Source organism: Microtus oregoni, unplaced genomic scaffold (genome assembly GCF_018167655.1).
Source record: "Microtus oregoni isolate MIOR12 unplaced genomic scaffold, Mior012 000006F_ref0000085, whole genome shotgun sequence".
Classification (NCBI taxonomy): domain Eukaryota; kingdom Metazoa; phylum Chordata; class Mammalia; order Rodentia; family Cricetidae; genus Microtus; species Microtus oregoni.
This window is the reverse complement of record NW_024543065.1, coordinates 50,542,028-50,614,116: the sequence shown is the minus strand read 5'-3', so window position 1 is coordinate 50,614,116 and position 72,089 is coordinate 50,542,028. Positions and strand designations below refer to the sequence as shown.

The following is a 72,089-nucleotide window of genomic DNA, read 5'->3' as shown; positions in this document are numbered from 1 at the left end:
CACACTAGACCAGCCCTTCCACTACTCACATACAACTATAATATGGAAACAAGCGCAAAAAATCAAAACAAATTGGATGATCTAATACTCTATCCATAAATCTAAGTTTCTTAAATAAATCCATGGGCAGGCATCACCCCAACACCATTGGGGTAATTGAGGTCAATGTGAGCAGGGATGTGATCCAGTAAGACACAGCCATGCTGACAACTGAAGACAGAGACCCATATAGTGGAAATGACAAGTGTGGGGACACTGAGAATTTAAAGGGCCTGGGCAGATCTCTACCAAGTAGGACATGGAGAAACTCACCCAGAAACCTAGGCTGAGCAATGGACACAGCTGCTCAGGACATAGGGCGTCATGTTAGGCAAATAGAAAAGACCCAACTTAGGTGGACTTCTCTTTTACCTTCTAGCTTTCCTTTGGAAGTGTGGATGCCTTGCTCCCTCTGCCCAGACCACTGTTGAATCACTGCCATCCAGCGTTGCTGAAGGGGGAAGTGCTCTTCTACTTGTACACAATCCCCCGGAGAATATTTTAGAGTTTCTCTGGTATAAAGGAGAGGTTGACTCCAAGAACCTTTTGGCTACGCAACCTGTACCAGCCAAGAAACCAGCTGTGTGGGGGCCTGCATACAGTGGCAGAGAGACATTGCACAGTGATGGATCCCTGCTGCTTCATGATGTCACTGAGAAAGACCATGGATTGTACACACTCCGAATTCTGAGAACAGATATGGGAATTGAAGAAGCACAAGTGCAACTCCAGGTGGACAGTAAGTGATTCTCTGTGATTGTGCAGTGCTGGGTGGGGCTTAGACACACAGGACTGCTGTGACTGGCTTAGGCTCTCTTTCCTCTGCTCTGTGTCCCCAGGTGGAGGTTTGAGTGCTTAGCACAGCACGCATTGCTAGAGACAAACGGCCATAGAGCAGCTTCCATCTTCCATTTGCATCAAAGTATAACTTGATGGAAATTAACTCAGTCTCACATGGCAGAGTCAGCCTAGTCTATTGGGGTTCTAGATCAGGGAGAACTGCATACTTTCATCTTTTCAAGGCTTGAGTAAAAATGTGACTCAGGGGAACATTTTCACTGCAACACTCTTACATCCTCTTTAAGCTGATAGGGGACATGGTTTTAGAACATCCATGTTGAGTGTCATAAACGGAATCTAGGAACTGGTACAGAGACCAGTTCTTCCTGTGGGCCAGCCGTTCATGCTTGCACAGCCTGCTCTCTTTTATTATTCAGGATTCGGTTCCCAATACTTGAACTGACTGCATTGGTCTGAATCCTTTTGCATTTATCCCCAATTTTTAAAATGTGCTATAATTTTGCCCACAGGCCAACCAGGTGATCGCATTTTCAAGCCTTGTCTTGCAAAATGATTGTAACTTGTGTCAAACTGACATAAAACCAGCCAGCCTAGTACCTAAGCCTTTAAAAGAGCTGAGACTGACTTGAAGATCAGACTATTCCCGCCCCCACACAACCCCAGACCTAAGAGTCACTTGACAGTTCAGCAAGAATATCTATTAGATGAAGTCAGGAGCTGAGTGTTGTCTCAAAGGAAACTGAAGAAAAAAATTGTAGAGACTGCAAGTTCCAGACCTGTTGAGCTCAGGGGAGGCATCATCTCAAACCTTACTGTGCATGAGTGTGTGCAGTATCTGCCTGAGGGTAGTGAAGTAGAATCCAAGTAGACACCCAAGAGGACAATTCTATGCAGAGGAATGACACTTTCAGGGGCACTGTTGGAAAGAAGGGGTTTTGAAAGGTGAGGAAAGGTCATGTTTTGGCCTTCATTACATGGGATAGACCCTCACACACCTGCAATGCTAGGCTGAGTGATGAATCCATTTGCTCAGTCTGGTTGGAGGTCACTATCTTTTCACCAAGCACAATGATCCCTATGTGATGTTTTTTTTTCTCTTTTCCCTCCCAGGTTCCCATTCTCTGTTCTGTGACACTCTTACTTCTTCCCAACTCATGATCCAAGCAGAGCCTCGGTATGTTTCTGAAGGTGAAGACGTACTTCTCCAAGTTCATAATCTTCCAGAAGATGCACAAGCCTTTTCCTGGCACAAATCAAAGGATGGGAGCCCAATTTTTAAACTCAACAGAGCCATGCCTTCCATCTCCTGGGATGTTGCACAGAGAACAAAAGGGATGGTGTTCCAAAATGGATCTCTGTTGCTCCAGGATATCACTGAAAAAGATGCAGGAATCTACACACTAGAAGTTTTAAACAAAGATTTCAAAATTGAAAAAGCATACGTGAAATTTTATGTAAAGAGTAAGTGACTATGGTGTCTAAGTCCTGGGTGCGGTTCATCCTGTTTCATACACTAACCTGTCAGGATTTGGCTGTGCCTGCTCTTCTCCCACTGTATTGTGTGCACTCACTGGGGTTTGCGTTTCTACTGCAAGACACACATTGGGTAGACAAACTGTAGATCAGAACTACTCACCTGTCTTTACCTGCAGAAAGAAGGACCTGTGCTGGGAAAACTCAGCCCCAGGATGTCATCCTCAGTGCAGACATTTGGAGTTTGCACCATGGACATGTACCCAGAAGAGTGTGGGAGTCAGACAGTCCCTGGTTGATGAAGCCATGGGATCTTCACAGAGATCACTAGGAATCTCTAACTCCAAAACATTGCCCCTGGCATGAATCAAGATCACATTGGGGATATTTTTAATTGTTTGTTTAGATTTTTGGTTAGAACTGGCAGGAACAAGGCTTTACTGACTGTTCAAGTCATGGGACTGACTGTCTCCTGGGGTATAGAATCAGCCGTGTACAGCCATGACAGCTGGGTAAGATAGTTCACCTTTGCATCTCCTTCTTCTAACGCTGAGTGGACAGGAGTTTGGGCAATTAGCCTATTGCTCTGATGAACTTATGAGAATTCACAGGAAGGTCAAGGCACTAAGGGAAGAGACAGAGGAGGCAGATAGTAACAGATGCTGTTGATGTGAGTAGCTGCCCCAACTCAAGATCAAACTCATAACTAAGCTTAACACTTAGACACAGTAATGATCATTCACTATGTGTCCTAATACATGGAAACTGAGACATGGAAAACAGTGCCTGAATCAGAGTCACACAGTCACTAGCTCGCAGATACAAAGCATGAGATATGTCTATAGTACCAGCTTCAAATTCTCCCTCCTGGAAGATTTATATAGTATGAACTAAAGAGGGCCTGGTTGAACTCTCTGGATGACTGTCATTTGGTATTCTCTGTTTCTTCACAGAGCCTGTGACACAGCCCTTTGTGCAAATCACTGACACCACAGTCTCAGGAGGTACATCTGTGATCTTCACCTGTGTTTCACCCAACACTGATGTCTCCATCCGTTGGTTCTACAAGAAGAAGAATCTGCAGCTCACAGAGAGGATGACTCTTTCCCCAACAAAGTGTGGACTCAGAATAGATCCTGTCAGGAGGGAGGATGCTGGAGAGTATCAGTGTGAGATCTCCAACCGCCTTGGTTTGAAGACCAGTCTTCCGGTCTCCTGGCCGTGACGAGTGAGTGACCTTTCCTCTCATCCCACAGTAGAATGCTGGCATTTCTTTATCAATGGGATATAAAAATAGAGAATAGTTATGTGGTGAAAATGATTAGTTTATTACTCAGGTACAGCCTGCTGGGAGACACACCCCAATAATCTTGAGATACACATGTACATAAGGGAAGACCTGAATTTAAAGTGAGGTTGTCTTAAAAGGAAAATAGAGACATAAATATGGTAAACAAAATTTCAAGTGTTGTAAAAGCTTAGGCTGTGGTTCAAATATATAGTGATCCCTCAGAATTCACAGCAACTGATTTCAGGAGCCCTCAAACTTTTGGAAGTTCTGAGTCTGCTGTGGAAATGGTGTATCATTTGCATTGAGAAAAAAACGTACTCTCGTATGTTCAAATACATTCTTTTTAACTAATCCATGTAGGTCCAATGTTGACTGCACACCAGTCATCCATGTGAAGTGAGGAAGAGTGACAGGAGGAGGGTCTGCCCATGTCTCACTGTGGACATAGCTGGTTTTTAAATAGCTTTGATCCACAGTTTGTTTGATGCACAGATTTAAATTCCTTCACATAAGGGCAGACCATACTGTTTTCATCATGATAGTGAGTGACATTCACACTGGGACCGATCTCATTAGTACTTTTCCTATTAATACATATTTCTTTCATTTTAAAATCTCTTCTTATATATTCATCTCAACTACAGTTTCCCTCCTTCTACTCCTCCCTAAGAACTATTTCTCCTTTACCTCAGATCCATTCCTCTTCTGTTTCCCTTCAAAAAATGAACAAGATTTCCAGGGATATCTTTAGAACATGGTACAGCATCTTGCCTCAATATCTCAAATCATAGCTGCGAGAGGCAACCCAGTAGGAAGATAAGGGTTCAAAGAGAAGGTAAAAATATTAGAATCCCCCCCCCCACTTCCACTGTCAGGAGTTCCAGAAGAATATCCATCTACACCACAATAACTTATATGCTGAGCCCAAGCACAAGCTCAAAGGTCTGTGATTATCCCTGTATTCTCTGTGACCATGCATTAGCATGCATAATTGTTTTTGTGTTCCACCTTTTCATGGTGTCCTTGAGCCCTCTGGTTCCTAAAACCTATCCTTCCCCTCTACTCTGGGGTTCCTCTGGTGCCACCAGATGGTTTGCTGTATGTATCTGCATCTGTTCTTATATGTTGCTGAATGATGCCTCTCTGGCATCTTAGGCTAGGCACTTGATCTAATAGTATAACAGAATATCATTAGTAATCATTTCATTGAAATGTCTTTCCAGTGATGTTTGGTTCTAATCTGTGTTTCTGGGCTGTCCAGCCTCTGGTTCCTGGCCATCCAGGCAGTGTCAGGTCTGGACTCCCTCTCATAACATGGGCTTTAATTTGGACCAGTCATTTTTTTGGCCAATATCACAAGTTCTCTTCCACCATAACCCAAGTAAATCTTACAGAAAGGACAGATTGTGGATATCGAACATTTTGTGGCTGAATTGGAGTCAAGCTCAACTGCTTGAAGTCTTCTGTAGGCGTAGAAGATGGCTGTTTTAGGCTATCTATCCCTCACTTCTAAGAGTCTTTACTAGGGTCACTCTTGTAGTTTTCAGGGAGTTTCCACTGTAGTAGGTTTCTACATTGCTCCCCAAATCCCCCACCATTCCAATTATTACTCCAAGTACTCTCTCCTTTCATCCCACCTTCCTCCACATGCTTCCCATACACACATGTCCCCATTCATCCATAAAATCTTTTCTATTTCTTTTCTCAGGAAGAATATGGGTCCAACTTGAGTTTCCCTTGCTACTTAGCTTTGTTGTGCATGTGACAAAACAGAACATTTGATTGTTTGTGCACAATATTAGCTTACAGTAGTAGAGCTCAGATGTGTGTGTTTGTTCACCAGTTCCAGAAACTTGTGTAGAATCTTTATGATTTTCCAAAAATAAGTTCATGTCATGTGCAAGTCTATTTTATAGCCAAATGATTGTCCAACTTTAATTTATTTGTGTTCCCTAACTGTTCTGGACATCTAAGAGGGTATTAATCCTGTCAACTGCCTGCTCATTATAGGTCTGTAAATACTGTATCATTTCTAAAAGTGTCACATTCTTTCTTAAGGATATGATATGAAGAAAAAAACTTGAGTCCCAATACCCAATAAATGGATGTATCACCATAACCATATAAGTTTTATTGAATACAATCCATAGTATTAGCAAAAACGTTACTAAAAGTCTCAATGTTAATGTAGTCTGCCATATTGATTTATTAATTACTTGTTATGAGATATGGTAAATTGTTTTAGGTGTAATAATCTTTGTTGTCCAGCAGGTGTCATGGTTGCAGAGTCTCGACTAGCAGTGATGCAACTGGTGGCGACAAGAATGGCCCTGAGCTGCCTTAGTTTCCCGCCTTGGTACTGGTTAAATACTGAGAAATATGCTTGGCTTCCCAAATTAAAAGCAATTAAATTATTCCATACACGGAACAAGAAGCCCAGAACTCTTGAACAAGGAGCACAAACAGGAAGCTGCACAAAAGATACCATGGGGCAAGGAATACAGAAGTGGGGGTGGGAGGCATGCAAGTGCTTGGGAAATTTCCAAGTCAATGTACTCAGCACCGCTGTGGTGGGGCCCTACAAAAAACTACTTAGGTAAAAGCAAGCCAAGTGAGCAAGGTTGGAATACTTTCTGGGCTGTGGACCATTTAGGCCCTTAGGCTGTCCACCTGTTAAGTGTGGAGTCCGAGTCCATGTGGGGCCAGATAAATAAGGACGCTTAAAAGAAATCCCACACTAGTTCATTCTCCAGCACCAAGCCTGCTTGCATGTCACCATGGATTTAGCTGTGATGATAACGGACTAAACCCCTTAAAATGTAAACAAGCCCTGATTAAATGTTTTCTTTAATAAGAGTTGTCATAGCTTCAGTATTTCTTCACAGCAATAAAGCCTTTACTAAGGAACATGGTGAGGGATAGCCAGTCCCACCTGATCTATGTATAACACAACCCTCTTATTTGAGGATCAGAGAACATCTCAGAAGAGGATTGGAAGTACTGTAAGGGGCAGAAGACCTCCTGTGCATAGTGAGATTGTGTCTTCTATATTTTACTGGGAAGTTACACCCAAGAAAATCCAACAATATGGCTGTATAAATAGACCTGCAAAATGACAACACCAATTGTCATGCAAGAATACATGGGGAAATCACAAAAGACTTCACTCATACATAAAGAGCTCCAGGTAATTAATGAGTTCTGAGAGAGTGAGTGTCAGTGATTTCCGGGGGTGAGACCCTGATAAAACATCTAATTCAACATGGACAACACTAATTGGATGCATCAGAGTGTATTTATATATTTATAAATTTATACATAAATATTTATGTGATAATAATAACAATTTAAAAAATCCTAAGAGGAGGTAGAGTCGGAGAGGGTGGGCTGGAAAGATTGTAATGTAAACACAATACACATATAAAACATATAGTCATCCTCCTGGATATTGGAAGTAGACAAGATTGCTGGGCAAAAATTGGGAACTTGGGGGTGGGTTGGGATGGGGGTTAGGGGAAATAGGGAGAGAAAAGTGAGAAGGGAAGGATGGGGGAGCTTGGGGGAATGGGATGATTGGGATAAAGGAAGGATGGATATGGGGGCAGGGAAGCATATATCCTAATTAAGGGAGCCATCTTAGGATTGGCAAGAGACTTGACTCTAGAGGGGCTCACAGGTGTCCAGGGAGATTTCCCCAGTTAGTTCCTGGGGCAGCTGAGGAGGGGGAACCTGAAATGACCCTACCCTATAGCCATACTGATGAATATCTTGCATATCATCATAGAACCTTCATCTGGCGATGGAAGGAGATAGAGGCAGAGACTCACATTGGAGGACTGGACTGAGATCCCATGGTCCAAATGAGGAGCAGAAGGAGGGAGAACATGAGTAAGGAAGTTAGGACCATGAGGGGTGCAACCACCCACTGAGACAGTGGGGCTGAACTATTATTGGGAGCTCACCAAGGCCAGCTGGACTGGGACTGAAAAAGCATGGGATAAAACCAAACTCTCTGAACATGGCAGACAATGAGGGCTGATGAGAAGCCAAAGACAATGGCACTGGGTTTTGATTCTACTGCATGAACTGGCTTTGTGGGAACCTAGCCTGTTTGGATGCTCACCTTCCTAGACCTGGATGGAGGGGGGAGGACCTTGGACTTCCCACAGGGCAGGGAATCCTGACTGCTCTTTGAACTGGAGAGGGAGGGGGAGAGGAATGAGGGGAGGGGGAGAGGAGTGGGGGAGGGGGAGGAAAATGGGAGGCGGGGAGGTTCTTCTGTCTATATGTTGCTTTCATTGGTTGAATAAAGAAACTGCCTCGGTTTTTTGATAGGGCAGAATCTTAGGTAGACAGGGAAGACAGAACTGGATGCTAGGAAGAAGAGCACAGACAGGCAGACACCATGAATCTCTGGCCTGAGACAGACGTAGGTTAGAATCTTGCTGGTAAGCCACAGTCGCATGGTGATACACAGATTTAATAGAAATGAGTTAATCAAGATGTGAGAGTTAGCCAGTAAGAGGCTAGAGCTAATGGGCCAGGCAGTAATTTAATTAATACAATTTCTGTGTGGTTTTCTCAGATGTAAGCTAGCCAGGTGGAGCAGAACAAAGGGGCCCCGTGCTCCTATTACACATATGCATATATAAAATAACATAAATCTTATAGAAATAAAAGGAGAAAAAAGTAGCCCAGGGATTGTAACAAATAGAGAAGGCATCCCCCACCCACAAAATGTTCTTAATTATGAGTACACCTGAAAACAATGGGTTGAACCATTCAGAAACCCTTTTCAATACTATTCCATAAAGGGTGAATGACTTATTAATGAACAGTAATTGAAAGGATGTCATCTCACATTGCTTCACTCCACCAAATTTGTAGAACCATCCAGAAACTGCCACTGAAACTAAGTGATGAACACACATGCTTAGGATATAGACCCAGTGTTCCATGAAATATAAAGGGACCAATATTCCTTTCCTTTCTCTCTAGCCTTGGTTTTTATTTTTTAAAGAAACTTCACAAGATTTGTCTATGTTCATGAAAGTTTTGCTTGCGTGTGTGTCTGTGCACTGCCTACATTCAATGTATGCAGAGTCCAGTAAAGGCATTGAGTTCCCTAGAATTGGAGTTAAATGTTACGGTTAGCCACCCTCTAGGTGCTGGGAACTGATCCCATGGCTTCTGAAAGAGTACCCAGTGTTCTAACTAAGAATCCTTCTCTCCAACTTGTGTTGATATCTTGTTTGTAAAACTAAAGTTTGTCTGAAGATCAGAGGGTAGGGCTAGCCACTAGATAACTATAGAGAACTGGAGGACTGTACAGAGGACAGTAAATAATATGGTTGAGTGGAGAGAGGAAGTGATAAGGCATGAGAAGACAGAAACTCGGTCCCTTTTCAGCTCGAAAGTTGAGTATTTTAGGTGACTGTGGTTTTGCTCCTTCATCTTTCTGATCTCTCAGCATTTTCTCCTATTCCTGACTCTGGGTTTTGATTAATTAAGACCAACTAGAATTTATAAAAGATGAGATCCAAAAAGGTGAAAATTAGAGAGATTGATTTCGGACTTTTAAAGACTTACTAAAGATTACTAGGAGACATTAATAATCTATGGCACACTATTAGGATAAAACCTGATGAACTGATTAAATAAAATTTTGATGGTGGCAAGGAAATAGTCCTAGAAGAAAAGGCACACATGAATCATGTTGGTATAAACCTTAACTGCATTCTGGCCATGTTATGCTCCTAACATTCCCTTATAGTAATTTTAATGCAGAGGGAAGATATTATCACAGAATTAATCTTTTCTCACATAAACTGAGTAAAAAATTTAAACTTTTGTTAAAAAAATCTATGAGTTAATTATAAAATGAAAATTAAGAGTTTATCAGTTAGCAAGAATAGACCCAGCAGAAATTGTAGTACCTTTTAATAATGATAAAATTGAAAAATTATTGGCAGAAAGTGAATCCTGGTAAAGAGCTTGCAGTAATTTTGGGGGGGGGGAGATTAACAACAAACATTCCCAAAGCAAGAGAATTATACTTATAAGGAGAACTAACTAGGTCCTTCCTCACTTTGTACATGGAACACTAATACCTTGAGCCCTTAAATTCCATACTGATACAAATAAATCAGAAAATTTAAATAAAGTGGATCTAAATCCTTAGGATTCTGTCTAAAAGTCAGAATTATATGCTATTCTCATGGTATTAATGGATTTTAAGGAACCTCTCAACATAGTTACTGATTTTAAACATGCAGAAAGAGTTGTTTTGCATATTGAAACTGCTGCATTTATACCAGATGACATAGAGTTTATTTTATTATTTATTCAGTTATAAGATGTAATCAGGAGTAGGAATCATCCAATATACATAACACTCATCCACTCCCATATGGGTCTTCCAGATCCTCTAGCACAGGTAATGCAGTTATTTATAGAAAATATGCTGGAGACCTCAGCATTTCATAAAAAGAAACACCATGTAAGTAAATAGCAAAGACTGAAAAAAGACTTTTTTATCATGTGGCAACAAGCCAAAGAAATTATGAAGAAATGTCCTATCTATTTTTTCTTTATACAACCAAATTCCACTACCTGCAGGAAGTAACCAAAGGGTACTCAAAGGAATGAGATCTGGTAGATGGATGTTTTTCATTTTGTAGAATTTGGAAAAACTAAAATATATACAGCACACCACTAATACTTATTCAGGTTTTCAATGGGCAGGTGCTTTGAGTTCAGAAAAGACTGATTCTGTAATCACACTTTTGCTAGAAGTTATGGATATTATTGGTATACCTGCTCTAATAAAGACAGACAGTGCTCCAGCATATGTCCTCTAAGAAAATGAAAGTTTTTTGCCTATTATAATATAAGGCATAGTTCAGGTATACCACAGAATTATACAGGGCAGAAAGTTATAGAGAGATCAAATCAAACTCTAAAGGATATGTGAAATAAACAGAAGTGGATAATAATGTTTCCCAGAAATAGATTTTTTAATGTTTTATTAACTCTGAATTTTCTAAATGCTAATGAAAAAGGAGCAAAAGTTGTGAAGATACATTGGACACTAGAAAAATCTGCTGAATTAAATCAGCTGGTATGCTTTAAAGATGTGTTGACCTCAGATTGGAAACCAGGACATGTGTTACATGGGGGAAGGGGTTTTGCTTTTGTTTCCACAGTAGAAGAAAAGCTGTGGATACCATCAAAATTGATAAAGATTCGATCTGAACAAGAGAGACCTCTTAATTAGAAAAATGATAGTTTATCAAGCAGCATGGCCTTTTAATCTAAAGTAACCTATAAAATTGACATATGCATCTAATTCAATCAGATATAACTTGCAAAAAGAAAACCTCTCCAAAATTAGAATTGGTCAAGGGATTTGCTTTTTGTCTTTTTAGGAGAATAAAGACATCAAGATAAGGAATCTGAACACCATTGAACAAATGAGACATCTGAAGAAAAAGGACATATCATCCAGAAAAAAAGTCCCAAGGAAAAGAGTAAATTGGCCTACTGCTATGTCATGTTTCCAACAAGATAAACTTTCACGTAGTATGAGCGGCAGTGGGCCACTTCCCACCACCCAGTTAGCTTTACCCAAAATAACTACACGGAAACTGTATTTTTTAAAATAATGCTTGGCCCATTAACTCTAGCCTCTTACGGGATAACTCTCACATTTTGCTTTAACCCATTTTTAATAATGTGTGTAGCACCATGAGGTGACTTACCAGGGAAGATCTTAACCTGCGTCTGTTTTGGGTGGGAGAATCATGGTGACTGCCTGACTCGGCTTCTTTCTCCCAGCATTCTGTTCAGTCTACTCTGCCTACCTAACTTTCTGTCCTATTAAAGGGCCAAGGCAGTATCTTTATTTAACCAATGAAATTAACACAAAACAAAGGACTCTCCCCCATCACTTTCATAAATATTCTTAAATGTTTGCTTCTGCTATGCTCAACAGACATATAATGTAAATGGTCTATTTGTAGTCCAAGCCAATTAAAAATTAAATCTTGCCTTGGAGTTTGAATGTGGCTCTCCCCTTTTCTTAACCCAAGCATACTTATTAAAGTAAAATCTAAAATCTCTGTCTCATATCAGAAGAGCCACCTGATATGAGATAGAAGAAAAATAAATATTTAAAGAATATTATATTGCAACTAATCTTATTATCTATTGGTTTTATATTGACTTTTCAAAAGCTTTTCTTAAGGCATAAATATTATTTTGTCAAAATTTATAGGATTAATATATATATATACATTTAATTTTTGTCATGATATTAATGGTCATATAGAATACTACCTAATTCTAGGAAAAGGTTTAATTTAGCTTTTTTATATGATTTTTGGGCTTGAGTCTCTGTAGAAAGAGCTGTGGGCAGGCATGCTTTTCCTCCCGGCTGGCTCTTGCACGACTAGCTTATGCCCCTAAACAACAACACACAAATTGTATTCTTTTAAACACTGCTTCACCCATTTCTATTAATGTGTGTAGCGTCATGAGGCAGTAGCTTACCGAGAAGGATTCTAGCCTACGTCCATCTTGGGCCGGAGCTTCATCGCATCTGCCCTGAAGAGGAGCGGCATGGCGTCTGAGCTCACTTCCTCTTCCTCCCAGCATTCTGTTCTGTTTACTCCACCCACCTATGTTCTAACCTATCAGGCCAAGCGGTTTCTTTATTAATTAACCAATGACCTTCCTCCATCAAGTATCTAATCAGTTTTCTGCAGTGAACCATGTCCATGCCTAATAGCGACTTTTTAAGTTTCCCAAAGGAGGATGGGGCCCCACAATGATGATTACACCAGGACTATGATAAAATCACTAAGCTGAAGTATACCGCTTATCAATTGACTGTGGACCACAAACTTCTCAGAACAGTTTCAAGGTGGCTAGCTAGATGATCTATCCTCACAGACTACTCTCACAAGAACTTGAGACAATCCCTGTACTTTCCCATTATATAGAGATTGGACAACAAATGATACAACTACCTCTCCCATGACTTGACAATTAACCCCAATTTTTTTTCAGGATTCTCTAAAGATGCCATCATCCCCAGACAGCAGGAATTTTAAGAACACAACACCCGCATTCACAAAAGGTGGGGGTGTGTAGCTTCTGGTCTATCATTGGGTTATGGATATTTGTCATTGTCTACCTTGACATTGGCTACAAGTTATTATTACTAATGGTCAGGAGAAAAACTAAACAAAGGATATTAGATTCAAGGTTCTTGTTTTGAAAAGAAAATAGGGAAAATATAGATAGGATAAGATAAAAGGAAGATTATTGAGTCTACTTTTAAAAAAGTAAGTGCAAGTTTTAAATGTTTACACTGGATTGGGCATTTGAATATTATATACAAAATTTGTATATTGATACAAATTTGAGATTAATATTGTTAGAACATATTATATATACACTTCTACTCCTGTTCCAGGTTTTGTACCTATACAACTCATTAAACAATGAAAAATTTCTATAGTCTTTGAAAGTTACTATTACCAACTGTTTAGAATAATAAGGAAATGCAGATTAGTAGCTAATCACCTATTACAATTGAACTTGGAGTCATATTAGGTATGTTTTTGTAGGGTTAAGCCGTAACAATTCATTCATAAGGATGGCAAACATATTGATGGTAAGAAATACAATTAGGTTGGGGGAAGGGTTCTTTTCTCATCTCCACAGGAAAATACTCATCTTCAAATAATTTAAGGGACCCTGAATATTTAATTACTGATGGATGGACATATTCTGTAAGTATCAAATTTTTAAATATGTAGAGCTGGTTTTGGAGTTGGACTATGGCTCAGTCCCTGTTCAATCCCAAGCCTGTTGATAAGTGATATTTCAGAGTTTCTGTCTCAGGTCAGGAGCCATGAAATGGGACAGAATAAGAATAATTATATACTTGATAAACTTTCTTTGCCTTTCCTCATATCTATGTCTTTCTTTATATGTCAGTATATGTCTTTGTTGTTAATGTTTAAACTTCCCATAACAAGCAACAAATTTTCCTACATTAATTTTTGAAGTTTACAGGATGAAGATGGGGCCCCACAACATCAACTCAATCTGGTTTTTATGACTTCATGAATATTTTTTTAAGCGCTAATATTAGACCTGTTTTTTGGTACCAACTGCAGGAGACAAATTCAAATGGTGCACATTTTTGACAACACTCTGGCCGGACCTTCTCAAAATGCTCAGAGACTAGTTACAATTTTCTTAGGTCAAAGGTTAATTTGGGAATTTTACCATCATTTGCTTTCACAGGAGCCCCTAAGGAGAACGTCGCCCCCATGTCAGCTAGAAGCAATCTTAGAGAACGACTTCCCCTCTCCCAACAGAGTTTGCCCTTAGGGTTAGGGACATCTTTTAGTGGTTGGTTTAGGGTTGAGGGGATGGGGAGATATTTTATAAAATTAGGGGTATATTAAAAAAAAGGGAGATTAACTGGTTTGATGGGATGATTGGTATTAGTGAATTACTGTTTTTAGAAAATTGTATTGGTACTGTTTCCTGTATATTGATATATTGAATATTGAAGGTGAGTGTTCCTACCTCTATTTTTATATAAGAGTATGCTTATAACTTTGTCTATATTGTATTGATACATATACCATATTGCAATGTACATTTCTACCTCTGATACTATTTATATAATAACATTGTTTACATTTGATATGTAATGACATTGTTTACAGTTGAAGATCATTGTCTTCATATATTGCACAGTTGTTTATTCTTTTAGTCTTCAAGTTAGATAGGTATTGAGAATTATATGTTTGTCATATTTATTTTTAGGTTAATCAGGTCTTTTAGATACATAGAGATTATATTTAGTATAGATAGTATAATCTTCAGCCTCTTCAAAGAGCTGTAGAAAATGGCCTTTAATCTAACCTAGAATTCTGTGCCAACGAGACACAATTACTCCTGGCAACGCCACTCTACTCCCGAGAGAACGTTGAGCACCAAAGACACTCCACTGGGAGCTGGTCTTCTTGGCAGAACTGGCCTTTGGGTTAAGAAAAGCCCATACCTCAACTTCTGAAAAAGATACAGAATATCCCTAAGTGGATGAAACAGGATTGTCTTATCCTGCCAAGATAGGGTAGGATAGTTCTAAGAAACTTCCTTGCCTTTAATAATGGTATGTCAGTTATGTTAGGCCTTAGCCAAAGTTGGTTGACTCAACCTTGCAAACGAGACTTTGGGTGATTGCCCAGGTAGTCAGTTGTCTCTGTCAATTGTTTCACATTTTGGAAATCTCTCATTTGTTAAGTAATATTTATTCCCTTCTCAGATCTTTGACAGAGTTAAAGATTATATAATTGTAGTTACTCTCTACATTTAGACTCCTTGAGATAGAATGTCTAGCAAAACTTTTGTTCTCAATATTGTTTGTTATAGTTGTATTTTGTTTAGTTCTGTCTTATTTAGACAAAAGGGGGAGATGTAGGGTTAAGCCCAGCCTTAGGGGGGGCGTGTCCTCCTCAGGCGAATGTTTACCTCTAAATCTGCCTGGCTTGCGCGCAGCCGCCCGCTTCTGCTTCCTGTTCTCCATGGGAGCCGTGGTACTGTAAGTCTAATTTCCCCATTAAAGTTGTGTATATATTTTACAATCTGTTTGCATTCATTTACGCCATTACATGTTTTCAAGGTCAAACAAAGATACATGTTAGATAAACATGTCATCTTGAAACACTTCAAAGATCTACAGACTAACATTTAAGATGTTTTAATAACTTAGGTTGTTTTTGATGACAATGAGACATGTCTGCTCTTGGAAGCATCATTTAACTTCAGAAAGACTATGGGCATTGAAGTAACTTTATATTAAGTTTAATTTTCTTTGTCTAAAGTAAGTCACTTGGCAAGAAAAATGCCCTTGCCTTGACTGCTGACAGTATGCTGTCCTAATTGGACAAGTGGGATACAAAAAGCCTGTCAAACTGTGCCAAGACAAGGTAGGGAAGTCCTTCAGGATATTCTGCTTCACAGAAAATTCTGTCTGATATGCTAGACCTGTAGGCTAAAGACTCATGTGCCAACGTTGTAGAGGAAACTTGGGTAACTGTCCAGGCAGCCAGTTCTTTTTGTCATTTCTCACATTTTTTGGAAGTTGCTTTATAGTGATTCCTGCTTACTAAGTTAATATTATTTCATTCTTGGGACTCTGAGTGAGTTGCAGACCAGATAGTTATAGTTTTCCTTGTTTACCAGATGCAGAAAAGAACTTTACTAAATAGTTGTGAAGTATATAAGGTTGAGAAATATCTAAAGATAATTTGAATGGTAATACAAGTTATGATAGAAAGTAAATGAGGTATAAGACTTTGAACTCACCAAGATAGAATAGATATGGAATATTTTCCTCTGAATTTTTAGTTGTTAATGGATTGTATATCACTGGTGTATTCATTGCCTGTATATATTATATATAGTTACTATAGCTATTGTGTATGGTTTTTCTTATATTAATTATAACCTTTTAAAAAGGGAAAATGTGGTGATATTTTGTTTGTACAAATAAAACTTGACTGAATATTAGAGGCCAGAGCTAGCCACTAGCTACCATTGAAGTTTGGAGGTCTGTAAAGACAGGCAGGAAGTGATATGGCTGGGTGGAGAGAGGAAGTAAAAAGATGGGAGGAGAGAGGAGCTCAGTTCCTTTATGGATGGGAAGTCAAGTAGGTAAGGTACCTGTGGTTTTGTTCCTTTGTTCTTCTGATCTTTCAGCATTTTCCACTATACATGACTCTGAGTTTTAGTTAATTAAGATCAACTAGAATTCATGCTACAACAACTCCTAACCTTTCTTTCAACCAGTGAATAACCTCCCCAAACTGCTTAACCCACTATCGAATCACTGTTGCACAATGAAACTGAAGATGAGAATACTCTATTAGTTCTTTTTCTTTTTAGTTTTTTTTAAACTTTTTTTTTTATTGAAAATTTCCACCTCCTCCCCTCCTCCCACTTCTCTCCCCTCCCTCCACCCCTCCCTCCTCTCCAGTCCAAGGAGCAGTCAGGGTTCCCTACCCTATGGGAAGTCCAAAGTTCTCCTTGCTCCCCCAAGGTCCAGGAAGGTGAGCATCTAAACAGACTAGGCTCCACAAAGCCCGTCCACTGAGATGGTGGGACTGATCTAATGGGAGATCACCAAGGCCAGTTGGACTGGAACTAATGGAGCATGTGATTAAACCAGACTCTCTGAATGTGGCTGACAGTGGAGGCTGACAGAGAAGACAAGGACAATGGCGCTGGGTTTTGATTCTTTTTAGTTTTTTCAAGACAGGGATTCTCTATGTTTCCCAGACTGTCCTGGACCTCACTCTGTAGACCAGGCTGGCTTCAAAATCAGAGATTCACCTGCCTCTTATTTTTGAATGCTATATTAAAGGCATGTGCCACCATTGTCTAAAATTTTATTTGTTCTTAGTCTGCCAGGGAATGATAGTAAAAGCAAAAAAGTAAAAGATTTTATTTTTATCAGTATAAAGAAAGTTTTACTGATGAAAAGTGGCAATTGTGCTTGACATTTATGGACATGCACATAAGTAACAGCCACAAATCCAAGCTTACTGGGGCCTGCACACAGTGGCAGAAAGACAGTTTTCACCAGTGGATTTTGCTGTTTCCAATGAGATCCTAATGAACATATAATATTTTTTATTTTTATCCCATATTAGGTTTTAAACAGATAGTGCAAACATACCCAGTGTAAACTAACTACAGTGTCAATCTTTTATCTGAATTCACCCTGCTGAGAGCAGGATATGTGGTGGGGTAACTCAACAAAAGAATCAGAACAAGTCCAAATCGTGTGGATCTCACTGTAAATGTAGCCCTGAGGAAAAACCATGGGACCTAAGGAGGGTCTAGATGAAGGAACTGTGGAATCTTATTAGACTGGGACTGACCACCAGGGTGTCTTGACTCAACATCATTATCCAGATTCCTGACATCAGGTGAGCTGGGGTGTGTATGCAGGCTTGGAATCTGACTTGTTAGAGCTAGCAGAGAGAAATGATTTATTAGCTGCTAGAATCTCCTAGATCATGGAACAGGCCAGGTTGCCATGAGAGCCATATTTAGGCTAGGTCTTCTGGGCATGTCCTTCTGAGTTTCGGCATGGAGAGCATAGCTGCATAGGTGCTGAAGCCCTTAGCTAACTGTTATGATAGTCTTATGAGACTTTACAGTAATGCCATAGTCCCCAATGGAAGGGACAGAGGACATAGGTCCTCTCAATGACTGAATGTTCTCAAGGATTAAATCTAGTGAACTCTCTCCTATAGGTAAATAGTAACAGACATGGTTGATGTGGATAGCTGACTTGTCTCAATGTCAGGTCCTTGTTTGTATTTAGCCTATTGTATTGCTCGGACAATATTCATTTACCATATCTGATATCACTGAACTATCAAGACACAGAAAACAAAGTGGTCAAATTAGGCTCATGGTGTGGGAAGTCCTTCTGTATATGTGTTGCTTATATTGGTTAATAAATAAAGTTGTTTCAGTCAGTGGCTTGGCAGAATAGAGCTAGGTGAGAAAACTAAACTGAATGCTGGGAGAAAGAAGGTGGAATCAATGTGAAGCCATGTAGCCTCCAGAGGAGAAAGATGCAAACTGCCAAATGGGATGAGGAAGAGAGAGTAGGCAGAGTGAGCAAGAAGCCATATGCAACAGAACTTTGCCAGTAGACCAGGAGCCTCATGGTAAGATATAAAATAATGGAAATGGGTTAATTTAAGATATAAGAGCTAGATAGCAATATGCTTAAGCTGTTGGTCAAGCAGTTTTTTAATAATATGGTGTCTGTGTGATTATTTCGGGTCTGAGTGGCTGGGAATGAATGAACAGCTTCTGACAACAGGCTCACACAGTCATTGATGAAAGATGTGAAACATAAGCAATTTGTGTACAGCTGCATACCCAATGTCTCCATCCTGGAGGCCTTTTCTGATTCCTATGGAAGGGGAGGAGACATTTTTCAGAGATGTTTATCTTTGTCAGCTTGAAGGGATGTCTTTTCCGGAAATGAAAACCAATGAATAGTTAGATCTGACTCTAGAATTAGGCCACCTGCCTCTGGAGAATTTCTGCAGAACTTCAGGCTTCCCCAGCCCACGTAATAGACAGGAAATGATGTGTTTTCTTATATGTTTCTATCTCTACACCTGGAAGGTAAAGGACTGGGCTTAAATTTGTCCCTTCAAGTAGATATTTTATCTTTCACAGGGATTTTCTGCTGAAGAAGTTACTGAATAAATCAATTTTAACATCTGCCTCTCATCTTATATTGGTATTGTGCTCTTTATAGAAATAACCATTGCAGTGTCTGACATTAGATTCTGGGAGATTCCTGTTCATTGTAGAGGCACCCACCACTACTTTAAATATGCATGTATCTAAAGTACATCTTCCATTTTAATTTTTCAAAGCATGTTTTTCTTCTGTTCTTATAAAGCCACCTCTTCACATAGGCTTTGGTGGAGGTTGTGGTACAGCCTCAGCCAGTCTAAATAGTGGTGGGAGTATTCAGGTTTTCTGGGCTTCAGGGGATTGATTCCTGAGTACTTGCCATGACCAGCACAACTCATGCAGTAATATAGCTTACCATAGCATTTGAGAAGCACCTAAGTGTGGAAAACACTTGCTTTGGATATGTATCTGACAGCAGAAGCCTCTGTAATGCTCCAAGTGATGAACTTCCTAATGGCCTTGTCATTGGGCCACACAGGCACTGTGTGTTAGTTTGGGACTACTGTTCTTTCTTCTGTTTTTGTGATCTTGGAGCCAAGACACAAAGGAGCTCCATTAAACATTTGTAAATGCCATTTTCAGAAGTTCTTCAACAAGCACAGGCCGATTATTTGTGAACGGTCTGAGCTAAATATACTGTGCTTGTTTTTAGTTGCTTGATTTAAGCTTAACTTTGAAAACATATACAGGAAGCTAAATAATTCTGAAATGTGCTTTGCATGACTACAAGTATAGTTCAGAACATATTAAAGAATCTGAATATTTATGAGGTGCCTGACCATTTAACTTTATTTTCTTTAATAGTTTATAACAATTTGGTAGCTTTTTAGTCATTAAATTTATTTGTTTTACTTACTGACCTTAGCTTCCCTCTCTCCTCCCATACGCTTCTCCTCCTCTCTGCTGCCCCTAATCCAGTCCTTCTCTTTTCTGTTCAAAAAACAGGTCTCCCATGGATTTCAAAAAAGGCATATAAATTTGCAATAGTATTAAGCACTGTGCCTTATATTCAGTCTGGGAAAGGTAATCCAGTATGAGAAATAGATTGTCAATAGCCAGCCAAAGCAATAGGAGTAGGTTCTGCTCCACCTACGAGGAGTCCTGTGAGTAGATCAAGCTACAAAACTGGCACGTGTAGGTAGAGGGCCTACATTGATCTCATGAAGTCTCTGTGAGCTCCTATGAGCACAGTTGATTCTGTGAATCTTCTGGTGATGTCATTGATGCCTCTAAATCACAGACTCCTTCTACCCACTCTTTCACCAGGATTCCTTGAATTCAGCCTAGAATGGGTTGACTGGAGCCACAAACGCAACAGAAAGCAAGCCATGAAAAGATGTAGGAGGGTCTGTTGTCCATTTGTTACTTTCATTGGTCAAATAAAGAAACTGCCTTGGCCTTTCGATAGGCCAGCCTTTAGGTGGGTGGAGAAGATGGAACAGAATTGTGGGAGGAAGAAAGCAGAGTCACTCTCCTACCCAAGACAGATGGTGGTTAGACTCATGCCAGTAAGCCACAGTCAAGTGGTGATACAGATTAATAGAAATGGGTTAATCAAGATGTGAGAGTTAGCCAGTAAGAGGATAGAGCTAATGGGCCAGGCAGTGTTTAAATGAATACAATTTGTGTGTTGTTATTTCGGGTATAAAGCTAGCTGTGCGGGAGCCGGGCAGGACAAAAAGCAGGCCTGTTCATCTCATCACTACAACAAATGAAGTTGTGGGGTCTGTGGATAAAAAGTTCAGAGGAATCATAATCTCAACCTCAGTGTGCATCTTTGTGCAAAATGCTTGACTGAGAGTGGTGAGGGATAGCCATAGAGACACCCCAGAGAGCTCCATGTAGAGGAAATGGCATAATCGGGGCCCTGAGTGAATATAGGTAATACTGTTGACTTCTACCTGGTGGGATAGAAATACACCTGCATCATTAGACTGAGTGAAAAATCCACCTGCTTAGGATGAAGGTTGCCATCTTCTACCAAGGACAATGATCTTTGTGATAGCTTTTCTCTTTTTTCTTTTGACCTCCTGTTTTACTTGCTGCAACCCTCTCAGCTCTGGCCAAATCATAATAGAGCCAGTGTCATAGAACGATGCTAAAGGGGAAAGTGTTCTTCTCCTTCTTTATAATCAGCCAGAAGATTTGTGAATGTTTTCCTGGTAGAAACTCAAAGAAAATAGCAGAGCCATGAATCCCATCTCTTGCGGGCCTGCACACAGCAGGAGATAGTACACCAATGGATCCCTTCTGCTCTAAGGCGCCACCGTGAAAGTATTTTCAAACAGAGATTTGAAAAATTGAAAGTATACTCATCCAACTCCATGTAAACTGTAAGTGATTCTCCAAGGCAACCAGCTGCTGAGTGTCTTATCCTTATTGATCCACTAGATTGTCAGGACTGGGCTGTGCCTATAACCCTTTCAGTGCTTTGTGCTCCCATACTGCAGTGTGGGCCCTTCCAGTGGGTCACACACAGGGTCGACAAACTGCAACAGATCAGAACTCCTCACCTGTCTTTCCTACAGAGTGGAGGACCCTTGCTGGGTAAACTCAGCCCCAGGATGTTAGCTGCAGCTGACACACTTGGAGTTCTCCCTGAACACATGTCCCCAGAAAGGCTCTGTGGAGTCAGACTGTACCTGACTGATGAAGCCATGGATCCTCACAGAGAGCATCAGGAAGCCCTGCCTGAAAATCTCTGTCCTTGCTCTGGACTGCAGATGACACATAGGAGTATTTTTGTCACTGTGTGGTTTTGACCACCTGTGAGAGCTGACAGAGGAAAAGGCTTTGTTCATATGCACAGCCAGCCAGTGCTGGCAATGAGAGATATGGTTAGACTAGGTCTCCTTGATTATTTTTTCCAGAGACAATGCATAGGGAGTGTAGCTGGGCAGATACCCAAATCATTGACTGTCCTGATGGTGATGGAGGAGGGTCATCTGTCTACGTGTTACTTTCATCAGTTAATAAAGAAACTGCCTTGGCCCTTTAATAGTATAGAAAATTAGGTAGGTGGAGTAAACAGAACAGGATGCTGGGTAGAAGGCAGCGAGGCAGATTCTATAGGTTTCCCCTCCAAGATGGATGCAGGTTAAGATCCTTCCCGGTAAGCCACCACCTCGTGGTGCTATACTCATTAATAGAAATGGGTTAATCAAGATGTGAGAGTTAGCCCATAAGAGGCTAGAACTAATGGGCCAAGGAGTGTTTAAAAGAATACATTTTGTGTGTTGTTATTTCGGGTTTAAAGCTAGCCGTGCGGGAGCCGGGCCACAGCCCGCCGCTTCTTCTACATGATGGAATTATGAGACCTCACAGGAAGTCAGGGTCCCCACGAGAGGAACAAAGTATACAAGTCCCCCTTGCAAGTGATTGTCTTCTGGAGTCCAGCTCTGGAATTCTCTCCAGTAGACAAATAGTAACAGAGGTACTGGTGTGGACAGCTCACAGACGTGAGTTGAGTTCCTGTAGTAATCACTGTAATCATAAGTGGCTACAGAAAGACACATATCACCTACAAAAATAGAAAAGGAGCCATGGGCTTAATTATGTCCTAGTTACCAGCCCTCTCCCTATATATCTGCCAAACACTGACAGCATTCTCAGACCTAATGACTGCTTCCTGTATTTCTAAATATAATGCTGTCCTAGAGGACCCTGGTTACCACTGCCTCCCTCCAGGAAACTCCCATGGGATATTCACCTAGATAGAGGTTACCTACATCCCAGGAACGACATGTGAAAATCCAAGGCATGGCTCACTGTCACGGGAAGATGGAGGGTCCCTTTGAATGTCTTTCAAGGCTGATGTAGCCACCATCCTCTCTCCAGGACTATGGTTTCCTCTTGTTTCAGACCCGCATGTAGCTTCTCACACAAATCTTCCATGACAATGCTCTCTCGGAACGGTGATTCCATGGAGAATGGGTCTGTCCTTTTTCCCAGCCATCACTCAGTTGATTGCCTTCCCACTTTCACACACCTCCAGGTTCTACATTCCACATTCTCAGATCTTTGAGAATCCAGGGCAGACTAGGTGCTCAGCTAGGATTCTGTGTCATAAAGGACTTGTTGGGAGAACACAGCAAAGGGAAACCTTGGGGCAATCTGTTGTCGTCCTAGGACATGGAGATGATTATGAACCTTGTTGCTCATTGAGTGTTCTGGGGGATTGAAAAATATAAGCTGGGAAGTGGTGGCGCACGCCTTTAATCCCAACACTTGGGAGGTAGAAGCAGGTGGATCTCTGTGAGTTTGAGGCCAGCCTGGTCTACAAGAGCTAGTTCCTTGAAAAACAACACACACACACACACACACACACACACACACACACACACTACACACACACGGGGGGGGGGGAGAGGCGGTAGTGGAGACAGAGAGAGATTCTTACTGGGACCCCAGGGAGGACTAAGAGTTTAAAGGACAGAGCATGGCCTTGGACACCATCCTGATAGCAGTCAGCATTAACCTGGGAAGTAGTCATGCCTGTCTGGAGGCTGAGCTCAGAGGGTTGACGGATGCAGAGCCTGGTGGGAGTGATGGAAGAGAAGGTGTTCTCCACAGAGGGAGGGAAGGGCAGGCAGCAGTCTCCATTAAAGCTCTCAGGGTACTTTCTTCTAAAGTGTACAGCTGCTGATATTGGCTCCTGCTCACAGGCGAGAGGAGTTCTATCTGATAATGTGTGGAAAGAGGGGAGTTCAGAGACTGGGTGGGATCTCCTAAGGTGGAAAGAAAATAGAGGCCCCTTCAAGTTGTCCCTTGACTTCCATCTGGGCTGTGACCTGCACTCATCCATACACATAGGATGACATTAGATCTGCACAAACACCCACACTCATACCTACACCCGTCCCCACACACCCCCCCAGTGTGCATAAGCTAATGTAAGCTGGAATTAGAATTCATTTCATTAGCTCCACACTTGAGAATTCCATTAGAACCTGGACATGAAATCCCGGGAACATTCATTTTTCTATCCTCCCAAAGGTACCTGAATCTCTCCCAATTTGTGACGTCAAGGCCAGTTTTCACACATGCCTCAGTCATTGAGAGGTGAAGGGGTTGGTGAGGGAGGACAGTACAACTCGCCCACAACCATGCCATCATAGGACAAATGGGTGATTGAGACAGCTCTCCCTTGCATAATACTTCAGGCCTTGGTTACCCATAACTGCATTAAAAGTTTTGGCTCCATTGTATTGCTCAAGTAAGATGCAGACCCTGCTCTCTCTAGAGTTTTAGCTAAGCAGGGAAGAGATATCTCTCCTATTTTTATGGCCACAGGGCCATCTCTACCTTCTGCCACATGCATTGATGGGTTGGGGTGATGGAGGAAGGTCATTGGCTAATAAAGGAACTGCCCTGGCCCATTTTATTGGTTAGAGGATAGGTGGGAGGAGAAAAACAGAACAGAACGCTGGGAGGAAGAGGAAGTGAGGTCAGAGACGCGACAGCTCTCCTCTCAGGAGCAGAGCTTGAGAGAGACGCCATGCCCCGCTCCCAGCATGAAGCTCCGACCCAGGATGGACATAGGCTAGAATCTCCCTGGTAAGCGCACCTTGGGGTGCTACACACAGATGATTAGAAATGGGCTAAATTAATATGTGAGAATTAGCCTAGAAGAGAATGGGCCAAGCAGTGTTTAAAAGAATACAGTGTCCGTGTAATTATTTCGGGGCATAAGCTAGCTGGGCAGGCGGCCGGGGTGTTGGGGACGCAGCCCCGCCGCCGCCCTTATTACTTCATTGGGGTGGGGAAGAAAGGATGGCATCTTTCCTCAGCCTATGCCACTCAATACAGATAGGTAGAGTTCTCTCATGCTCACAACTTCAGGGCTGCCTCACACATACCTGTGAAAACAGAGTTGTCTCTTTAGTGCTTCCCTGGTGAGGTGCAGGACCTGGTCTCCTGAGTTTAGTTTCCAACACCTATGTGAAGAAATGTCACAAGGTTACCTAACTCCAGCTCCATGGGCCCAGTCCCTAGGCATCTAATACTCAGCTATGCATCTTCTTCTGAGTCTTAGCATGGAGAGTCCAGCTGTTCCAATGCCCAGGACCTTTCACATCTCTTCTGATGGGCTTATGAGGTTTTACAGGAAATTCAGGGAGCCCTAGGAGCAAGAGAGAGGCCATATGTCTGCCCGATGCGTCCATCTCCTTGGGGATTAAGCCTAGCAAATTGTCTCCTATAGATGAGTATTAACAGAAGGTGCTGATCTGGATAGCTGTCCTGCCCTCATGTTAGGGCTGTGTTCATATTTGAGGCTACCTTATCACCATGGCAACATTCATTAACAATGTGTGCTATCATTGGAAAAGAGACACAAAAAACACTGTGTACAGCTGTCTCATAGGCCATGACTGTGTATGTCTATGTACAATCACATATCCAGTATTTTCTCCTTGGAGGCCTTCTCAGGTGTATGTGGAGCAGGAACAGCTGTTTTGGACAGATGTTAATTCGGGCCATTGGCAGCTTGAGGAGATGTCTGTTTCTATGAAGCGATAACAAACAAAGAGTAAGCTTTGACTCTAGAACTAAACTACCCACCTCTGGAGAATTCTGCCAATTCTACGACCCCCAAACACGCCTACTGGACAGGAAATCCTGTTTTCTAGCATGCTGCACCACAACTCCAGAAATTCAAAGGACAGGGCTTTGCATTGTACCTTGCAAAAGATCCTGCATCTAATATAGGGATCTCTCTGTTTAGAGAGTCACTGATTTCAAACAAGTTTAGCATTTCTCTCTCATCATATCCCATTGCACTCTTTAGAGCAGCAATCCATTTGGGGATTGGTCTTAGGTCCTGGGTAACAATGGTCTTATATGAAGAAAGTTAGAGACCTAAATTTCTAATCCAGGGCTGCCAAACACACCTGTCCCTTCCAGCTGTAGTTCCAGCAAGCTCTTGCTCACCACCCTCTACCAGTCAGATCTGCATCTGAAAACATTCACCTGGGAAAGCTGGAGAGATGGCTCAGTGGTTAAGAAATCTGATTGCTTTTATAAAGGACCCAAGTTCTGTTTTCAGCAGAAAAAGTTAAAGCATTTCCACTAAAATCAGGCACATGACAAGGTTGTATAACTCTTTCCATATCTGATAATCAATCAAGAGAGTACTTGAAGTTTTAGCTCTAGCAATAAGACAATTGAGGGAGACCAAGCAGCTATAAACTGGAAAATAAGGCTCAAAGAATCACTTTTCACCTATGATATGATTGTATACATAGCTGAACCCAAAAATTCTACCAGAGAACAGAAGAGCTGATAAAGACCTTCAGTGAAGTGAGTGATTACATAATGGTCTAAAAAAAAATCAGAAGCCCTCCTACATCCAAATGGTAAAAGCGCTGAGAAAAAAAAATCAGTGATAAAATACTCTTTAAAATATCCACAAATAATAAAAGCTATCTTAGTGCAACTCTAACCAAGTGTGACAGTTTTAAAGAAAACGCCCCTCGAAGGGAGTGGCATTATTAAGAGGTGTGCCTTGTTGAAGTAGGTGTGGCTTTGTTGAAGAAAGCATGTCACTGTTGCTGGGCTTTGAGGTCTCTTTCACTTGAGCTTTGTCTTTCTGACAGACAGACCATCTGCTGTTGCCTGGAAGATGTAGGACCCCCACCTACTTCTCAAGTCCCATATCAGTCTGCACACCACCATGTTCTTCACCATGATGATAATCTGCTGGACTTCTAAAACTGCATCACCACAATTAAATATTTTTCTCTATAAGAGTGACCATGGTCATGGTTTCTCTTCACAGCAATAAAAATCCTAACTAAGTCACCAAGCAAATGAAAGACCTTTAGGACAAAAACTTTAAGTCTTTGAAAACAGAAATTAGAGAAGCTATCAAAAGATATCTTACGACAGAGGCGGAGCGGCGGCGCGGCCGGACGCACAGAGGCGGCGCAGCCGGACGCGGCGGAGCGGTGGCGGCCAGACGCAGCGGAGCAACACCACATACAGGAAGAGGCTTTCGGGGACCAGCGCAGCGGCAGACCCAAGCGGCGGGGACAGGCGTGCAATAAGGAGAGCAGATCGCCCTACTACAATTGAATCAAAGAGGTAGGCCTTTGGTTGGCCAGGTCACTGGCACAAGGGGAGCCTGGTCCTGTCCTGAAGATCCTTCGGAGGGGTGAAAGGTTTCTTGGCCTGCAGCAGCAACCACGAAAGAGAGTGAGGGCATTTTGTAAGCGGAGCCCTTGGCCAGCAGGGAAACCTGATCCGGTTTTTAAAGGACCCATTGGATAGGATCAATAGGAGGAGATGGGCAGGCGCCAAGGCAAGAATTCACCCAATAATCTGAAAAACAACATGAAAACATCAGAACCCAATGATCTTACAACAGAAGTATTTGAACAACCTAACACAGAAGAAGTGGAAAAAATTGACTTTATGAAGATAATAGAGTCCCTTAAACAACATGTAAAAAATGCCCTTATAGAAATGGATGAGAAGTATAACAAAAAGTTTGAAGAAATGAGTAAATACGTACATGATACACTGGGAAACCAAGAAAAAACTATCAAACAGGTCATGGAAACAGTTCAAGAATTGAAAACTGAAATGAAGGCAAAGAAGAAAATACAAACTGAGGACCAGCTGGATATGGAAAATCTAGGCCAACGAGCAGAGTCTACAGAAACAAGCATAATCAATAGAATACAAGAGCTAGAAGAAAGACTCTCAGATGCTGAGGACACCATAGAGAAAATAAACGAACAGATCAAAGAAAACAGCAAAGCCAACAAATTCTCAACACAAAACATTCAGGAACTATGGGACACAATAAAAAAACCAAACCTAAGAATAATAGGAATAGAAGAAGGAGAAGAGTCACAGCTCAAAGGCCCAGAAAATATTTTCAACAAAATTATGGAAGAAAACTTTCCCAACTTAAAGAAAGATATTCATTTAAATATTCAAGAAGCATACAGAACACCAAACAGACTGGATCAAAGAAAAACATCTCCTCGCCATATAATAATCAAAACACAAAATATACAGGTTAAAGAAAGAATATTAAGAGCTGCAAAAGAAAAAGGGCAAGTAACTTATAAAGGTAAACCGATCAGACTTACACCTGACTTCTCGATGGAAACTATGAAAGCCAGAAGGTCCTGGATAGAGGTTCTGCAGAAGCTAAGAGACCATGGATGCAAACCCAAACTACTATACCCAGCCAAGCTATCGTTCATTATCAATGGAGAAAACAAGACATTCCAGGATAAGAACAAATTTAAACAATACGTAGCCACAAATCCAGCCCTACAGAAAGTAATAGAAGGAAAATCGCAACCCAAGGAATCCAACACTGCCAACACTGCCTACAATAACCCAGGCATCTAATGACCCTTCACGAGCACATCTCAAAGAAGGGAGACACACAATCTCTACTACCAAAAGCAAAAAGAATAACCGGAGTAAACAACCACTGGTCATTAATATCACTTAATATTAATGGGCTCAATTCACCTATAAAAAGGCACAGGCTAAAAGATTGGATACGAAAACAGGATCCAACATTCTGCTGTTTGCAAGAAACACATCTCAACCACAAAGACAGGCACCTACTCAGAGTAAAGGGTTGGGAAAAGGTGTTTCAAGCAAATGGTCCTAAGAAAAAAGCAGGTGTGGCCATACTAATTTCTAACAAAACTGACTTCAAACTAAAATCAATCAGAAGAGACCGAGAAGGTCACTTTATACTCATAACAGGAACAATTCATCAGGAGGACGTCTCAATCCTGAATATATACGCCCCCAATATAAAAGCACCTACTTATGTAAAAGAAATATTACTAGAACTCAAGGCAGACATCAAACCACACACACTAGTAGTAGGAGACTTCAACACACCTCTCTCTCCAAGGGACAGGTCAATCAGACAGAAACCTAATAGAGAATTAAGAGAATTATTGGAGGTAATGAAGCAAATGGACTTAACAGACATCTATAGAACATTCCACCCAAATAGGAAAGAATATACCTTCTTCTCTGCAGCTCATGGAACCTTCTCAAAAATTGACCACATACTCGGAAACAAAGGAAACCTCCACAGATACAAAAAAGTATCAGTGTCCACCTGTGTCTTATCAGATCATCACGGATTAAAGTTAGAAGGCAACAACCACGCTGCCCCCAAAAAACCGACAAACTCATGGAAACTGAACAGTCAACTACTGAACCACACCTGGGTCAAGGAAGAAATCAAGAAAGAAATTAAAGTCTTCCTTGAATTTAATGAAAATAAAGAGACAACATACTCAAACCTATGGGACACAATGAAAGCAGTGCTAAGAGGAAAGTTCATAGCACTAAGTGCCCACTTAAAGAAAACGGAGAATGCATACATTGGGGACTTAAAAACACACCTGAAAGCTCTAGAAAAAAAAGAAGCAGACGCGCCCAGGAGAAGTAGAAGACTGGAAATAATAAAACTGAGGGCTGAAATCAACAAAATAGAAACACAGAAAACAGTCCAAAGAATCAATGAAACAAAAAGCTGGTTCCTGGAGAAAATCAACAATCGACAAACCCCTATCCAAACTAATTAAACGACAGAGAGAGAACACGCAAATAAATAAGATCAGAAATGAAAAGGGGGACATAACCACAGACACAGAGGAAATTCAGAGAATCATTAGATCTTACTACAAAAGCCTGTATGCCACAAAACTGGAAAATACAAAAGAAATGGACATTTTTTTAAAATAAGTATCATATACCAAAGCTAAACCAAGACCAGGTGAATGATCTAAATAGACCGGTCTCTCGCGAAGAATTAGAAATGGTTATCAAAAATCTCCCTTCGAAAAAAAGCCCAGGACCAGATGGTTTCAATGCAGAATTCTACCAGAACTTCCAAGAAGAACTAATACCTATACTCCTTAATGTATTTCCCAATATAGAATCAGAAGAGTCATTGCCAAATTCCTTTTATGAAGCTACAGTTACCCTGATACCAAAACCACAAAAAGACCCAACCAAGAAAGAGAATTATAGACCGATCTCACTCATGAACATCGACGCAAAAATTTTCAATAAAATACTGGCAAACCGAATCCAAGAACACATAAGAAAAATTATCCATTATGATCAAGTAGGCTTCATCCCAGAGATGCAGGGCTGGTTCAACATACGCAAATCTATCAATGTAATCCACCATATAAATAAACTGAAAGAAAAAAACCACATGATCATTTCACTAGATACTGAAAAAGCATTCGACAAAATTCAACACCCCTTTATGATAAAGGTCTTGGAGAGAATAGGGATACAAGGGTCCTACCTAAATATAATAAAAGCTATTTACAACAAGCCAACAGCTAACATTAAATTAAACGGAGAAAAACTCAAAGCCATCCCACTAAAATCAGGAACACGACAAGGATGTCCACTCTCTCCATACCTCTTCAATATAGTGCTTGAAATTCTAGCAATAGCAATAAGACAACATAAGGAGATCAAGGGGATTCGTATTGGAAAGGAAGAAGTTAAGCTTTCGTTATTTGCAGATGATATGATAGTGTACATAAGCGACCCCAAAAATTCTACCAAAGAACTCCTACAGCTGATAAACACCTTTAGTAATGTGGCAGGATACAAGATCAACTCCAAAAAATCAGTTGCCTTCCTATACACTAAGGATAAGGAAGCAGAGAGGGAAATCAGAGAAGCATCACCTTTCACGATAGCCACAAATAGCATAAAATACCTTGGGGTAACCCTGACCAAGGAAGTGAAAGATCTACTTGACGAGAACTATAAGTCTTTGAAGAAAGAAATTGAAGAAGACACCAGAAAATGGAAAGACCTCCCTTGCTCTTGGATTGGGAGGATCAACATAGTAAAAATGGCAATTCTACCAAAAGCAATCTATAGATTCAATGCAATCCCCCATCAAAATCCCATCAAAATTCTTCACAGATCTGGAGAAGACAATAATCAACTTTATATGGAAAAACAAAAAACCCAGGATAGCCAAAACAATCTTATACAATAAAGGATTGTCTGGAGGCATTACCATCCCTGACTTCAAACTCTATTACAGAGCTACAGTATTGAAAACAGCTTGGTATTGGCATAAAAACAGAGAAGTCGACCAATGGAATCGAATAGAAGACCCTGACATTAACCCACAAACCTATGAACACCTGATATTCGATAAAGGAGCTAAAAGTATACAATGGAAAAAAGAGAGCATCTTCAACAAATGGTGCTGGCAAAACTGGATGTCAATCTGTAGAAGAATGAAAATAGATCCATATCTATCACCATGCACAAAACTCAAATCCAAATGGATTAAAGACCTCAATATCAGTCCGAACACACTGAACCTGATAGAAGAGAAAGTGGGAAGTACTCTACAGCACATGGGCACAGGAGACCACTTCCTATGTATAACCCCAGCAGCACAGACACTAAGGGCGTCATTGAATAAATGGGACTTCCTGAGGCTGAGAAGCTTCTGTAAAGCAAAGGACACTGTCACTAAGACAAAAAGACAACCCACTGACTGGGAGAAGATCTTCACCAACCCTGCAACTGACAAAGGTTTGATCTCCAAAATATATAAAGAACTCAAGAAACTAGACTGTAAAAGGCTAATCAACCCAATTATAAAATGGGGCACGGAGCTGAACAGAGAATTCTCAACCGAAGAACTTCAAATGGCCAAAAGACACTTAAGGTCATGCTCAACTTCCTTAGCGATCAGGGAAATGCAAATCAAGACAACTTTAAGATACCACCTTACACCTGTCAGAATGGCTAAAATAAAAAACACCAATGATAGCCTTTGCTGGAGAGGTTGTGGAGAAAGGGGTACACTCACCCATTGCTGGTGGGAATGCAAACTTGTGCAACCACTCTGGAAAGCAGTGTTTCGGTTTCTCAGGAAATTCGGGATCAACCTACCCCTGGATCCAGCAATACCACTCTAGGGAATATACCCAAGAGAGGCCCTATCATACAACAAAAGTATATGCTCAACTATGTTCATGGCAGCATTGTTTGTCATAGCCAGAACCTGGAAACAACCTAGATGCCCTTCAACGGAAGAATGGATGAAGAAAGTATGGAATATATACATATTATAGTATTACTCAGCAGTAAAAAACAAGGACTTCTTGAATTTTGCATACAAATGGATGGAAATAGAAAACACTATCCTGAGTGAGGTAAGCCAGACCCAAAAAGAGGAACATGGGATGTACTCACTCATATTTGGTTTCTAGCCATAAATAAAGGACATTGAGCTTATAATTCATGTTCCTAGAGAAGCTAAATAAGGTGAATCCAAAGACAAACACATAGGCATCCTCAGGAATATTAACCTTCATCAGGCGATGAAAGGAGACAGAGACAAAGACCCACACGGGAGCACCGGACAGAAATCTCAAGGTCCAAATCAGGAGCAGAAGGAGACGGAGCACGAGCAAGGAACTCAGGACCACGAGGGGTGCACCCACACACTAAGACAATGGGGATGTCCTATTGGGATCTCACCAAGGCCAGCTGGCCTAGGTCTGAAAAAGCATGGGATAAATCCAGACTAGCTGAACATAGCAGACAATGAGGAATACTGAGAATTCAAGAACAATTGCAGTGGGTTTTTGACCCTACTGCACGTACTGGCTCTGTGGGAGCCTAGGCAGTTTGAATGCACACCTTACTAGACCTGGATAGAGGTGGGCAGTCCTTGGGTTTCCCACAGGTCAGGGAACCCTGATTGCTCTTCGAGCAGATGAGGGAGGGGGACTTGATCGGGGGAGGGGGAGGGAAATGGGAAGCGGTTGTGGGGACGAGGCAGAAATCCTTAATAAATAAATAAATTAAAAAAAAAGATATCTTACATGCTCATGTATCAGTAGGATTAACAAAGTAAAAATGGCCATCTTATCAAAAGTAATCTCCAGATTTAATGCAATTTCCACCAGATTTTTAACACAATTTTTGACAGAACTTCAAAGAACAATACTCAACTTCTTATGGAAAAATCTTACCCAAGATAACTAAAACAATCCTGTACAAACAACTTCTGGTAGTATCCCACCAGCCCTGATTTCAAGTTCTACTGTAGAGCTACAGTAATAAAATTATATTGTATTGGCATAAAGCATACAAGTAGATCAGTGCAGAGGGGGGAAGTGGGCAGAGGGACTGGAAGGAGAGAAGTCAGGGGAAACTGTGGTCAGGATGCAAAAACAAACAAACAAACAACAACAAAGAAAACAGTCTCAACCAACTCAGGTAAGGCTGTACATTTTTGTAAGTGATTGTCTTAAATGGTAGAGGAGGACCCATACCACTGTGGGCAGCATCATTACTAGGCAGATACTCATTGGTTGTATAAGAAAGCTAGGTCAGTATGAGCCAGAGGGGGAGCCAGCAAATAGCATGCTTTCTGCCTTGACTTTCTTCAGTGCTATAATATTTCTCAGTAGGAAAACGGACTCTACTCTCTCTCCTAAACTACTCTTTTTGGGGGATTTTTTTTATCACAACAAAAGAAAGAAATGTTAGAACAGTGTATAGGGAAGACACACCTATTTGAATCAATGTGATTTGTACTCAAGAGCAAAATCCATCAGCATCCTCTGGGCAAAGAGAAGGTGGGATTTAGATAGCAGTGACTGCTCAGAAGGTGCATTACAGTCCCATTAGTGTTCTTTCCCATTTCTTCCATCAGAAATGACTTCTTTGTGTAACCCCAGCTGCCCTGGAACTTGTTCCATAGATGAGATGGGCCTGGATCCACATGCCTCTGCCTCCTGAGTACTGGGATTAAAGGCATTCATCACCATGCCTAACTGTGTCCTGTCCTTTCACTCTCAAGAAAAATGTCCTGGGACTTTCCTCCTAAATTTCCTGAGTAGAAGCCTCCTCCTGAGAATGCCGGTTCTCTGGATTTACACCATTTCCAATTTTAGTCCAGGGCTTTCCAGGACAAATCCAGAGCCCTGTCTACACTCATACTACATTAGAAGGAATTACAAATCCTGAAAAAGCACACTGATTAGGATGACAGGTCCTGCATCCCACCTGTGCTGAATGTATCAGGGAATTTCACACTTGGCTTCTTGACGATGCTTGCTATAGCCCTAGACATCAGATTGCAGTTTTCCCAGTGACCTCCAGGGGGCGATAGCAGGACATTGCTCAATGCTCTGATAATTGTTTCCCTGTGCAGACAGATTTCCATCTGTCTTTGCTCACCTTGAACATCTTCAGAAGACCCTGCTCTGACCTCCTGGCTCCTTCCTTTGCCTGAGAACACTTTTTGGCATGGGGACCTTGAAGGCCTCCCTCCTCCTGGCATCTCTCAAAGGGGAAGACAAGATTACCACTAGGGAATCACCCAGGCAAAGGGCAAAGGTGGTCCAGGAAGATCAGGGGCAATATAGGCTCACCCTACCCAAAATTCTAGAATGTTGTCTTGAAACCTTCCATAGGAAGAGGGAGCCCACAGTCCTTTCAAGGACACACGGGTCACCTCTTTTCCAACCCTGAGTTTGCTCCTGGGTCTCTTTCTTGGATCATTAATTTGACTGGTGTCATTAGTGATAAAGGATTGATCTTCATCCCTAGTCATCACACAGCCTGCCTCTTTCCAGCCCTCAGAGATATCTCTGTCACCTTCTTGCAGAAATTAAGTAAATACCATATTCCCAGAGCATTGAGAACACAGGGTAGGCTGGGTTCTCGGCTTGGTCTCTGTATCACATGGACACAAAGGCAGGATGGAGCCTCCCTCTTTGGTGCTGACAGACCCAAGGCAAGGACACAGCAGGTGTCAGCCCTGGGATGAGTCATTGTTCCTGAGGGCATAGGGATGTTTATCATCACTGTTGCTAAACAAATGTTGCTTGGTGGAGAAATATAAAAACAAGCTGAGAGGGTCGCAAGACAACACTGAGAGGGGAAGGGATTAAGAAGTGCCTTGAACTCAATCCCCACTCTCATAACCCATTGATTTCTAGGAAGTGCTCTTGTCTGAGAAGAATCTCAGCCTAGAAGGAGGAACAGCAGAGCCTGAGGTCTGTGCTGGAGTTGAGGCTCTTCTCCTCAGAGGCAGGTCACCAACTGGGAAGATTGATGGAGGCCTCTGTGCTTCTCAGCAAAGGGTATACCCCCTGGCAGGGGTTTTTGATCACAGGTAAGAGTATCCACTCTCTGACTTTGTGGGGAGGGGGTCTCAGAAGCTGGCTGGAGTCTCCTAAAGAGGACAGGAGCCCAAGATGAGACTCAACATTTCTGTTTGCAGTTATGGGGCAGAAGTCACAGGGAGGAACATAGGCTCAGAAGCCTAAGCTCTCAGAGAATGGAGATGATGATGGTAAGAGAAAAGTCTCAAATACTCCATCTACATAGCGAATTACATGGACAGCAATGTTCTGAGGACAGCTGTTCCCAATCACGACAGCATAACCCTCCAAACAAAATCAAACAGGGATGACTAGCAAGATGTCTTAGTGTGTGGAGATATGACAACCTGATCCTAATCTCCCACACAGTGGATGGAGAGAACAGACTCCTGCAGGCTCTACCCTGCCCTCCACATAGGTGCTGTGGCATGTGCCAACACATGCACACCCTGACCTATGTGCCTACACACAGATTCATTGCATACATCTTCATATGTTCCCAAGGAGACACCAGCCTACACAAATACTCACACATATTTACACAAGTAAATCCATAATCATTTATTTCACACTTGAATGCAATTATTGTTTTAAGTTCCAAACCTCAGAACTATGAAGAGAAATCCATGGAGACACATTCCTTCTTCCTTCCTTCTTTCCTTTCTCCACTTGTGCCTGAGTCTTTTCTAGGAGCTGAACCAGTCAAGAAGGTCAGACTAATCCTGCCCTTACAAATCCATGGTTCAATGGGGGCACTGGTGGCTCAGACCTTGTAATTCCAGCACTTGGGAAACAGAGGCAGGTGAACTCTGAGTTCAAGGCCAATGTTGTCTATAGAGCAAGTTATAGGTCAGAGAGTACCTGTCTCAAAAAATCATAACTAAAACCATTACCAAGACCAAATACAAAAACAAAAAACAAACAAACAAAAATCTCTAGTTCTTGAGGACCTGATGCCAGTATATCCAGAAGGTAAAGCCATGGATTGACTAGAATGACAATGGGAAGATAGAAAAAAAAATCAGAAAGTGAGGAGTCTCCAGAGGAAGAGTTCAGAGAGGCTTTATTCCTCACACCAAATACTCTATATGAGGAGGGATGTGAGCCACTGAGGGGGCAGACATGTGAGCATAGAATTCCTAAGAGAGTTAATAACACTCTCAGACTTTGTCAATGGAAGTCATGTTGCTCATATCTGCAGAGGAGGGTGGGCACACCCCTAATCACACCAGAAGATGAGTTTAATACTGGTGGTTTTTCTCAATTCCTCTCTAGCCTCCCTTTTAACCCTCTGGCACCTGTCCATCACTGCCTCTGTGACCATTGAATCAGTGCCACCCCTGATGGCCAAAGGAGATAACATTCTTTTTCTTGTCGACAATCTACCGGAGAAGACTGTAACCTTAGTCTGGTTCAAAGGGCTAACAAATATGAAAGCTGTGATTGCAATATATGGACGGCACATCAATTTAAGCGCATCTGGGCCTTTGCACAGCGGTAGAGAGACAATATATTACAACGGATCCCTGCTGATTAAAAAGGTTACCCAGAAAGACACAGGATTCTATACCCTACGAAGCTATGATAAGTATTTAAACATCATATCAACAACATTCACATACGTCCATGTTCACGGTAAGTGATTCGTTGTGAACTCTATGAGCTGGGTGAGGGTCATTTCAGCGGGCACACACAGGAGAGAGGTCTGTGCCTACTGTCCAGATGCATTGTGCCTCTGTGTTGGAGTCTGAGCATTTAGTTCAGGGCACAGGCATGTACGGTATAGAATAATGGCAATAGATTAGAATCCTTCATTTGACTTCACTTTGCACAGAGGTGGATGCATGGTGGGTAAGTCAGACAAGGATGTCAGCCTCTGTCTAGACTCTAGGCATTCTAACCAGGAATGCTTCCTTGCAAAAGACCCCAAGGGAATTAATATTGTCCTTGGTTGAGGAAAGCATGTGGTCCTCACAGAGATGGGAGCCCAGCATGCTCTGCCTGTACACCTTTGTCTCAGACTCAACTCTAGGAATCCATAAGAAGATTTTTATAAGTGTTGGATTTTGACTTTCTGATGACAGGGACAGTGCTCCCTAGTAGTCAGAGTCTGTGATGTGTGGAGCCAAAGAGGGCACTGTTCTGAGAGCCATGGCTGGGCTACGTACCTTGGCCACCTCCTTCAGAGAGAGGAGTTTAGCCCATCAGGTCTCCAGGCTGTTTACCAACTATCCTGTTGGGCTTATAAGATTTTACATGAAGGTCATGGTCCCCAAAGAGAGGAACCCAGGAAATAATTTGTTCTGACAAGTGTTCGTCCTCTGTGCCCAGCTCAGGAAATTCTCTCCTCCAGCAAAAGGCTACAGAATGTATGACAGCTCCCCAGACATGAGCTGTAGTTCCCCTGGAGATCACCAGGGATGTTATCAGGACACACAATGAATTGGCAGAAAAGTATTTTTCCAGAACCAGGAACTTATCTAGTAGTCTGGCTCCTCTCCTGTTTTTAAAGACCCAGAAATCAGAGTCACAGAATTCTCAGACCTACCAGCTGCTTAATGTGCTTGCTACACTGCCATGAGAACACGTTCTGTTTCTCACTTTATGTGTTTCCTTTGGGAAATACACACTATCCAAGGGGAGTCAACTAAATAGAGATACAAGGCAGCACAGAAAGGCCATGGAGCACACTGGCATACCCATTGCACAGCTCAGCAAACAGAGGAAGTGGGAGCATGGTCTTGAAAATCTTGCACAGATGAAGGAGCTCATAACCTTTTTCCAGGAATCAGGTCACTTCTGAGATGTGAGACTCCTGACACATCCTGGGCCTTTGACCCCAATTACAACCCAGTCTGATGGTGACTCCATTGAGAAAAGTTGTTGTGGTTTTTTTTTTTGCCAAACATCACTCACCTGGTCCCTTTGGAACTTCAAAGACAGTTTTGCCACCTTCTAGCTGGGAACAAATTCCTTGTTACTAGAGCACAAAAAAACACAGGACAGACTGAGTGCCCAGTTTTGGTTTCTTTTTCACATAATTGTACAGACTTTTCCATTTTGGTGCTGAAAAACCAGCCAGAACATAGCAGAGTACAGTTCCAAGGTCAGCTGCTATTACCTCATGTCCTAAGGATGATTATTACCCTTGACTTTCACTCTGTGTTCTAAGGGTCAGAAACAGAAAGATGGAATGGGAAAGGAACATGGTGTAGCAATGGAAGTGGAGAGACAGAGCAGTGTTTTGATCACAGACCCACCCACAGGCAATGGGACTCTGGGAGATGGTCCTTCCAGGGAAGAGACTCAGCTCAGATGGGGAAAGGACAGCATTTCTTGGGAGTTATCCTGGACACTATACTGATGACAGATCAGCCAAACCAAACAATGGAGGCCCCCTTTGTACTCCTCTGCATAGGAGAAAGTGTGTGAGAGGAGAGGACTGACATGCTGTCTAGAGTCTCCTGGGTGGCACAAAGACAGGTGAGGAGTCTCCGTGTTTGGAGGGGAGAAGATACAGTTTGGAGAGAGGTTCAGTATTAAGATGCTCTCGATGAGTATTAAACAGTAAGGGTGGAGGAGAAAATATTCTTCCAAACAGTTAGTACACATGAACACAATATTCTGAAGACTGCTGTTCTCAGTTTGATGGGCAAATAAAACAATCAAGCTGATGTGTACCACTAACATGGTCCAATGGATATGGGCATTTGCTTTATAGTCGGAGAAGCTGAGAGCAATGAACAGAAGTCCTCTTACTTCCACTTAAATACTGTGTCCTGGCCCACCCACCCACACTAGTATAGGCCTTACACTACTCAAACACAAGTATAATATGTAAATAAGTGGAAAGAATCAAAGCAAATGGAATGATCCAATACTGTATTCACAAATGTTTGAGTTCCTTAAATAAATCCATGAGCATACAGGGTTCTGGGATATCAATTCATTCGTTCAGTCTCCACACATATTTGAATTTTTTCTAGGCAGCATTTTCTTTTTAAAGTATAAGATAACTCATGGTTCTTATGATGCTCCAGCTGATGATGGACTTGAAATAAAAAAAAAAAACTAGCAGGTAAATTCAAGTGTTGGCTGCAACCCCAAGCGAAACACAACAACAAAGTCAGAGAGTAAAGACACAACATATGTAGGGGAAGAGTTTGGGCAGGCACCAACCCAACATCATCCACTGTAAATGTGAGATGCATCTGATGGCAGACAGTAAGTCAAGACATTGTTGACAAATGAAGAGAGAGAGCCATATAGTGGAAATGACAGGAGTGGACACCGAGAACATGAAGGTCGTGTGCAGACCTGCAGCAAGCAGGACAGGAAACACTCCCCCACAAACATAGGCTGAGCAATGGACACAGATGTTCATGACACAGGGCCTTATCTTAGTCAAGCACAAAAGTTCCACTTTACTTGGCTCTCCCTCTTCCCTTTTAGATTTCCTTTGGAACTGTGGGCGCCATGCGACCTCTGCCCAGCCCACTATTGAATCTGTGCCACCTATTGCTGCTGAAGGGGAAAGTGTTCGCCTACTGATTCACAATCTCCCGGAGAATCTTCGAGGCTTTGCCTGGTTCAAAGGAATGTCTGTGTTCAGGTACCATGAGATTGCCCGAATCACGACAGACATGAATTCAAGTGTGACGGGGCCTGCACACAGTGGTAGAAAGACATTGAACAGTGATGGATCCCTGCTGCTTCACAATGTCACTCAGAACGATGCTGGATTGTACACCCTACGAATTATGAGTACAGATCTGAAAAGTGAAGAAGCACATGTACAACTCCACGTGAACAGTAAGTGATTCACTATGATTCTTCAGTGCTAGGTGGGGTTTAGATACACAGGACTGTCGTGATTGGCCTAGCCTCCTTTCTTTCTTCACTGTGTCTGCAGGTGGAGGTTTGTGCACTTAGTACAGGACAAACATGGTAGAAACAAACAACCAAAGATTAGCTTCCATCGCCTTACTCCTCCTGTACCAAGGAATACCTTGATGTAATCATCCTAAAATGTTAGCATCATCTCAGTCTCTTGGGTCTCTAAATGGGGAAAGTCTAAGCCTGCCTTCTTTCCAAGGCTGGGATAAAGTGACCAAAGGGAATATTTTTCCAGTATTCTATTCTTATTTCTTGTCAAAACTGATAAGAAACAATGATTTTTAGGTCATCCATGTCAAAATGGGGCATATATTAGCTCCATATTGAGAGTGTTATAAATGAAATCCAGGAACTGGTAGAGATAACATGGAGGAGTGCTGCCTACTGGCTTGCTCCTTGTGGCTTGCTCAAACTGCACTCTTATATCACCTAGGACAGCTTGCCCAGGGATGGAACTGCCTACAGTGGTCTCAACCTTTTCATATCAAGTCCCAATTTAGAAAATGTACTATAGTCTTGCCCACAGGTAGATCTGTTGGTGGCATTTTCAACCGAGGCCTTGTCTTTCAAGCGACTCTCCTTTGTGTCAAGTTGACATAAAACCAGCCAGTCTGGTACCCACACCTTTTTAAAGACCCAAGTTTTCCCTGAAGATCAGACGGCTCCTAGATTCCCACCCAGACCCAGTCCTGGGGGCTGGCAGGCAGAGAAAGAAGGGCATGTATAGTGTGATGTTGGGGTTTGAGTGGAGCCACAATGGAAGCTGAAAAAAAACTATAAAGTGAAAATCCCAGTCATGCTGAGTTCAAGGGAGACATCATCTCAAACCTCACTGTGCATGACTGAGCAGTGTCTGACTGGAGCAGTTAGGGAACAGCCATGACGACACCCGAGGGGAGAGCGAGAGTTTCATATTGAGGAAATGACACTGTTGGGAACATACATGGAATGAAGGAGGTCATGTTGCTGACCTTCATTAAGTAGCATAGACACAGCTGCAGTTCTAGGTAGAGTGAGCGGGAAACCCATCTGCTCAAGATGGAGGTCATCATCCTTTTACCATGTACAGTGATCCCCACGTGACAGCTTTTTTCTTTCCCCTTCCAGGCTCCCCTTTTCCATGCTGTAACCCTCTCACCTCTTCCCAGCTCATGATCCAACCAGTGCCTCTGTATGCTAATGAAGGGGAAAGTGTTCTTCTCCAAGTTCATAATCTTCCAGAAGATCTACAGGCCTTTACCTGGTACAGGGCAATATATAGAGTCCCATATTTTGAAATTGTCAAATGCAGCAGAGTACTGAATACCACCATCTGGGGGAGTCAGTACAGCAGAAGAGAGACTGTGTACTTCAACGGATCCCTGCTGCTCCAGGACATCGCTGAGAAAGATGCAGGAATGTACACACTAGAAATTTTGAAAAGTGACTTCAAAACTGAAAAAGCTTATGTGCAATTCCATGTGAACAGTAAGTGACTCTGTGGCCTTCAGCTGCTGTGTGGGGCTTATCTTACTGCGTACACAAAACTGTCAGAACTGGGCTGTGCCTGCTCTCTTCCCTACTGCAATGTGTTCCCAACATAGGGTGTGGGTACTTACTGTAGGGAACATAGCGGGTGGACAAACAGCAATAGGTCAGAATCTCTGCACAGAGCAGAATGTATGCTGGGTAACTCAGCACAAGGATGGCAGCCTCAGTGCAGATTCTTGAGGCTGTCGCCATACACATAGCTTTAAGACAGACTGTGCAAGTCAAGTAGACAATGGATGAGGGAGCCATGGGGTCCTCACAGAGAGCAACAGGAGCACTGACTCCAACACTTCCCCTGGCTGCACTCTAGGTTATACTGGGGAGATATTTGTCACTATCTGTTCTGATTTCCTGTTAGAGCTGACAGGGAACAAGGCTGTACTGATTCTCCAAATCCCTAGGAGTGTAGAACCAGCTGTGTACTGCTATGACAGCTGCAGTTATATAAGCCATCTCTATATCTCCTTCTCCTGAGACTCAGTGGACAGGTGTCTAAGCCACTAGCCTACTGTTCTGATGGGTTTATGAGACTTCACAGGAAGAAAGTCAAGGCACCAAGGGAAGAAACAGTGGAGGCAGCTACTCTAGGTTCTTCCTTCTCTTCATGGGTCCAGTCTAGGGCATTTTCTTCTGCAAGTAAATAGGAACAGATGCTGCTAATGTGAGCCACTCCCATCCCAAGGACAGACCATTGCTCATAACTAAGCTTTTCTCGTGTACCCAGCAATAATCATGCACTGTGTGTCATATTACACAGAAACTGAGTCACAAGAAACAGTGTATGAATCAGGGTCATGGAGTCCCTGGGTGGCAAATCCAAAGCACAAGATCTGTCTATAGTCACAGCTTCAAACTCTGCCCCCTGGAGGCTTTATTAAGTATGAACCAAAGAAGAGCTCATTTAACTCTCTGGACTCCTGTCATTTGGTATCCTCCTCTCTTTCTTCACAGAGTTTGTTGAACAGCCCTTTGTGCAAATCGCTAATGGTTAAGTCTCATCACAGAGATCTGTGATCTTCACCTGTGTTTCACCTGACACTGATATCTCCATCCGCTGGATCTTCAATAACCAGAGTCTTCAGCTCACAGAGAGGATGACTCTGTCCCCAACAAAGTGTGGACTCAGAATATATAATGTACAGATGGAGAATTTTGGAGAATATAGGTGTAAGGTCTCTAACCGAGTCAGTTCAAAGACCAGTCTTCCAATCTTGTTTCAGTATGAATGAGTAACCTTTCCTCTCCTCCTACAGCAGAGTTTTTTTTTTAATCAATGACTTACTAATCAGAGAAAAGTGAAATTGATCAGTTATCACTCAGGTATTCCCAGTATGGAGACTCATATCTATAATCCTGGGATACATATGGTACAAGGGCAGGCCAAGATTTAATTTGAGTCTGTCTCCAAAGGAAATACACTATGGTAAAATAAAGGAAAGGAGTTAATAGTTTAGGTTGTGGATTAAATATAGCCAGTCATCAGAATTCATGGAAACTAATTCCAGGAGCTGCCAAACTTTTGGATGCTTTGAGTCTGCTACAAAAATGGAGTGTTTGCATAGAGGAAAAAAATCCTCTCATATGGTCAAATACATTCAATGTTTAACTAATTCACTGATTTACCTAAGTCCAATGCTGCCTGCTGTCAGGGGCTATGAGTGTTATAGTAGGTGACAACTAGTTTTTCAGATGTGAACCCACTAGAGGAATGAACATATGATGGAGGTTAATCCTGACCAGACAATTTCTGCAGGATTATCGACTCTGGAAGCTGTTGCTCACTTTTGCTGAAGTAGCTTGGTGTCTCCCCAATACTTGCACTGTAGTGTATAGTCTTAAGTGATGTGTATATATAATCTCATGATTACATCTCAGTCTTATGGGCACATATATCTGTGAGTGATCAGGTAGATGACTTTTTATTTAGCTATATAGTTCCGATATATGGAATATATACTGGACATACTTTATAACTGGATCTATTTGTTCTACAAGAACAGTGGACAGTGAAAAGACTGCCTTGTTTTTTTTTGTTGTTGTTTATTGGGTGACTTTCCCTACCTCATGAGACCTCCAGTGAGAGAATCTAGTCTTGTAGCCAGAGACCTTGGTTCCTGCAGCCATACCTTTACTCCATTCTCTGAGATACATTAGAAGCTACCTCTGTGCTATTATCACCCATTTGGCAGGACATACAATCAGAAAAGGAGTCTATTAAACAGATCACACTTGGAACCTTCGAAGATAAAGGGATGTTCAAGCTCGTTTGAGACTGATTGCCCTAAATTCTCTCACAGTCAACTTGGGAAACTGCTAATGTCAGCTGACTCCCAGCTCTAATGCTTAAAATATATTAATTCCCTATACGTAACTTCACCTCAGTTTATCAATACTAGATTTTAACCTAGGAATGTAATATCATGCACCAACTCTCCTCTCTTCTTAGAATTTAAAATCTCCTAAATCAGTCTTGTTGCCTCTTAGTTCTGTCCTGGTATCCTTCTAGCCACGCCTTCCTGGGGGCAACAAAGATACTGACAGTGTTACTTGGGACAAACTCTCATCTTCTTTCTGACCATGAGAAATTCAAGCTCAGAGAATTGCCTTTGCTTGTGTGTGTTTATGAGGTGGAAACTTTGCAGCACAAGCAAAAAAAAAAAAAAGAATAAACAAACATGATTCAAACAGTACAAGTGTGAGCTCATTCAGTTACTTCTTAGACTAAAAATTTTCTAAGTCTTTTGCTGAGACAACTGACGTAAAATTTGGCAGGGAGTCAGTAGAGCTGGACTCTGCTGGGCACGGAGAGTCTGCACGCCAGTCATCCATGTGGAGTGAGGAAGAGTGAAAGGAGAAGGGTCTGCCCATGTTTCACTGTGTACATAGCTGGTTTCAAAACAGTTTTGATCCACAGTTTGTTTTATGTACAGATGTAAAGTCCTTCATGTAAGGGAAGATCATGCTGTTTTCATCCTGAGAGTGGCATTCACCATAGGACCTTGCACATGAGTGATTTCATTCCTTTTATTTAACTATATATTTTTATCCACTCCCCTCTCTTCCTTCCCCCACCTTCTACCCTCTCCCATGATTTTCATGCTCCCAATTTACTCAAGAGATCTTATTCATTTTCCTTTTATACTCTCCTCTCATATATTACATTCCAACTACAGTCTTCCTTCCCTCTACTCCTCCCCAACCCCCCACATCCTCTATCCCTCAAATTCTCCACTCGTCTCTTTGCCTTCAATATGATCAGACCTCCCAGGGATATTAACCACACATGGTATCACAAGTTATATTAGACTTGCCACAATCACTCATAACAGGGCTGGATGAGGCAATCCAGTAGAAGACAAAGGTCCCTAGGGCAAGTAAAATAATCAGAGAACTCCCTCACTCCCAGTGTTAGGAGATCCACAATAATACCCAGATACACTACCATAACTCATATGCAGAAAATCATACAGGGTCTGTGATTATCACTTTAGTGTCTGTGATCCTCTATTAGCCCTGTGTTCCATGTTTACATGGTGTCTTTGATCCCACTAGTACCTATAATTCATCCTCTCTTTCTCTGTGGGGTTCCCATGAAGCTTCCAAGTGTTTGGCTTTGTGTTTCTGCATCTTCTCCCATGAGTTTCTAGATTATGCCTTTCTTATGACAATTAGGCTGGGCACCAACCTACGAGTATAAGAGAACAACATTACTAATCATTTTATTGAAAATTTTTCCAGTCATGTTTGCTTCTATCCTGAATTCCTGGGCTGTCCAGCCTCTGGGTCCTGCAGTGTTAGGTGTAGGCTCCCTCTCATGGCATGGGCTTCAAGTTGGATAAGTCAGTGGTTGGCCATGCACACAAGTACCGTTCTATCATTGTCAGGTGTTCTGTGTTTCGTGAGTCAATGAAAAAGTGTTTACTCAAAGATCAGATTTTTTAAAATTTATTTATTAAAAATTTCCACCTCCTCCCCACCTCTCATTTCCCTCCCCCTCCCCCATGCCTCTTCCCCTCCTTCTCCAGTCCAAAGAGCAGTCAGAGTGGCCTGCCCTGTGGGAAGTCCAAGGCCCTCCCCTCTTCATCCAGGTCTAGGAAGGTGTGCATCCAAACAGACTAGGCACCCAAAAAGCCAGTACATGCAGTAGAATCAAAACCCAGTGCCATTATCATTGGCTTCTCAGTCAGCCCTCATTGTCAGCCACATTCAGAGTACAAAAGCATTTGTTCAACTATGTTCACAGCAGCGCTATTTGTAATAGCCAGAACCTGGAAGCAACCTAGGTGACCCTCAATAGAAAAATGGATAAAGAAGGTGTGGCACATATACCCTTTAGAGTTCTACTCAGTGGTAAAATACAGTGACATCTTGAATTTTGCATGCAAATGGATAGAAATAGAAAACACTTTACTGAGTGAGATAACCCAGACCCAAAAAGATGAATATGGTATATACTCACTCATAATTGGATTCTAGCCCTAAACAAAGGACATTGAGCCTATAATTTGTGATCCTAGAGAAGTTAAATAAGAAGCGGAGGAGAGGGTGCCTGAACTGGCCTTCTCCCATAGCCACACTGATGAATATCTTGCATATCACCATAGAACCTTCATCTGGTGATGGATGGAGATAGAGACAGAGACCCACATTGGAGCACTGGACTGAGCTCCCAAGGTCCAGATGAAGAGCAGAAGGAGGAAGAACATGAGTAAGGAAGTCAGGACCGTGAGGGGTGTGTCCACCCACAGAGATGGTGGGATTGATTTAATGGGAGCTCATCAAGGCCAGCTGGACTGAAACTGAAGGAACATGTGATCAGACCAGATTCTCTGAATGTGGCTGACAATGGGGACTGACTGAGAAGCAAATGATAATGGCACTGGGATTTGATTCTACTGCAAGTACTGGCTTTTTGGGTGCCTAGTCTGTTTGGATGCACACATTCCTAGGCCTGGATGGAGGGGGGAGGGCCTTGGACTTCCCACAGGGCAGGACACCTTGACTTCTCTTAGGAGTGGAGAGGGAGAGGGAGAGAAAGTGGGGGGAGTGAGAGGGAAATGGGAGGAGGTGGAAATTTTTAATAAATAAATAAACAATGATGAAAAGAGCTCTTGTACTGTCTAGCTTTAATACCAGTGCCTTCCTTGTCTTGCTTCTTTAAAAGAACTAACAATTGGCCCATTAATGGACTGTCAATACTGGAACAGAATTACTTGCATCCATTATCAATTCACCCTCACCAATCAATTTCTTACCTGCTGGCTAGCTTTCCGAGGGTGATCTTTCAGGGGTCTCCTACTTCCTGATCTCGCTGATGGGCCTCCCAGCCATGTCTCTAATTGTAACAGCTGTGTCTGTGTTACCCTCTCTGTACAGTTTGTGCGCCACTGTACTGTACGGGAGCCAGGCAAGGGCCTGGAGATTGAAAGAACACACAAGAGACCTGGGTCATTTGAAAGGAGATAAGCCGAATGCCATTTATTCAAACTTAGGGAAAACCTTATATACCTAGCTCCCACACAAGGAATTTCCCCCAGGCAGGTTGGAAATTGCCACACCTAAGATGGAGTGAGCAATGCCCTACAGCTAATCACTAGAAGGGGCAGAGGGAGCACAGAAACAAACAGGATGGCTGACCAGAAACTGTCCTCAAGTTGAAACCCTGGAGCAGGAGTGGACCAGTGGGCCCTATAGTACTAAGTGCCTACATAAAGAAAGTAGACTTAACAGCACTCCTGAAAGTTCTAGAACAAAAAGAAGCAGATGCACCCAGAAGGAGCAGATGACAGGAAATTATAAAATTGAGGGCTGAAATCAGTAAAATAAAAACAATGGAAACAATACAAAGAATCAACAAAACAAAGAGCTGGTTCTTTGAGAAAATCAGTAAAATATAAAAATTCTTATCCAAAATAATCAAAAGGCAGAGAGAGAACATCCAAATGAACAAAATCAGAAATGAAAGGAGGGCATAACAACACACACTGAGGAAATTCAGAGAATCATTAGGTCATACTGCAAAAAACCTGTGCTCCAAAAAATTGGTAAATGTAAAAGAAATGGACAATTTTCTGGATAGGTACCACACACCAAAATTAAAGCAGGAACAAGTGAACAATTTAAATATACCTATGATCTACAAGGATATAAAAGCAGTTATCAAAATGCTCTCAACCAAAAAACCCAGAGTTAGTCATTTTCAGTATAGAAATCTACCAGAACTCCAAAGAAGAGCTAATACCTATACTCCTCAAATTGTTCCACATATTAGAAACAGAAAGAACATTATGAGGCTATAGTTACCCTGATACAATACCACCACACAAAGTCTTGATATTAACCAAGAAAGAGAATTACAGACAAATCTCACTCATGAACATTGATGTAGAAATACTCAGTAAAATACTGGCAAACCAAATCCAAGAATACATCAAAAAATCATCTACCATGACCAATTAGGCTTCATCCCTGAGATGAATGTATCTATCTATCAATGTAATCCATCATATACATAAACTGAAAGAAAAAGATCACATGATCACCTCATTTTGACGAATTCCAATACCTCTTCATGATAAAGATCTTGGAGACATCAGGGATATAAGGAACGTATCTAAACATAATAAGAGCAATATATAGCAAGCCAACAGCCAACATCAAATTAAATGGAAAGAAACTCAAAGCAATTTCACTAAAATCAGAAACAAGACAAGGCTGTATACTCTCCATATCTATTCAACATAGTTCTTGAAGTTCTGGCTATAGCAATAAGACAACAAGAGGGGATCAAGGGGATTTAAATTAGAAAGGAAATAGTTAAAATTTCACTATTTGCAGATAATATGATAGTATACATAAATGATCCCCAAACTCTACCAGGGAAATCCTACTGCTAATAAATATCTTCAGCATTGTGGCAGAATACAGGATAAACTTAAAAAAGTCCATAACCCCCCTACACACAAATGATAAAGAAGCTAAGAAAGAAATCAGAGAAGCATCACCCTTCGCAATAGCCACACATAACATAAAATATCTTGGGGTGGCACTAAACAAAGAAGTAAAAGATCTGTTTGACAAGAACTTTATTTAAGTCTCTGAAGAAAAAAATCAAAAAGATACCAGAAAATGGAAAGATCTCCAATGCTCTTGGATAGGTAGGATCAACATAGTAAAAATGGCAATCCTACAAACAGCAATATACAGATTCAATGCAATCCCCATCAAATCGCAGCACAATTCTTCACAGATGTTGAAAGAATAATACTCAACTTCATATAGTAAAACAAAAATCCCAGGATAGCCCAAACAATTCTGTACAATAAAGTAATTTCTAGAGGCATGACCATCCCTGACATCGTGCTTTATTAGGGTGCTACGGTAAAGAAAAGCTTGGTATTGCCATAAAAACAGACAGGTTGACAAATGGAATGAAATCAAAGACCTAGATATAAATCCACACACCCATGGACACCAAATTTTGACAAATAATCTAAAATCAAACAATAGAAAAAAGAAAGCATCTTCAACAAATAGGGCTGGAATAACTAGATGTCACTATGTAGTAGAAAACAAATAGACACATATCTGTCCCTATTCACAAATTTAAGTTTAAATGGATTAAAGACATCAGTATGAAATCAACCACACTGAACCTGGTAGAAGAGAATTGGGATGTATCCTTCAATGCATTGGCACAGGAGACCACTTCCTAAATATAACACAAGTAGCACAGACACTGAGAGAAACAATAAACAAATGGGATCTCCAGAAACTGAGAAGCTTCTGAAAAGCAAAGGATACAGTCAATAAGACAAAAAGGTAGCCTACTGAATCAGAAAAAAATCTTCACCAACCCCATATCAGACAGAACTGAACTTGAAAATATATTTAAAAAAAACTCAAGAAATTGACATAAAAATACAAAATAATCAAATTAAAAAAATTGGGTACAGCTCACTTCAAACTCTACTACAAGCTGAAGTACTGAAAACAGCTTGATATTAGCTTAAAAACAAACAGGTGGACCCACGGAACTGAATCCAAGACCCAGATATCAACCCACACACCTTTGAACACCTGATTTTTGACAAAGAAGCAAAAGATATCAAATGAAAATAAGCATATTTAACAAATGGTACTGGCATAATTAGATAGCAACAACATGTAGAAGAATGAAAATAGATCCATATCTATCACCATGCACAAAACTCAAGTCCAAATAGATCGAAGACCTCAACATAAAGCCAGCCACACTGAACCTCATAGAAGAGAAAGTGGGAAACACACTTGAGTGCATTGGCACAGGAGACCACTTCCTAAATATAACCCCAGCAGCACAGACACTGAGAGAAAAGATTAATAAATGGGACCTCCTGAAACTGAAAATCTTCTGTAAAGCAAAGGACATGGTCAACAAGACAAAACAATAGCCTACAGAATGGAAAAAGATCTTCACTAACCCCACACCAGACAGAGGTCTGATCTCCAAAATATATAAAGAACTCACAAAATTGGTCACCAAAAGAACAAATAATCCAATAAAAAACGGACCTAAACAGAGAACTCTCAACAAAGGAATCTAAAATGGCTGAAAGATACTTAAGAAAAATGCTCAACATCCTTAGTCATCAGAGAAATGCAAATCAAAGTAACGCTGAGATTCCATCTTTTTTTTTATTTTATTTATTTTTTTATTTTTTAAATTTATTTATTTATTAAGGATTTCTGCCTCGTCCCCACAACCGCTTCCCATTTCCCTCCCCCTCCCCCGATCAAGTCCCCCTCCCTCATCTGCTCGAAGAGCAATCAGGGTTCCCTGACCTGTGGGAAGCCCAAGGACTGCCCACCTCTATCCAGGTCTCATAAGGTGAGCATTCAAACTGCCTAGGCTCCCACAAAGCCAGTACGTGCAGTAGGATCAAAAACCCACTGCAATTGTTCTTGAATTCTCAGTATTCCTCATTGTCCGCTATGTTCAGCTAGTCCGGATTTATCCCATGCTTTTTCAGACCTAGGCCAGCTGGCCTTGGTGAGATCCCAATAGAACATCCCCATTGTCTTAGTGTGTGGGTGCACCCCTCGTGGTCCTGAGTTCCTTGCTCGATATAAGGTGAATCCAAAGACAAACACATAGGCATCCTCAGGAGGATTCCATCTTTTTTTTAAATTTATTTATTTATTAAGGATTTCTGCCTCCTCCCCGCCACTGCCTCCCATTTCCCTCCCCCTCCCCCGATCAAGTCCCTCTCCCTCATCAGCTCAAAGAGCAATCAGGGTTCCCTGACCTGTGGGAAGTCCAAGGACCGCCCACCTCCATCCAGGTTTAGTAAGGTGAGCATCCAAACTGCACAGAAGGAGAGGGAGCACGAGCAAGGAACTCAGGACCGCGAGGGGTACACCCACACACTGAGACAATGGGGATGTTCTATTGGGAATTCACCAAGGCCAGCTGGCCTGGGTCTGAAAAAGCTTGGGATAAAACCGGACTTGCTGAACATAGCGGACAATGAGGACTACTGAGAACTCAAGAACAATGGCAATGGGTTTTTGATCCTACTGCACGTACTGAGATTTCATCTTAAACCTGTAAGAATGGTCAAGGAAAACACTGATGACAACCTATGTTGGAGAGGTTGTGGGGGGAAAGGGAATACTTTTGCATTGCTGGTAGGAATGCAAGCTGGTACAGCGCCTTTGAATGTCAGTGTGGCGATTTCTCAGAAAATTAGTAATCAACCCTCCTCAAGATCCAGTAATTCCGCTTTTGGGTATATATCCAAAGGATGCTCAATCGTGCCACAAGGACATGTGCTGAACTATGTTCATAGCAACATTGTTTGTCATAGCCAGAACCTGGAAACAACCTAAATTCCCCTTGACCATGGGTAAGGAAAATGTGGTACATTTACACAATGGAGAAAAAAAATAACATCTTGAATTTTGCAGGCAAATGGATGGAGCTAGAAAACATCATATTGAGTGAGGTAACCCAGACCCAGAAAGACAAAAACCATATTTTTTCACTCATCAGTAGTTTTTAGACATAATGCAAAGAAAACCAGCCTACAAATCACAATCCCAGAGAACCTACACAAAAATGAGGACCCTAAGAGAGACATACATGGATCTAATCCTCATGGGAAATAGAAAAAGACAATATCTCCTGAATAAATTGGGAGCGAGTGGAACATGGGAGGGGGTTGAAGGGTAGGGGAGGGGCAAGGAGGGGAGCAGAGAAAAATGTATAGTTCAGTAAAATAGAATAAAATAAATCAAAAAATGGGGTACAGATCTAAGCTGAGAATTCTTAATAGAGGAATCTCAGATTGTCAAAAGACATTTAAGAAAAAGTTCAGTATCCTTAGACTTCAGGAAAATGCAAATTAAAATGACTCTGAGATGCCATCTTATACCAGTCAGAATGGCTAAGATCAAAACCAGCAATGATAGCTTGTGCTGGAGAGAATGCAGAGTATGGGGAACTCTGCTCCATTGCTGGTGGGAATCCAGACTTGTACAACCACTATGGAAATCAGTATAGCAGTTTCTCAGAAAATTGGGAATCAACCTACCTCAGGATCCAGCAATACCACTCTTGGACATATGCCCAAAGAATGCTCAATCATACTACAAGGACATTTGCTCAACTATGTTCATAGCAGTATTATTTGTCATAGTCAAAACCTGGAAACAACCTAGATGCCCCTCAACCAAAGAATGGATAAAGAAAATGTGGCACATTTATACAATGGATTAATACTCAGTGGTAAAACAACAAAACAAAACAATGTTATCTTGAAATTTGCATGTGAATGGATGGAAGTAGAAAAAATCCTGAATGAGGTAACCCAGACCCAGAAAGATAAGCATGGTATACACTCACTCATAAGTGGATAATAGTTGTAAAGCAAAAGTTAATGCGCCTACAGTATATGACCCCAGAGAACCTAAATCATAAGGAGAACCCTGGGAGAAACATTAGATCTTCCTGAGAAGTGGAAATAGACAAGATATCCTGAGAAAAATGGGAGAATGGGGTTGTGGGGAGAAGGGAGTGTGGAGGGAGAGGAGGAGATGAGAAGGGATGAGTGAGGGGAGAACTTGAGAGAGAGGAAGTGTCTTAATGGGGGAAGGACAGAAATAGAGAGCAAGGAAAGAGACGTCTTGATTTAGGGAGCCATTATGGTGCTAGCAAGAAACCTGTCACTAGAGAAATTCCCAGAAATCCACAAGGATGGACTCCAGCTAAGCCCCTAAACAAGAGAGGAGAGGGTGCCTGTACTGGCTTTGCCCTGTAGTCAGATTGATGAATATCAGAAATGTTATTATAGAATCTTCTTCCAGCAACCGATGGAAGCAGAGGCAGAGATCCACAGCAGAGCACTGGGATGAGCTCCTAAAGTTTAGTCAAAGAGTAGGAGGAGTGAGAATATGAACAAAGAGTTCAAGACCATGATGGTGATACCCACTGAAACAGTTTTCCTGAGCTAGTGGGAGCTCACCAACTCTGCCAGACAGGGAAGGAACCAGCAGAGAACTAAATTAGGCCCTCTGCCTGTGGGTGACTATTGTATGGCTGGAGCAGACTGTGGCATCACTGGCAGTGACATCAGGATTTATCCCTACTGATTGTACTGGCATTTCAAATTCTATATATATAGTAGGGAGAGCCTTGGTCCTTCCTCAAAGCAATGTGCCTTAACCTCTCTGAGGAGTGAATGTGGGGGGAGGAGGTGGGGGAAAATGGAGGGAATTGGATAAGGGGAAAGAGTGGGAACTGAGATTGGTATAGAAAATGAAAAATAATGGCTTTCTTGTTTTAAATAAAATAAAAATCAGAGGTCTTTAAAGAAGAAATTAATAAACTTTTTAAAGAAATAAAAACCACAAACAGTTGAAGAAAATTAATAAAGCCATTTAAGACCTGGGAGTAGAAATAGAATCAATAAAGAAAACAAAACTGAAGGAAATCTGGAAATGAAAATTTTAGTAACAGGAACCATAGAGGCAAGCTTCATCAACAGAACACAAGAGAAGGAAGAGAGATTCTCACTCATGGAAAACAACATAGGAAAAATGGGTACCTCAGTAAAAGATCATTCCTAAATAAATCTAAAAATCTCCTGCCATGCTCATGCTGCCAAGGTTATTGAGCAAGGGAGACACTCCTCCATTACAAACATGTAGAACAACTTTGGGTATCAATATGATGGTTCCTCAGAAACTTTGAATACATCTATTTCAAAACCCAGCTATATCACTCTTGAGAATATACCCAAATGATGCCTCATTCTACCATAGAAACACTTGTTCAACTCTGTTCATTGCAAATTTATTCATAATATACAGAAACTGGAAAAAAGCTAAATGTCCATCAACTGAAGAATGGACAAAGTAAATATGGTACCTTTGCACAATGGAGTATTGCTCTGCTGTTAAAAACAATGACATTGTGAAATTTTCAGACAAGTATAAAGACCTAGAAAAGCTCATCATGAGTGAGGTAACCTAGATCCAGATAAACAAACATGGTATGCACTCACTTATAAGTGGACATTAGCTGTTAAATAAAGGATAAGTGAGCTATAAACCACAGACCTAGAGAGGTTAAATCAAAAGATGGGCTCAAGGCAGAATGTATCCCCTGGGAATTAGAATATATATTGTAGGTAGACTGAGGATAGATAGGGATGGGAACAGGTGGGATCAGGCAGAGATGGGTGGGGCAGAGTGAGAGAGTATTGGGAGATATGAGTGGAACTGGGGGTGGTATTTGGGAGTGATGTAGAAACCCAGTGCAGTGGAAACTCCTGTGATCTATGAGAGTGATCCTAGTGAAGTCTCCTGGTAATGGTGGCTACAGAGCACAATTTGGTCATCTTCTATAATCAGGCAAGTCTCCTAGAAGTGAGACTAGGACATCCATCCAACCACAGAACCTTCAACCTATAATCTGCCCTGCCTGCAAAATGTGTTGGTGCAAAACAGTGGTACAGAACTTGTGGGAGTGGCCAGTCAATGACTGGTCCAATTTGAGACCAATGCCACAAGAGGGAGCCCAAGTCTAACACTTCTTGGATGGCCAAAAATTGGAGGCAGGGCAACCCAAAGACTCTGGATAAAATCAAATACAACTGACAAGAAAAAAAAAATCAATGTAATGGCTCCAAATGATAGTCTGCTATACTCACAGACCAATCATCATCAGAGAGGCTTCATCTAGCAACTGATGTAAGCAGATGCAGAGCCCACAGCCAAACACTAGGTGGAGGTATGGGAACCCCACAGAAGCAGAAGAGGAAGGATATTTTAGGAGTCAGAGGCATTGAGAACACCATGGGAACACAGCCTCAAGGACACCATGTGGACACAGAATCAACTAAAATGGCCTTATAGGAGTTTACAAAGACTAAAGCAAAAAATACAGATCCAGTATGGGCCTGAGCTAGGTCTCTACATAAATTTTATGGATGTGTATCTTGGTGTTCTTGCAGGAATCCCAACAGTGAGAGTGGGGTATCTCTGATTCTTTTGCCTGTGCTGGAGATTCTTGCCCTTCTACTGTGTTACCTTTTCCAGCCTGGATATCATGGTTGTGCCTAATCTTATTGTGTAAATTGTTAGGCCATGTTTGGTGGATATTCCATGGGATGTCTGGTCTTCTTTAAGGAAAATAGAGAAGGAATGAATCTGGGGAAGAGGTGAGATAGGAGAAAGGAACCGGATAAGTGGAAGAAGAAAAAACTGTAATTGGTATGTAACGTTTGAAAGAAGAATAGAAAAAGAAAAAAGGTCCTTCACAAAACATACATGAAATTTAGGATACTGTAAAAAGATCAAATTGGAGAATAATAGGAATACAGAGAAGAAACTCAGGTAACAGACACAGAAAATATTTTCAACAAAATATTAGAAGAAATTTTCCTAACATAAAGAAGGTGGTATCTGTTGATGTACAAGATTTATACAGAACACCATATACCCTGGACCAGAAAATAAAGTCCCAATGTCACACACTCGTCAAAACACTAAATATACAGAAGAAAAAATAATAAAAATTTCAAGGGAAAAAGACCAAGTGACTTATAAAGGTAGACATATAAGAGTAACATCTGATTTCTCAATGGAGAATCTAGAAGCCTAAAGTGTCTGGACAGATGTTCTACAGACTCTGAGATGATGCCAAAACTCTCCATCACAATAGAGAAAATAAAATATTCCATGATGAAACCAAATTTAACAATATCTCTCTTCAAATCCAGCCCTATAGAAGATTCTAGAAGAAAAAGTCCAGCATAAAGAGGTTTACCACATACAAAAAAAAAAAAAACCCACAGAGAATAAATAATTCAGACAAGGAACTGGAAAAAAAAACAAGAAATACAAAGACAAATACACAAAAAATAACAACAACAAAATAACAGGAATCAGCAAGCACTGCTCCTTAGTATCTCTCAATGTCAGTGTCTCAATCCCCAGTAGAAAGACACAGACTAACAAAATGGATATGAAAGCAGGATCCAGCCTTCTACTACATCCAAGAAACAACTTGTAGGGAGCCGGGCACCTTCAGCTCCGGCGCCAGGCTTCCTGTGCGCTCCTGGATACCACCCCCTCCTTGCTCCATTCATCCTGTTGGCCCTGGATCATTGGGCTACCAGCGGCCCTGTTTAGCTGCTGAAGAATCCCATCAGGACGGGTGAGTGTGTGCTATCCAGGGACGGACTGTCCCGGAAGAGAGCACAAACCCCCCTCCCCCAGCTCCTTCTGCAGGGCTGTCTTTCTTTCGCAAGACCCAGCACCCCCAGCACCCCTCCCCAACCCTGCCCTGCTGTATGCTAGGACCAGTGCTCAAGTATAGTTTTAAGCTCCTAAACTAAGGCGACCCACCCAGAGCGGTGAGTGCCTGCCTACCGGGCAGGCCTCAGGGTCCCCTGTAAGGGAACTGGGCACCTTCAGCTCCGGCGCCAGGCTTCCTGCGCGCTCCTGGATACAACCCCCCCACCCCCCTTGCTCCATTCATCCTGTTGGCCCTGGATCATTGGGCTACTGGCGGCCCTGTTTAGTTGCTGAGGAATCCCATTGGGACGGGAATGGTTCCTGCTTCTACACTGAAGAGATATACCTAGAGAGTCAATCACAGCAAAGACTGGACCAAGAGACCAGGCCTCTCCTGGCTCCATTTGAAGGAAGAGATGGGAAGGCGCCAATACAAGAATTCCTCCAACAATCTGAAAGGCAACATGAGACCACCAGAAACCAGGGATCCCGAAATAAGAATTGTACATCCTACTCCTGAAGAAATAGAAGAAATCGACTCAAAAGTGAACTATATGAAAATAATAGAGGACCTTAAACAGGAGATGAAAAACTGCCATAAACAATTAGAGATTACAAACAAAAAGGTAGAGGAAATGAATAAATCGCTCAAAGACACGCAAGAAAACCAAGAGAAACAAGAAAAAGCAATCAAACAGGTTAGGGAAGCGGTTCAAGACATGAAGAATGAAATGGAAGCAATGAAGAAAGCACAAACCGAGGGAAGAATAAAGATGGAAAATCTGGGTAAACAAACAGGAACAACAGAGACAAGTACTAACAACAGATTACAAGAGATAGAAGAGAGAATATCAGACACTGAAGATACCATAGAGAAAATAAACACACTGATCAAAGAAAACAGCAAAACCAACAAATTCTTATCACAAAACATTCAGGATATTTGTTACACAATAAAAAGACCAAACCTAAGAATAATTGGAGTGGAAGAAGGAGAAGAAGTGCAGCTCAACGGTACAGAAAATATACTTAATAAAATTATAGAAGAAAACTTTTCCAACCTGAAGAAAGAGGTACTTATGAAGGTTCAAGAAGCATACAGAACACCAAATAGGCTGGATCAAAAAAAACCATCCCCTCGCGATACAATAATCAAAACACAAAATATACAGAATAAAGAAAGAAAATTAAGAGCCGCAAAGGAAAAAGGCCAAGTTACTTATAAAGGTAAACCTATCAGACTTACACCTGACTTCTCTATGGAAACCATGAAAGTCAGAAGGTCCTGGATAGATGTACTGCAAAAACAAAGAGATCATGGATGCAAGCCCAGACTACTATATCCACCCAAGCTTTCGTTCACTATAAATGGAGAAAACAAAATTTTCCAGGATAAAAACAAATTTAAACAATACGTAGCCACAAATCCAGCCTTACAGAAAATTATAGAAGGAAAATCACTAACCAAAGAGGCCAACAATGCCCACAATAACTCAGTCATCTAGAGACCTTTCACCAGCGCAACTCAAAGAAGGGAAACACACAAACCCTACTACTAAAAAAGTGACCGGAGTTAACAACCACTGGTCATTAATATCACTTAATGTCAATGGGCTCAACTCACCTATAAAAAGGCACAGGCTAAGAGATTGGATACGAAAACAGGATCCAACATTCTGCTGTCTACAAGAAACGCACCTCAACCACAAAGACAGGCACCTACTCAGAGTAAAGGGCTGGGAAAAGGCTTATCAAGCAAATGGACCTAAGAAACCAGCAGGTGTGGCCATACTAATTTCTAACAAAGTTGACTTCACACTTAAATCAATCAGAAGAGATGGAGAGGGACATTTTATACTCATAACAGGAACAATTCATCAAGATGAAGTCTCAATCCTGAATATCTACGCCCCTAATACAAAAGCGCCCACGTATGTAAAAGAAACATTACTAAAACTCAAGGCAGCAATCAAACCACACACACTAATAGTAGGAGACTTCAACACTCCTCTCTCTCCAAAGGACAGGTCAATCGAACAGAAACCTAACAGAGAAATTAGAGAATTAATGGAGGTAATGAAGCAAATGGACTTAACAGACATCTATAGATTATTCCACCCAAAGAGGAAAGAATATACCTTCTTCTCTGCAGCTCACAGAACCTTCTCGAAAATTGACCACATACTTGGTAGCCAAACTAACTTACACAGTTACAAAAAAATATTAGTGACCACCTGCGTCTTATCAGATCACCATGGATAAAAGTTAGAATTCAACAACAATGCTACCCCCAGAAAGCCTACAAACTCAGGGAAACTGAACAGTCAACTACTGAACCATACCTGGATTAAGGAAGAAATAAAGAAAGAAATTAAAGTCTTCCTTGAATTCAATGAAAATAAAGAAACAACATACTCGAACTTATGGGACACTATGAAAGCAGTGCTAAGAGGAAAGTTCATCGCACTAAGTGCCCACTTAAAGAAAACAGAGAAAGCACATATTGAAGACTTAACAGCCCACCTGAAAGCTCTAGATAAAAAAGAAGCAGACTCACCTAGGAGGAGTAGAAGATTGGAAATAATCAAACTGAGGGCTGAAATCAACAAAATAGAAACACAGAAAACAATCCAAAGAATCAATGAAACAAAACGCTGGTTCCTGGAGAAAATCAACAAGATTGATAAACCCCTATCCAAACTAATCAAACGGCAGAGAGAGAATATGCAAATTAATAAGATCAGAAATGAAAAGGGGGACATAACCACAGACACAGAGGAAATTCAGAGAATCATCAGATCATATTACAAAAGCCTGTATAACACAAAACTGGAAAATGTAAAGGAAATGGACACTTTTTTAGATAAATACCATATACCAAAGTTACACCAGGACCAGGTGAACAATCTAAACAGACCTGTTGGTCGCGAAGAATTAGAAGCTGTTATCAAAAACCTCCCTACCAAAGAAAGCCCAGGACCAGATGGTTTCAATGCAGAATTCTACCAGAACTTCCAAGAAGACCTAAAACCTATACTCCTTAATGTATTCCACAATATAGAAACAGAAGGTTCATTACCTAATTCCTTTTATGAAGCTACAGTTACTCTGATACCAAATCCACACAAAGACTCAACCAGGAAAGAGAATTACAGGCCAATCTCACTCATGAACATCGACGCAAAAATCCTCAACAAAATACTGGCAAACCGAATCCAAGAACACATCCGAAATATTATCCATTATGATCAAGTAGGCTTCATTCCTGAGATGCAGGGCTGGTTCAACATACGAAAATCTATCAATGTAATCCAGCATATAAATAAACTGAAAGAAAATAACCATAAGATCATCTCATTAGATGCTGAAAAAACATTTGACAAAATTCAGCATCCATTTATGTTAAAAGTCTTGGAGAGATTAGGGATACAAGGGTCATACCTAAATATAATAAAAGCTATATACAGCAAGCCGACAGCTAACATCAAATTAAATGGAGAGAAACTCAAAGCCATCCCGCTTAACTCAGGAACACGACAAGGCTGTCCACTCTCGCCATACCTCTTCAATATAATGCTTGAAGTTCTAGCAATAGCAATAAGACAACATAATGGGATCATGGGGATTCAAATTGGAAAGGAAGAAGTTAAACTTTCGTTATTTGCAGATGATCTGAGAGTCTACATAAGCGACCCCAAAAACTCCACCAAAGAACTTTTTCAGCTGATAAACAGCATTAGTAATGTGGCAGGATACAAGATCAACTCCAAAAAATCAGTCGCCCTCTTATACACAAAGGATATGGAAGCAGAGAGGGAAATCAGAGAAGCTTCACCATTCACGATAGCCACAAACAGCATAAAATATCTTGGGGTAAATCTAACCAAGGAAGGGAAAGATCTATTTGACAAGAACTTTAAGGCATTGAAGAAAGAAATTGAAGAGGATACCAAAAAATGGATGGATCTCCCTTGCTCTTGGATTGGGAGGATCAACATAGTAAACATGGCAATTCTACCTAAGGCAATTTATAGATTCAATGCAATCCCCATCAAGATCCCATCAAAATTCTTCGCAGATCTGATGGGGATTGCATTGAATCAGATCTGTGAAGAATTTTGATGGGATCTTGTGCAACCACTTTGGAAAGCAGTGTGGCGGTTTCTCAGGAAATTCGGGATCAACTTACCCCTGGACCCCGCAATACCACTCTTGGGAATATACCCAAGAGAGGCCTTATCATACAACAAAAATATATGCTCTACTATGTTCATAGCAGCATTGTTTGTCATAGCCAGAACCTGGAAACAACCTAGATGCCCTTCAATGGAAGAATGGATGAAGAAAGTATGGAATATATACATATTAGAGTATTACTCAGCAGTAAGAAACAAGGACTTCTTGAATTTTGCATACAAATGGATGGAAATAGAAAACACTATCCTGAGTGAGGTAAGCCAGACACAAAAAGAGGAACATGGGATGTACTCACTCATATTTGGTTTCTAGCCATAAACCAAGGACATTGAGCCTATAATTAGTGATCCTAGAGAAGCTAAATAAGGAGAACCCAAAGAAAAACATATAGACATCCTCCTGAATATTAACCTTCAGCAAGTGATGAAAGGAGACAGAGACAGAGACCCACATTGGAGCACAGGACTGAATTCTCAAGGTCCAAATCAGGAGCAGAAGGAGAGAGAGCACGAGCAAGGAACTCAGGACCATGAGGGGTGCACCCACACACTGAGACAATGGGGATGTTCTACTGGGATCTCACCAAGACCAGCTGGCCTGGGTCTGAAAAAGCCTGGGATAAAACCGGACTCTCTGAACATAACGGACAATGAGGACTACTGAGAACTCAAGAACAATGGCACTGGGTTTCTGATCCTACTGCACGTACTGGCTTTGTGGGAGCCTAGGCAGTTTGGATGCTCAACTTACTAGACCCGGATGGAGGTGGGGGGTTCCTTGGACTTCCCACAGGACAAGGAACCCTGATTGCTTTTCGGGCTGGGGGGGGGACTTAATTCGGAAATGGGAGGCGGTGGCTGGGAAGAGACAGAAATCTTTAATAAATAAATAAATTAAAAAAATTCTTCACAGATCTGGAGAGGACAATAATCAACTTTATATGGAAAAACAAAAAACCCAGGATAGCCAAAACAATCCTATACAATGACGGATCTTCTGGAGGCATTACCATCCCTGACTTCAAACTCTATTACAGAGCTACAGTAATGAAAACAGTGTGGTACTGGCATAAAAACAGAGAAGTCGACCAATGGAATCGAATCGAAAACCCGGATTTTAACCCACAAACCTATGAACACCTCATTTTTGATAAATGAGCTAAAAGTATACAATGGAAGAAGGAAAGCATCTTCAACAAATGGTGCTGGCACAACTGGATGTCAACCTGTAGAAGAATGAAAATAGACCCATATCTATCACCGTGCACAAAACTCAAGTCCAAATGGATTAAAGACCTCAATATCAGCCCTACACACTGAAAAGGATAGAAGAGAAAGTGGGAAATACCCTACAACAGATGGGCACAGGAGATCGCTTCCTATGTATAACCCCAGAAGCACAGACATTAAGGGCAACATTGAATAAATGGGACCTACTAAAACTGAGAAGCTTCTGTAAAGCAAAGGACACTGTCACTAAGACACAAAGGCAACCTACTGACTGGGAGAAGATCTTCACCAACCCTGAAACAGACAAAGGTCTGATCTCCAAAATATATAGAGAATTCAAGAAACTAGACTTTAAAATGCTAATTAACCCAATTAAAAAATGGGGCACTGAACTGAACAGAGAATTCTCAACAGAAGAAGTTCAAATGGCCAAAAGACACTTAAGGTCGTGCTCAACTTCCTTAGCAATCAGGGAATTGCAAATCAAAACAACTTTGAGATATCATCTTACACCTGTCAGAATGGCTAAAGTCAAAAACACCAACGATAACCTTTGCTGGAGAGGCTGTGGAGGAAGGGGTACACTCATCCATTGCTGGTGGGAATGCAATCTTGTGCAACCACTATTCAAGTCAGTGTTTCGGTTTCTCGGGAAATTCGGGATCAACCTACCCCTGGACCCAGCAATACCACTCTTGGGAATATACCCAAGAGATGCCCTATCATATGACAAGAGCATTTGTTCAACTATGTTCATAGCAGTATTATTTGTAATAGCCAGAACCTGGAAACAAACTAGATGCCCTTCAATGGAAGAATGGATGAAGAAAGTGTGGAATATCTACACATTAGAGTACTATGCTGCGGTAAAAAACAATGACTTCTCGAATTCTGCCTGCAAATGGATGGAAATAGAAAACACTATCGTGAGTGAGGTGTCCCAGACCCAAAAAGTTGAACATGGGATGTACTCACTCATAATTGGTTTCTAGCCATAAATAAGGGTCACGGAGTCTACAATAGGTGAATCTAAAGAAGCTAAGTAAGAAGGTGAACCCAAGGAAAAACATATAGTTATCCTCTTGGCTAAGGGAAGTAGACCAAATTGCCGGGGAGAAAACTGGGATCTTGGGGGTGGGGTGGGATGGGGGTAAGGGGAGATGGGGTGAGAAAAGTTAGAAGGGAAGGAGGTCGGGCCTTGGGAAAATAGGAGGATTGGGATAAAGGAAGGTTGGACAGGGGAGCACGGAACCACAATTCTTAATTAAGGGAGCCACTTTAGGGTTGGCAAGAGACCTGACCCTAGAGGGGCTCCCAGGTGCCCAAGCTGAGGTCCCCAGTTAGTTCCTTGGGCAGTTGAGGATACGGAACCTGAAATGACCTCATCCTAGAGCAATACTGACGAATGTCTTGCATATCATCATAGAACCTTCATCTGGTGATGGATGGAGATAGAGACAGAGACCCACACTGGAGCACTGGACTGAGCTCCCAAGGTCCCAATGAGGAACAGAAGGAGGGAGAACATGAGCAAAGAAGTCGGGACCACGAGGCGTGCACCCACCCACTGAGACAGTGGCGCTGATCTACTGGGAGCTCACCAAGACCAGCTGGACTGTGACTGAAAAAGCATGGGATAAAACTGGACTCTCTGAACATGGCGAACAATGAGGGCTGATGAGATGCAAAGGACAATGGCACGGGGGTTTGATCCTACGTAATGTGATGGCTTTTTGGGAGCCTAGCCAGTTTGGATGTTCACCTTCCTAGATATGGACGGAGGAGGGAGGTCCTAGGTCTTACCACAGGGCAGAAAACCCTGACTGCTCTTTGTACTGGAGGGGGAGGGGGAAAGGAGTGGGGGGAGGGGGAGAAGGGTGGGAGGAGGGTGCGTAGGGTGGGAGGAGGGGGAGGGAAATGGGAAGCTGGGAGGAGGTGGAAACTTGTTTTTTTTTCTCCTTTTCTCAATAAAAAAAATAAAAAAAATAAAATTAAAAAAAAAAAGAAACAACTTGTAATTTAAAGGATAGAAATAACCTTGCAGTAAGAGGATGGAAAAAGTCCAAGCAAAACCACTGAAGAAGCAAGCTGGAATATCCATGTTAATATCTGATTAAATTAGACTTTAAACAATAACTACTCAGAAGAGGTGAAGAAGAACAGTATATACTGTAATTTTTAACATCTATGTATTAAACACAAGAGCATCCAAGTTCATAAAAGAAGCATTACTGCAGTTTAAACCACACATTGACCCTCACACACTGATAGTGGAAGACTTAAATACCCCACCTCTGCCAATAGATAGCCCATCCAGCAAAAATAAACATAGAGACCCTAGCTTGGAAATGTCAGAGTGAGAGGGAGCATTGCCCCAGCCCTGGCCCAGAAACATCAGAGAGAGAAGAAGCATAGCTTCAGCCCCAAGCTGAAGCATGGCAGCAGTCCTTGCCCCAGCCAGGAAGCATTAAAGAGGGTGTGCAACGGCACTCATGGCAGCCTGGAAGCATCGACAGCAGTGACATCCAGAAACTATGTTAAGAGTCCTTCTGGGAAAGGGCACCTGTTTTCCAGCCAGCATCCAGGCCATCCCCTGTATAAGATACCCCACTGCATCATCAACCACTTAGCTACAGTTGTACCTGCCTATTCTAAGAGGAGAGAACAGCAGAGCTGGGACTCCATTTGCATCTTGAGGAGCGACCACCTGAGCCGCAGACCCAACTGTACCTGAAGGAACAATCACCTGAGATCTGCTCTACCTGCTCCCGGAGAAGTGATCAACAGAGCCACAGCCACCAACAGCACCAATTGGAAGAAGAAGAAGAAGAAGGACCCCTTGAAGCACAGGCTCCTCCTGCACCAATTAATTAACAGGAGTTATTGAGTACCAGCCTCAGCACTCTCTCAGGGTTCAGAACAGGACTTCTACAACAGCAAAAACTGGCTTGGGAATGGTATCCGAGGAGTATAACAAACTGACTGACTCAGTCATGTTTTTCCTGCATATTTCTTTATTCTTTGGGAGAAGATGAAAGAAGGGAGAAAAACAGAAGCATAAGGGCAAGGGATAAGGCATAAGTCATAAGGGTTAAAAAGGGGTGATCTCCACAAAGCTTTCAGTTTATATAGGCATACAGACAAGTTTACAATCCCATAGGTGGTAACAATAATATGAAGCATTCATTTTCACAGAGTCACAAGAAACTGGTGGATCTGGCAAGGAGGTGCCTTATGTCTCAGAGGGAACAAGGCTGTAAAGTCCCCCAGAATTAGATGCTGAAAAAGCATTCAACAAAATATAACACCCCTTCATAATAAATTTCTTGGAGAGATCGGGGCTACAAGGAACATATCTAAACATAATAAAGCAGTTTACAGCAAGCTGACAGCAAACATCAAATTAAATGGAGAGAAACAATGTGATTTTAGTAAAAGGCTGTCCACTCTCTCTGTATCTATTCAATATTGTACTCAAATTTCTAGCTACAGCAATAAGACAACAAAAGGAGATCAAGGGGATACAAGTCAGAAAGGAAGAAGTCAAACTTACTTCTAATAGATGATATGATAGTATATGTAAGTGACCCCAAAAACTATACCTGGGAACTCCTACAACTGATAAGCACCTTCATTAATGTCTCCAGATAGAAGATTAAAAAAATCAGTAACATTTCTTTACCCAAATAATAAAATAATGGTGTATACTCACTCATAACTCAATATAAATAGTAAAGTAAAGAAGAACAATGCTAAAGTCCACAGTCCCAGAGAGGTTAGATAATAAGGAGGGCCCAATAGGGTATCCCTGGGAAGGGGAAATAGAAGTGATCTCCTGGGAAGATTGGGGTTACATTGGGATGGTAACATGTAGGATTGATGGAGGATGAGGGGATGGATGGTGGGTGAAAATACTGAAAGAGATGTCTTGATATGAGGGACATTTTGGGGTCAGGGAGAAACCCAGTGATAGGAAACTACCATGAATCTATAAGGATAGCTCTAGCTAAGACTCCTAGTAATACTGAATAGGTAGCCTTAATTGGGCATCTCCTGTGATTAGAGCGGTGACTACCCTAGTTTTCATGAGAGAGCCTTCATCCAGTAACTGATGGAAACAGATACAGAGACCCACAGTCATGGACTTGGATGAGCTCATGGAATCCCAGTGAAGAGAGGGAAGAAGGATTGTTAAGAGCCAGTGGGGTCAAGGTCATCACAAGAGAACCCACAGAACCAACTAACCTGTGCTCATAGGAGTTCACAGATTCTGCATTGACAGCCAAGAAGCCTGCATAGGACCAACCTAGGCCCTCTACATTTTTGTGACAATTGTGTGAATGATCTACTTGTGTGAGTACTGGCAATGGGAACAGGGCTTGTCCCTAATGTTTTAACTGGCTTTTGGGATTTGATCCCTCATACTGGGTTATCTTAGCATAAGAAGAGGAGTTCAGTACTACCTCAACTTGATATGCCAGGCCCATGGGAATCTGGCCTTTTTCTGAACAGAAACAGAAGAGGTGTGGATGGGGCAGTGGGTGGACAGAATTGGAGGAGAGAAAGGAGTGAAACTGCAATTGGATTTTAAATAAATGGATAAATTTAATTAAAAAATATGTACTATTCAAAGAGAGAATAATACTGTGTGACAGTAAAGCCAAAAGGAGAATTAAAAATTTGTCTTACTAGTTCTGAAAAAATGTATAAGGCTATTATATTTCTATATACCATATCATATATCATATCTAAAGGGCACATTGATGTCAAACAGTAATCTCAGACATTTCTGACATTTATACAATATTCTACGTTATTCTTAGGTAAATACAAAAGACACTAAAGATAAACCACTGGGGATAGTTGAGTCAATTTTAAGCACTAGACTTTTGCATAGAATTCACAAGTAAATTGTAGGTGTTAATTACTTTATTGAAATAGCCCATCAAGTATCAAACATCCCAATAGAACAGCATTGCTCATTTTCATAGATTTAAATCCTCCATGGTTGTGTTCTGAGACAGCATGATAGAGACAAAATCTGTATTTAACTCTCTAAAAATATATGGATTGGAATACTCCACTGTATTTCCATAATAATATCTCCCTCAAACACAGAGAATGAACTGTTAAGTTCTTAATATTTCAGAGAGAATATGCCCTTAACACTACCAAATAGAATGTTGTCGAAAAATTAATCTAAAACATTGAGCCCTCCCATAAGGATACACTGTATAAAGTCTCCTTGCAGTGTAACACCTTCAACCAATGGAAAGAAAACCAGGTTTCTATAAAGCAAACAAGTGTAAGATTTATATTCCTCACCATTTCTTGATTTCTTTCAAAGGAAACTAATAGAAGAACTTTTGTGACTCTGATATCCTGAACCAGGTTCTTTTTCCATTCCCACCACCGGCTTCCCAGATGGCTTCAATTGGTGAGTGTCCCCATTCTGCTATGGTTGCTTTCCTTTGCCAGAGTCATGTTTGGATCGGTCCCAAGGGCGGTCCGCCCGCACATTAGCACTGCACACTTCCCGTGCAATGCATTCGACTGGGGACCGGGTCCTCAGTTTCTTTATCTTTTTTTCCATTTCCTCTCTTTCCTTTTTCTCTTCTTTCGATGGTTAATCGCCACTCAGAGCGGCACCCCCAGCCTCCCTGGTTTCTGGGTCACCAGAATCCAGTTAGGCCATAGCACTCCACCTGCGGACAGAGGACGCTCTTCCACGTGGTCTTGGGTGTTTGCGCTGCTTTTGCGGGTTTTCACGATTTTGGCTCTGGATAGCAACCGGCTCCCTGGCTTTTAAAATTCCAGCCATGGCATGGTGCAGTTTTTTGGTTCCAGCCTTTTGCCTCCCCACCTAGTTGAGATGACATTGTGATGCTGATAGTGCTACTATAAGATGTGTTTTTGGGCACTAGCTGCTGAAATTGTGCACCTTCTCATGATGTTCTGGCCAGAACTCCAAGTAAGAACTTTGGGGGAAAAAAACCCTACCGACTGCTCAGAAATTGTTTGCAACTATACTAGACAGTAATCTTGAAACTTAACCATCTCTTTACTTTTTCAGGATCCAATAAAGAGCACATCGCCCCCATGACAGTGGGAAGTTATTCTAGAAAATGATGTCCTTTCACCCAAAAAAGTTTGTCCTCGGGGTTGGAAACACCATTTAGGGGTTGTTGATTATTGCTTGTGTAAGATAGAGGGTTGGGGTGGAAACTATGTAGGTTCAGAAATTTAAAAAAAAAAAGATAATAAAAGTGGGTAATAGAGTGAATACTTATGAACTAGTATTTATGGATAATTTACATTGGTATAGGTTTTGTATATTGATATAAGTTCAAATTATATTTGTTATTTCTGTTTACTCCAGAGACCTTGTCTTTCACTCCTTCCTGTTGAATCATTGCTGTGTCTCTGGGATGAATCCTACTTGATAACAGTGGATGATTTTCTAAAGTGTTCTTGGATTTGGCTTGTAGTATTTTACTGAGTATTTTTGCATCAAAGTTCATGAGTGAGATTGGTCTGTAATTCTCTTTCTTAGTAGTGTCTTTGTGGGGATTGGGAATCAGGGTAATTGTAGCCTCATAAAGAGTGTTTGGCAATGTTCCTTCTGTTTCTAGTGTGTGGAAGAATTTGATGAGTATTGTTCTTTTTTGATGATATTAGTTCTTTTTTAAAAAAAATTGTAGAATTCTGTGCTGAAACCATCTCATCTTGGACTTTTTTGTTTGGGAGACTTTTGATGAATATTTCGATTTCCTTAGTTGTTATTGATCTTTTTAATTTGTTTATCTGTTCTTGATTTAATTTTGGTAAGTGATATTTATCCAGAAAATTGTCCCTTTCTTTTAAGTTTTCCAATTTGGTGATTGATGATTCTCTGGATTTCCTCTGTGTCTGTTGTTATGTTCCTCTTTTCATTCCTGATTTTGTTAATTTGCATGTTCTCTCTCTGCCTTTGGTTAGTTTGGATAAAGGTTTTTCTATCTTGTTGACTTTCTCAAAGAACCAACTCTTTGTTCATTGATTCTTTGTATTGTTTCTTTTGGTTCTCCTTTGTTGATTTCAGTTCTTAATTTGATTATTTCCTGTCATCTAGTCCTCCTGGGTGAGTTTGCTTTCTTTTGTTCTAGAGCTTTTAGATTTTCTTTTAACCTGCCAGTATGGAATTTTTACAGCTTCTTTATGTAGGCCCTTTAGTACTATTAACTTTTCTCTTAACACTGCTTTCATTGTGTCCCATAAGTATGGGTATGTTGTGTGTGTGTCTCTCTGTGTCTGTATGTGTGGTGTTGTTGTATTTTAGGAAGAATTTTCTTTCTTTATTTCTTCATTGGCCCAGTGGTGATTCAGGTGAGTACTGTTCAATTTCCATGTCATTGTGGGCTTTCTTAAGTTAGTGTTATTGTTGAATTCTAACTTTAAGCCAAGGTAATCTAATAAGATATATAGGGTTATTCTATTTTTCTATATCAGTTGAGGTTTGTTTTGTTACCGAGTATGTGGTCCATTTTCAAAAAGCTCCATGAAGTGCTGAGAAGAAGGTATATTCTTCTTTTTTGTTTAAATGGAATGTTCTATAAATGCCTGATAAGTTCATTTGAATCATAACATCTGTTAGTTCCCTTATTTGAATGTTAAGTTTCTGCCTGGCAGACCTCTAGTGGTGAAAGTGGTGTGTTGAAGTTTCCCACTATTAGTATGTGGTATTTAATGTGTAATTTAAGCTTTAGTAATGTTTCTTTTTTACATGAGTGTGCCCTTGTATTTGGGGCATAGATGTTCCATATTGAGACTCCATCTTGATAAATTTCCTGTGATGAGTATGAAGTGTCTGTCTCCATCCCTTCTGTTTGATTTTAAAGTCTATTTTGTTAGATAGTAGGATAGCTACAGCAGCTTGTTTCCTAGGTCCATTTCATTGGAAAAATTCTTACCAACCCTTTACTCTGAGGTGATGTTTGTCTTTGAGGTTGAGGTGTGTTTCTTGTATGAAAAAGAAGAATGGATTCTGTTTTCATATCCAATCCATTAGCCTGTATCTTTTTACAGGTGAGTTGAGTCCATTTATATTAATGGATATTAATGAATACTGATTGCTAGTTTTTGTTATTTTAGTTTCTACTGTTGGTGATGTTATTTTGTGTACTTTCCCCTTCTTTAGGATTGCTTCTTTGTGATCAACTATTGTGGGTGTTGTTGTGTTTGTAGTTGACTTACTTAGGTTGGGGTTTTCACCTAGTACTTTGTGTAGGACTGGATTTGTGACTAGGTATTATTTAAATCTGGTTCTGTCATGGAATATCTTGTTTTATCTGTCTATGATGTTTAAATTTTTATTGGGTATAGCAGTCTGGGCTGACATCCAGTGTCTATTAATGTCTGCATAATGCTTGACCAGAAGCTTCTGGCTTTCATTTAGAAGTCAGGTGTAATTATAATAGGCTTGTCTTTATAGGTTACTCGGTCTTTTTCCTTAATATTTTTTCATTATTCTGTATATTTAGTGTTTTGATTATTATATGATGAGGAGACATTTTTTTAGATCCAGTCTTGACACAACCAGCAGGTCCTAAGTTACTCCAGGGTCTTGAAGAGGCACTATCTGAAAGACATGGGGGGGGGGGAAACGAATGCCAAGCAGTATTCCTTGTCAAGGCATCCCATTTATTGAAGCAAGTTTTATGTCTTATATACTCCTCAGTGAGGACTTCAGGCGGGGGGAACTGAGGAAGGGGGAAAGGGGGGAAAGAAAGGAGGGGCTTGGTAGCTAGGCAGCTAAGCTGGGCAGTTGCAAGGTAAATGGCTAGAGCACCTGCTGTTAGTGATAAGCAGCAAACAAAGAAGACACTCTGAGGTGTCCTTTGAAGCTTGAATCTCCAAGGGCAGTATATAATGTCATAGTTAACTTTTTTTAAATTTTTTAAATTTTTAAAATGTATTTATTTTTTAAAGATTTCTGTCTCTTTCCCACCACCACCTCCCATTTCCCTCCCCCTTCCCCAATTAAGTCCCCCTCCCTCGTCAGCCCAAAGAGCAATCAGGGTTCCCTGCCCTGTGGAAAGTCCAATTTGTAAGTTTTTCTGTCTCAAGATTTCCACCTCAAGGCCCTGTGAGACGGGAGAAAGGAGAAGCCTGAAATGGCTCCTGACACAGTCTATTTGGTGTTCTGTAAGCTTCTTGAACCTTCATGGGAATATTCTTCTTTAGATTAGGAAAGTTTTCTTTTACTATTTTGTTGAATATATTTTCTGTGCCTTTAAGTTGGACTTTTCATTCTTCTATTCCTATTATTCTTAGGTTTGGTCTTTTCATGGTGTTCCAGTTTTCCTGGATATTTTGTGTTAAGCCTTTGTTAGATTTACCATTTTCTTTAACTGATGAGTTTATTTCCTCTGCTATATCTTCAACACCCGAGACTCTCCCAACTTTTGCATTCATTTGTGGTTCCTGACCATTTACCTGTATTTTCCGTTTTCAGAATTCTTTCAGTTTGTGTTTTCTTTATTTTATCTATTTTGATTTTCAAGTCTGAAATCATTTCTTTCCTGTTTGATTACTGTTTATTGATTTTCCTTTTTATTGAGCTCTATATTTTTCTCTGCTCTACTCCCTGCCTCTCCCTTTCCTCCCTTCAACCGTCCCTCAAGAACCCCAACCTCCCAGTTTACTCAGGAGATCTTGTCTTTTTCTACTTCCCATGTAAATTAGATCTATGTCTCTCTTAGTGTTCTCATTGTTGTCTAAGTTTTCTGAGATTGTGATTTTGTAGGCTTGTTTTCTTTGCATTATATTTAAAAACCACCTATGAATGAGTACATGTGATAATTGTCTTTCTGTGTCTGGGTTACCTCACTCAAAGTAATGTTTTCTAGCTCCATCCATTTTCTTGGAAAATTCAAGATGTCGTTATTTTTTTTCTGCTGTGTAGTACTCCATTTTGTAAATGTACCACATTTTCCTTATCCATTCTTCAGTTGAGGGGCATTTAGGTTGTTTCTATGTTCTGGCTATGACAAACAAAGCTGCTATAAACATAGTTGAGCACATGTCCTTGTGGCACGATTGAGGATCCTTTGGATATATACCCAAAAGTGGTATTCCTAGGTCTTGAGGAAGGGTATTTTCTAATTTTCTGAGAAATCGCCACACTGATATTCAAAGGGGTTGTACCGGCTTGCATTCCCACCTGAAATGCAGAAGTGTTCCCTTTTCCCCACAATCTCTCCAGCATAAGTTGTCATCAGTGTTTTTGATTGGCCATTCTTACAGGTGTAAAATGGAATCTCAGAGTTGTTTTGATTTGCATTTCTCTGATGACTAAGGATGTTGAACATTTCCTTAAGTGTCTTTCAG

At 41.2% G+C, this 72,089-nt stretch overlaps 1 protein-coding gene and 1 pseudogene across 1 annotated transcript in view; both read left to right on the top strand.

Moving 5' to 3' along the window:
* LOC121449929 (pregnancy-specific glycoprotein 22-like) overlaps positions 1-3,538 on the top strand; it is a 7,737-nt gene extending 4,199 nt beyond the window's left edge. The window contains exons 3-5 of the mRNA XM_041654588.1: positions 419-778; positions 1,951-2,301; positions 3,267-3,538. Coding sequence (XP_041510522.1) covers positions 419-778; positions 1,951-2,301; positions 3,267-3,538 — 983 coding nt within the window. The remainder of the gene's footprint in view (positions 1-418; positions 779-1,950; positions 2,302-3,266) is intronic.
* A 31,500-nt stretch (positions 3,539-35,038) lies between these two features.
* LOC121449928 lies at positions 35,039-42,743 on the top strand (annotated as a pseudogene).
* The last annotated feature ends 29,346 nt before the right edge of the window (positions 42,744-72,089 follow it).